Source organism: Thermobia domestica, chromosome 12 (assembly GCF_964235325.1).
Source record: "Thermobia domestica chromosome 12, izTheDome1.hap1.1, whole genome shotgun sequence".
Classification (NCBI taxonomy): Eukaryota; Metazoa; Arthropoda; class Insecta; order Zygentoma; family Lepismatidae; genus Thermobia; species Thermobia domestica.
The window spans coordinates 52,185,592-52,257,680 of NC_137465.1; positions in this window are offsets into that span (position 1 = coordinate 52,185,592).

Here is a 72,089-nt window from a genome sequence, read left to right on the forward strand (position 1 = left end):
AACACGTTTTGAATATTAGTGTCTAAATACTTTCTGAATGCTCCTCGTTCAATTTACATATAAATTCTAGTAGCGCATAATATGGAGTTAATATTGCTGCGCAAACGAATTTAAATCTGAAAAGCGACAGAAAACGTTATTGAAAGAAATCTATCACCTGAGCTGGTCAGGAAATTCCTTTTGTAATAAAACTCAACTTTGCCTTACTTCTACATTATCAATAGTTAATTTTCAATTGGAAAGTTTTATTTTATGCATGTCTTTTACTGAATTCTATTTCAAATGTTCAGATAATTTTCTTTAATGTTACAGAAAATCAGAATAAAGTAGTGCAATAGATCTATAAACAGGTAGATTTTGGAGGGACAGTGGCCTCCACGGCCATCCCACTGGATCCGCCACTAACAAACACAAACTAATTCTCGTTGCTCAGCTGACGTTTAAAACGAGGTTGTAGGTATTCTCTCTACTGTTGTTGCAGCCTCAGGCGCAGAGAACTCTTTGATATTTTTTTTTTGCTACCAACCCTAATTTGCCTCTGAGTAAGAAAAAGTGATTCTCTAAACTCGGCATAAACATAGTATTTGGTTAAGGATAAAGGATGATTCGAGATAGGGAAATTGAAAAGGGGAGGATTAAATAGGAAAATTACGGTGTAACCGTACCCTTACTCTACCTTCTCTATTGTTCGCTGGTAAAGCATATCATCCGCCAACATAAAGTCTCCACTTTAACCTGAATCAAGGATACGCCATTAGTCAAAAGTGCTGATATTTAGTCTTGTAAACAAAACTTGAAGTTTCAAAAAAATAGACATTTTTAGTTGCAAAATTGCTGCAGAATCCAGCTTCCTCAAGGACATTAGTAATTCATTTATCAATTATTATCATTTGTAATATTTAGCGGAAATAATGCAAAACTCTCTTTCGAAATATATTTACATATAGTACATATATACATATTTATATAGGAACGAACCTCCGTACACACAATCCAGATATTTACAATATATAGAAATCAGTTATTTACATATGTACAAAACAGTTATTTACACATATACAATGCAGCTATTTACAATATGTACAAGTTCTATACATTACAAAATTTTAAACACTTAAAATTATTATGTACAATTCAATTATTATATGGAATTATTTACATATATATATGTATAATTATTAGATATTTTCAATTATTTACAAAGAACGGGCTATTTATATGATTGCTTATAGTTAATTACCAAGCCTATTTACATACAATGGAACTGTTTTATATTTTGTTTTAGTTTTTTACTTTTTATTTTATGGATTTTTATGTTTTTAATCTTTTTTGGTTTTTAAAATTTTAAACTTTTTTTGTATTTTAAATTTTCTGATTATTTGATACGTATATACACATTCACATAATTACACATTTATATTATACTATACGTTCCTACACATTTACTATAATATACACACACTAGTACACTCAATCCTAAACTTCTTCAGAAACAACCACAAGATGATGAGGTGACTGAATAAACTTAACACCGGCAGACGAATCTTCTACAAAACTTGAAATCTTCTGCAGCCAATTTTCATTTCCAAATCGTGACAACGTTACTTTTCGAATTCGATTAATTTCACAGCGAAATCATTTATTTCATTAATATTTATTTTGATCATGTTTATCTTCTCTCTGTCTTGCAATTCCTTCAAGTGGAGAACCGGTGGGAGCTGAGTGATCACTGCTGAAATTCTTTTTTCGAAAGCCAGGAGTCTACTTGAAGATTAAACGTCTTGAATTCTGCTACCAACTGTTCAATTTCTTCACCCGGTGCGTGGAGACATCTCAGTTTTCCCACAACCTTATTCAGTTCCTTCTCAAAACAATACCTGATTTTCTCTTCCTGTTCGATGACTATACTCTTGAAGACATCAGGAAAATGATCATCACAGTTTCTGTCATTTTCTAGGTTCTTGGGTTTCACCTTCAGTTACGCCATTGTTCTCAGCTGTATGTGTTTTTGACAATATGGCGCCGCCTCTACTATCAGCTGGAACTATAACCTGCCACAATGCTAAGCAGTTAGTCTTGAATACATGTTGTTGGTATGAATGCGCTGTTGTAGGCTCGATGACTATACTTGGAATAACCAGATGCTTTGTCAATCGCTCTTGCTACACGGTGAAGTTATTCCCCAAGTCAGGATACATTTCCACATATGACGCTGTAAGCTTAACGATTCGCAACAGATGACAGTAGCTGCATTGCACTGATGTCCCTGCTATGTCATGAATCTGGACTAATGTTGCAAATGCGGTGTTTAAAATGCGTTGTAGTCCACTCCAAATATTCTCATACTTCGCACATGCTAGCTGGCAATTGCACCGTGATATTTTTCTGCCTGCTTGGATCCTTCTCTTAGGCGGAGCACAAAATACTCTGAACCATTGACTATTCGCTAGGTTTTCTTGTAGCTCTTTTCTTTTAGCCTCACTTAAGGGGCATTCATCAATCCTCTGCAATGTTCACACATTTCCCATCTGAAGGCGGAAACGGCTAGCCATGTCTGCAGATGTAAGTGAACCTGACAACGTTGAAGGCATTATGCTGCTCGTATCAAAGAGGTTAGAAAAATGCGATTATAAAATTATACTTATTGATATATGAAGACTTTTAACACAGCCAGCTAGCAGCGTTCTTCTAAAGAGCATGAATTTGATTTACTAATGTCGCTCGAGTAGTTGAAGAAACTCCAGCCGTCCAGCTCAACACAGATTGCTCTGACTTTGCAGAGTACGTCTCAAGGTTGGTCATGGTTTCTATTTGACCACATTTTATGCTTCTCTGCAACGAAACAACAGGATTTGATCCACTTCTGGATGAATCATAATGGCTTTGGAAAGAGATCCCATGCTCCAATTTTATTTATCGTTGTTTCGAATTCACATAGTCTTCACGAAGTATGTGGTTAACTGTGAAGACTGAGGTAACAGGTCTCATAGTTAAAAAGCTAGAACACTTCTTTAGTTGGTCATCTGGAATAACTGCGGGAGTACAATAGGCTGGCCCAAGCAAAAATGTATAGGAAGATAATGTTTCGTCACCATGTGAAGGCTCAACAGCTATTCGTGAGGCATTACTCAGGGAAATGGAGATAAAATCACTTCTGCCCGGGGGTTACAGTACTTCGCAGTTACAGAATGTCGTGTTGAATCGATTGTCATGTTCCTTTCTTCCCGACAACGGCATTTTTCATCTGTTCCTTTCTTCATCTGCTGGGAAACACCGAGCGTCAGTTTGGTCGCGTGAACATGAAGTAGGATCTCCAACTCCTGTCTCATATAGCATAATTTCAGCTATTCTTTCTGGAGCCTCACCGCCTGATTTACTTTGCCGTGAAGCATGACTTGTCAGCTCTTTTGACATTGTTTCTCAGGCTTGGGTTCGTAATCTGTGCGACGACGCCACCTACCGCACTTCCTCGTTCAGATTCTCCTATATCTTCTGAAATAAGCGTTAATCATCTTCCACCTAATCGTCGTGTACAAAATTATATTTACAATTTACACAAACATAAGATGAAAGAATTACAATAGGATTCATAGAAACATATTCATTGTTGCCCAAACACATTTTTGAAATCATTTAATTTTGAGTTGAATGTAAAGTATATTTGAAATCATATTATTTAGCGTGTGAGAGAATAAATAAAGACAGATCATACATGTTGAATCAGTTTATACACATCGGGATATGAACCATAGATGATTAAATATATTTTGACTAGGGACGGCCAATTCCGGAATTTTTACTTTCCGGAATCCGGAAAGTAAATTCAGAAAAATTCCGGATTTTGGAAAATTTTCGATGTTGGAAAAATTCCGATGTCGGAAAAATTCTGGAATTTTTCCGCATTGAGGAATTTTCTAAATTAAGGATTTTACCAAATTCCGGAATTTTCTAAATTGAGGATTTTACTGAATTCCGGAATTTTTCCGAAATCCGGAGTTTCTCTGAATTCTGGATTTTTCAAATTCTGGCATTATTTTCGAAATTCGGAAAGTGAAATTTCCGATTCCGGAAAATTTTGGCCATTCCTAATTTTGACCATGAATGATTGGAATTCAATATTTTCAATAATTGAATTTATATAGATAAACAGCATTTAAGTATTTACGTTATAGAGGGTGGATCATTTATCTTGATACACTGAAATTTCGTACCGTAGAAACATCAACAGGGAAACATTGTTTTAGCATACCCTGCAATACAACCAGAGTTAACAGTATTGCCAATCCAACATATGGTTTTATTTTTCAAATGACAACGTCAGGTTATTACACATTTTAAAGATACATGTAAAATCAAGACCTAAAATACCATACTTATTATGCAGTGTCGCAATATAAGGACGTTATAATATCACAAACATCGAAAAACAACCTAATTTTGGTGGTCTTAAAACAGTAGTACGGCAATTCAGATGGACTGGATTATGCACATTCGAAGTATCTTAGTGTAGAATACTATGGTAATTACTTGACGTATTTAGAACAAGTAGAAACAAAGTTGCAAGGAATTAAAAATTTGACTTCTTTCAAAGTACTTCATCTCGACAAAGTGTTCGAATAAATATCATATGCAATTCTGTAAATCGTTTTCAATAGACGTAAAAATCACAAAGTCGTTTACAGCAATTTCATATCTCAAACCATTCCGGCCATATTTAAAAAACAATGATGTATTGTCTCAAATAGAGTATTTGTGGGAACTTCTTAAGAGTCTTCATCCCGGCGAAATTAAAATACCGCTAATTTTACAGTAATTATGTGATATCTTCAAATAGATAAAAGTTAATTGAAATATTTAACAAGAGCGCCCTAGACAATATTATTTTGCGTGAGGTACCGTTATCACAAGTCACATAGTGGCTTTATATTTTCAGCTGTTTAGAAACGCGAAAATAAATGCCGATTTTTAAAATGGCTCGAAATCGAAAGCAGATAAGTGAGTCGTGATAACGGTTTCTCATTTAAAATGATATTGTCTAGGGCGCTGTTGCTCCACATTTCGATTATATTTTATCTATTTGAAGATATCACATAATTAATGTAAAATTAGCGGTATTTTAATTTCACCGGGATGAAGACTCTTAAAACACATTTTATGTCTACTTTACTTCTATAGCACTTTTTGATGAGTGCAATTATATACAACAACTTCTCGAAATTCCATAAATTTAAGCACTGTTGTAAACTTTACTCGCATTTACCATAACTCCAGAATGGTATGAGATGTCAAATAGATTTGAAAACCAGTTTTATGATCTTCACTTATATTGATAATCAAAACAGTTTTATTTGGAATTAAAGGCTTTAGAATAAAGTCAAATCTTCAATCCCTCGTATCTTTGTATATATTCGTTCGAAATCTGTCATTTCATTATCATAGTACTAGTCACTATAGTACTTAGGTTAGGTTAGGTTAGCTTAGGACATGCATTATCCCTTCCGTCTTACTTGCGTTATTTTACCGCTATAGAGACCACAAAAATTCGGATGTTCCTTATCTTTAGTTCGCAACACTGAATAATAAATGTGACATTGCAAGTGATATCAACATGTAGATTTTAAATATGTAATAACTTGAAGTAGTGCTATTTGAAAAAATAAAATTCTATACTGAATGGGAACACGGTTGATCTTGTGGTATAAAAGAGTATTAAACGATATACCCCTGTGGAGTTTTGCGTGGTACAAACTTGTTAGTGTTTTTTTTCTTTCTTGGGTTTATTTGTTTAAAAGTTACAAGGCCGTGTCAACATAAATGGTTCACCCTGTGTCTAGATCTATCTATTTACCTTTCTCTCTCCCTCTCTTTAAATATGTTTTCTATTTTAATATTGTTATTATTATTTTAGTCATATCTAAAATATCTTTTATGTTTCCACTTGTCTATTTCTTACTTCGTGTCTTTTCGTACTAGGTTCCTGTTTCTTCCCTCGATAATAAAACTTCACATCTCCACAGATCTGGACTGTGTTATCTATCAAACGTTACTGCTAAGCATTAGCTTCGACTGGCGACCAGCGGCTCTTGCATTGCCTCGTGTTTTTTATTTTAATTTATATTATTTTTTTACTAGGCTAATCAACAACAATCATCACTGCATGCTGGGGGAGATGCATTATCTTGACGAAAGATCATAGCAACGGATCGCGAGCGTTGTCGTCAACATTGGAACAGAGATGTCAAATAATCTGGAAACTTTAGATGTCTGATTCCTATGTGACCACACCTGATACCTGAAAGGAAATGTGTACCAAAGCCAGCTGGTGAATAGACGATCGGTTACAAACTTATTAAAAGCATTAACTTATCACTTGATTATTATTATTTAACATTCTCATTTTTCTTTTGCTTATTAAGTTTTCGTTCAATTTGTGATCCTAGGATCGTTGCAACGCCTAAATATAGCGATTTTGTTTTCGTTCCCCGCCAAATTCGATTTCGATTCGGTTTAAAGCTAGCGTGTATAAAGTACCACGTACACACACACACACTCGTACACTTGGGCTGAAAATATAAACTTCCGTCTGCTTTCCAGGTTGTCCAATTGATTTCTATGTTGGCCAACATGATAAAGACGAAAGTGCCAATGTCTATGTGGGCTAACGTGATAAAAACGAAAGTACTAATTTCTATGTGGGCCAACGTGATAAATAGGAAAGTGCCTATTTCTATTTCTATGTGGGCCAACACGATAAAGACGAAAGTGCCTATTCCTATGTAAGTCAACACTATAAAGACAAAAGTGCCTGTTTCTGTGGGCCAAAATGACATATGCATATTTAAGTAGGTGAATATGATAAAGACGAAAGTTAATATTTGTATTTGTAGATAGGTTAACTCTGTAGGTAATTCTGGTGGAAAAAAATTGCCAGTCCGTCCTTGATTACGGTCTTTGTCATAAATAATAAATTGCAAAGCCCTTTCGTGTTTAGTATCATCGCTATTAATTCTGAAAGAAAATGAAACAAGAATTACACTTAAAGTAGCAATTATATCGTTACAGTATATTACTGCAGACCAGGCCCGTGCTGGCCCACCGGGACACCGGGACATGTCCCGGTGCGCCCTCCGAGTTATTATTGATAAAGAACCTGGGCGCCCTTTACGTATGTGTTATTATTGATCATGATAAGTATAGTGCGATCTTTACATAAGACGCCTTTGCGAAAACATCAAAGATAAACGGTTTCATTTATTCTTCTGTATGGCACAGCTCTGTACCATGAATACATATTGTTACTTTTGGTAAAGAACTCATGAAGGGTACAGTGCACCCTTTGCAAAGTTGCCCTTGCGAAACCACATCAATGATAAACGGTTTCATTTTTCTGTGTGGCATAGTTCTGTACAATGAGTGCATATTGTTGGTAAAGAACCCGTGAAGGGTTCAGTGCGCCCTTTACGTAAGGTGCCCTTGTTATGTAATTATTCCTGTGTGTTTTAGAGCAGTATTGGAATAATCAATGCCTATTGTATTTCTAAATTATAGTTATATTGATTTATTAGTATGTATATTTAGCTTCATTTTGTTTGACAAAAAAAAATCTTACAAAAACTGAAAAACGTTTCTCTAGTAAAGAAGTTTTCACAGTTTAGCTATTTATGTTATTAAATAAACTTTGCGTTTTAATACATAAAATGGAGCCCGTATATATACAGGGTGTAACTGAATTAACATAAACTTCAGGAGTTGACTCCTGACACGAATATAAAACGAAAAGTATACACCAACTTGGTGTAAAAATGCCTCCTTTTGGCGGTTTGATCACATGAAAATTTGTCGGAAAAATGTAAGAACAGCCATAACTCAACAATAAAACATCGTATCGAAGTCGGGTAAAAGAGAATGTCCATTACTTTTAGTCGTAAATCCCATTAGTGTACATTCGGATATAATGCAGTGGCGACGCAAGGGTGCCTCCCGAAGAAACTACAGTATTCTTTCGACTATTTTATCAAACGTTGAATAAGGGCAATGAACAACAATCAAGTACAAGATTTCAGCATCGTTCAAATAAAGACACTTAGAATTCGAAAGAAAGAGAGATACACATGTGTGATTAACCTATTTCGTCTCAGCACAGAATAAACTCTCGGGAGAATAATATAAACGAAAAAGAAGTCTTTAACGTATCACAGTTATATCTTCTAGGCTATTGATAACAGATGATAAATGAACGGCTTTCTGTCCAAGTTACGAGTGTGTAAAAATGGAAAAAATAACTTTGACACAGATTAGGTTTAAAATTACTGTGCATAGGACAGTCAGGCGGCATATAAAGAAACATAACATGCATAGATCATATGTAATCAACGAGTGTACAAGGGATTCTCCAGATACATATTGGGAGAAAGTAAGCTGCATTAAAGGATTGATTGCCTGCTCGTAATATGTAATTCCGTGGAATATGATACTTCTGTGCACAGAAGCAACAAAAATGAACGAAACATGAGATGTACACGTTGCATAATGATACAAAGAAATGCGCTGGAACAGTATACTTAATTTATCCGTTAGGTAAGTCTTCTTCCAGGGATACTTTCGAGGGGCTTTTCCCCTATCCTGCAGTTGGGAAAACGCCCCTTAATCCTGTGCTACGAAAAACTACATTCCTATTGTGAATATACCAAAATAGTGTCCTAGTGTAGCCCACTTACATTTTGATTTTGTCACTGGCGGAACTTTTTTTTTTTAGAAGAAAAGTGTTTCTAAACACATGCAACAAATGGTGGAAAATATTTTTTCGACGTAATCTATGTACTTTGGAGGTGGATGAAATGCCTACACGGAGGAAAGAGAATGTGGCACTTTTGCTTAGTCATAGCAGCACTTACAGAATTATCGTCCCTGCTGTGCTGCTTGCGAGTGTTTCGCGGAAGGCTGTATTGCAGTTTTGATGTGGAATGGCATAAATTACCGTGGCTGTGTTATAATAGGCATCTGACGCAACTTGTGAGTGATATACAGAGTCCGATGCTCTGATGTTACGTATGGAATTGGTGTGCAACAGAATAGGAAGTGTTGTGTACAACGGTAGAGTGTTGTGTTCAGGTATTCACGGTCGTGTAAAACTGTAGACGTTGGTGTTTAAGTAAAATTAATTTTGTTAATCTATATTTGCCTGCAAATGGCAGATTACCCTATCCACGAGCTGGCAGATATGTACCTTATTTATGGAAAGGCAAGGGGAAATATTTCAGCGGCAAGGCGTTTCTATCGTGACCGTCTCTCTCATAGGAGAGTAACTTTCCCTATATTTTTTCCACGCCTCCATATTCGCCTTGCCGCCATTAGGGTCTCTTCAATTTCCAATGCGTGAAGTCGGAGAAAATCGCTCCATGTGAACAGTTGAATTTGAAGACGGCCTACTGAAAATGATCAGACCATCCTGAAACTAGCAGTAGCCATGTGTAGGGCGTAAAAATCCACACACAACTTTAGTGAACTATCAACAGAGAGATTTAGTGTGAGCGCGCGGTGCAGTATGATGGATAATTTTGTGGTAGGGTCTTATTTATTACCGGCCTGCCTGTGTGGGAGTACGTATAATTTATTTTTACGTAATATTCTCCCAAAATTGTTAGAACATGTGCCCTTGAACATAAGACAGCATATGTTATTCCAGCATGACAGTGCACCTGCATATTTTGACAGGTATATGCAGACCTACTTAAATGAAACATTCTCAGATAGTTGGATTGGGAGAGGTTGACCTGTGTTATGACCACGTCTTTCACCCTATCTCACGCCCCTTGATTTCTTATTTGGGGCGTTATGAAACGCCTTTTTTTATGCAACACTAGCCACGACAGCTGAAGAATTTGCTGCTCGAGTTAACATAGCTGCGGCAATCACCTTCGAAATTTCAGGTGTGTTTGACCGCACACGGAAAAATTTGCTTCGCCAATGTCATCTTTGCAATGCGATCAACGGTTGACAACATCAGGCTGTGAACTGTTATTCTTCACAGCTATTTCGTGCACACATACTGCATTGCCCAAATACTGTATAAGGTACTTCTGAGTGTTTCACAATTATCCTCCTTTGTACGAAACAGAATAAATCGGAATTTCTGTATTTCTTTGTATAATTGTGCAACACGCGCAATAGGTTGTGTTTCGTCCAGTTTTATTGCTTCTATGCTCGAAATTATAATCTTCCACGGAATTACGTATTACCAGGAGGAAACCTTTTAGTGCAGCTTACTTTTGTCCAAACTGTATTCACGTAATTTGTGATAATCACTGTTATCATGTCAGGGATCACTTGATCTCTCGTTCATCATGATCTTTGCTTCCTGATTGTCGTTATAAACCTAATCTGGTTCAAAGTTATTTTTTCCATTTTCACACACTCGTAACTTGGACAGAAAGTCGTTCATTTATCATCCGTTACCATTAGTCCATAAGATGTAATTCTTCTTTTCATTTAAATTCTTTTTCCGATAGTTTATTCTGTGCTGAGACAAAAGAGTTCAATCACGCATGTGTATCTCTCTTTCTTTCGAATTCTGTGTTCTAATTTGAACGATGTACCATTACTTTTGATTGTTGAAATCTTGTAGGTATACTTGATTGTTGTTCATTGCCCTCATTCAACGTTTGATAAAATAGTCGAAGGAATACTCCAGTTTCTTTGAGAGTCACTCTTGCACCGCCACTGCATTACATCCGATTGTACACTAATAGAATCTACGACTAAAAATAATGGACTTTCCCTTTTGCACGATTTCGTTCCGACATTTTGTTCTCGAGTATGGCTGCTGTTGCATTTTCACGAAAATTTTCGGGTAGTCATAGCTCAGAGGCATTTCTACACCCAGGTTGGTCTATACTTTCCATACTTTTCGATTTATCTCCGGTGTCAGGAATCACCTCCCGATGTTTAGTATATTAATTAAGTTACGATATATATATATATATATATACAGTAAACCCTCGTTAACACGAATTCCAAGGGACTGAAAAATCAGGAGTTCGTGTTAAAAGAATTCGTGTTAACCGGGGACACAAATTTTATTATTCGAATACATTTTCTCGATACATACGCACTACAGTATACAAACTATACATACCACTACAGTATAGTGGTCATAGAAAACACTAGAGATGGTATCGAGACGAGACTGAGTAGTCTCGGTCTCGTCTCGGTTCCAAATTCGAGACGAGACCAAGACTATTCTCTGTCTTGATACCATCCACATAATTGTATCGAGACGAGACAGCGTTTCTGTCTCGTCTCGATTTCGAAAAGCACTTCTCGGTCTCAAATTCGGGTTAAGATCGAGATCGAGACTAGTTTCGGTCTCGGTACCATCCTCTGAAAAAAGAAAACACTACAATCAGTTTATTATCCTATCTTCGAAGATTAAAAAAAAAAAGTTTCCACGTAGAAAATCCAGGTCCAGTTATAAAATTGATATCTCCGCTAGCAGGGTGAGTACCGCTAGTAACGGAAAGGTATTTATGATTGCTGTCACCAGTTTGGAGTTACAGGGGAGAGAAGATGTTTTGTCTCGAACTGTCGCCAGCTCGTCTGCCAAGCACCTGCATGTTGAGCGCTTGACGGAGGACAGAAACAACACTTCATAAGAGAGGAAAGATACCTGTTTTTGGTTTTTCTCTTATTTACAAGGCAATTTTCGTCTGTATAAATACTGTATGACAAAAACTGATCTGGAGTGAAATCTGAAATAAGAAAAATGATCTAAAAAAAAAAAAACAAAGGATTGAAAGTTCGTGTTAAATCAAAACCTTTACTGACTCAAGGGACTAAAAATTAGTTCGTCATTCGTGCTAACCGAAATTCGTGTTAACCGATAAAACTTCCTATAAGATAACGCACAGCGATGCCGGGACCAAAATTTTGTTCGTCCTAACCGAGTGTTCGGCTTAAGCGAGTTCGTGTTAACGAGGTTATACTGTATATATATATATATATATATATATATATATATATATATATATATATATATATATATATATATATATATATTCACGTTTGTATGGGCGCCCTTTTGGTAGACACTTGTCCACCGCCCTCGCTAGTGACCCAGCACGGGCCTGCTGCAGACATACATAGATACTAATGCTTCAATCTGAATATGGTCACGACTCTTGGTTTGGAATAATTACATTGAAACAATGTAATTTTCAAGTTTCAATTAGATCGTCAAAATACTTTTAAGTCTGAAAAATTGCCTGCAGGTTAGTGACACCTATAAGCGTGACTATTAACTACAACAATTTAGTGTTTCAGATTAAGACGTTTGCCATTCATAAATATAATTTAAGTATAGCATTATTAGTTGCATACTGTGATCGTAATGAATTAAAAGACAGTAGATGACAGCACTAAAGTAAAAACTAGACTCAAAAATATTGGTATTAAATTTTAAAGGGTTAATGCTTAGTAATCTATTTTCAAATCTTACTCATTTAACTGTATGCTACAAAACCAACTATTCCTTGTGAAACACAAATGACAATACAAGAAATCATTCTCAATTTCAACATACATATTATAACGGCATACAAATGGGTTATAAATTCAGTAACTAAGCAATAGCATAAGGACTTCGCTGGTTTCCAGCTTTCCCATTGGAGGCATTGTTTTTTCAGTGTCAAGTCCAGGCTGTGATTATCACGTATTTGTGGACGCAAGTACGGCAAGTCTCAGCAACGGGCGAGAGAGTGGGAGAGATCAAGGGTTTCACTCGAGTGGAGAATGCGTTACCGTACACATTAGTGTACATATTTTTGGAAGCTTAGCTTCATCATTCATTCATTCATTTCATCTTTTTCCTTTCGTCATACTGTTTCACTCATTATATTCACCGTGACTTATGGCGTCCCAACCTATCATTGGCCAACATTCTGGCTTGCCGCCTATAGCACCGGAACCTTCTTGCTCCTCCGGGAAACCGATTAGACGGAGATGCCGTTCTTTGGAACGCATTTCTACCAGCCAGGGCTCTACTTCTTGTCAACGTTCCCCTGTCGCATCCACCAAGCTGCCGCCTGCTAAACGCCAACATAAGTTAAGCGATGCAAGCTCTGAAGCATCAATGATTATCGACCTACAGGATGATCGCCAGTTTCCGAACCTGCCTCCTCCGAATAGACCACCAATTTATTCTTTCTTGCTGCAGAATTTTGATCCTAAATTTTCCAATCCTAAGCTTTGGTACAGATTACGAAGTATATGCCTCGGGCTAATATTACTCAGATTGTCAGAACACGGAACGGCATGATTATTAAGACGCCGGATCCGGAATTTCTCTGTACGACCAGGAACAAATTCAGTTTTGAGATCTTTGGATCTAAATCAACTATGACCAAGCTCAGTGATCAACGCACAAAAGAGCCGCCGCCACCGAGAAAAACACCCACACTGTCTGTTGTGATACGAGGGGTAGATCCGAGTTACACTGACGAGGAAGTTTTTGAAGAACTAAAGCTAGAAGGTCATAATGTCATTAAATGCCTCAGGATCAAAAACGATCATGGTCTGACCTACATGGTGCGGGTACTAACTAACTCTCAACAGACTATCGATGAGTTACTAACTCGTGGCGCATACATATACAAACAACGTCATCGCGTTGAACCATCACGCACCTCTGCTCCTTTACCTCTTCGCTGCGAGCGGTGTCAGGTTTATGGCCAGCACTCTACCTCCCAGTGCAAAAATCCGTTTAAATGCGGTTACTGTTCTGGACCACATCCTACACGCAGCTGTACCAATCTCAAACTACCTCCGAAATGCTCCACATGTCAAGATCACTCTCATCCAACATACAGTTATAAATGTCGCTCCAAGCTAGCTCCAGAGCCATCGAAACCGGAGACAGTGGCACCATTACGTATACCAGAACAAATATAACCCCCGACGAATCCTGCTTTACAACAACCTCTCACTGTTCATCAGTTACTGACGTTTCTAACTCTCTCGCTACAAAACATCCACCCCTTTCTACGAGATCACATCGCTCAACAAATTCAATCCGCGGCCAAGGCAATTTTCCATGCCAACATCTGTCCAACATATTCAGGCAATAGTGTATATTATCATTCAAATGTCCTAGAAACCGAAGTCTAAACGCTATCCAGTCACAATCCGTATTATTCAGCATTACATTATGACGCTCTCTTTCTTGTTTCTAAACATCCGCTCTTTATCACAGCATAAGCCGACTTTTGAAGCGCTTTTACTAGAAGAACACATAAATGCCTTCATTCTTAATGAGACTCATCTCACCCATAGACTGCCCTGCCGCATATCTCGCTTCCAACTGTTACGCCAAGATAGCACGATGCCAGCTAGACGAGCCAATGGGGGAGTAGCGATTGGATTTTCACCCTCTATTCCGTTTCGAAGCCATTCTCCAGTTCTCCGAAATCTTCCTGAATACCTTATTACATCACTATATTATCAAGCACTGTACGTGACTGTGGCAAATATTTACGTTCGTCCGGGTCACGATATTCCATTCAGCTTCTTTCAATATATCTCCAACAACTTCCGTACTTACATAATCATGGCAGATGTAAATTTACATAGCCGGACAGTTACGCAGCGGGATTCTTTCCTCAATTACATTATCAGTCATACCACCGGAGTGATTTTGCCACTACCCAAACCGACTCGTCCCAAGTGTCAGACTACTCCCGATATAGTCATTGTTTCGAGCAACATATCACAACGTAGTTCTATTAATGTTCTTGATCTCATTGGTAGTGATCATGCTCCAATCAAATTAGTTATTCAGACTCATAGCAATACCACTTCTCAAACGCCGCCGCCCCGTATTACCTACCGCTATGATAAAGCAGATTGGAATGCCTACCGATCATACCTTGAGAATCATCTTAATCATCTTCCTTCACCGACCACTTAATCCGACCTATCTCATGCTCTGGATTCTATCGTCACTGTTATGCAAAACGCCACAGAAAAATACATCCCCAAATCAACAGTTTCAAATTTTCGACCCTCTTTACCTCCTCACTACTTACCGCTGATAAAACGATCTCGACAATTTTATAGAGATTATACTGCAACTGGCAACCTTGACTCTCTTCAGCATCACCGACAATTGCAACGAACAGTTCACAACTATCTTAAAGCTTACAAGTTGCGATGCTGGGTCAAAACATGCAATCATCTCGGCTCTCTTTCACATCCTACTCAGTATTGGAAACGTTTCCGGCAACTTACTGGTCTAAATACTCACACAACCTATCCTCTCATTGACAACAATACTCCGCTACATACTGATACAGATAAAGCCAATGCTTTTGCCAGGTATCTCCAGGATATCTTTACACCTCTAGCACCTGAATATCCCCATCGATCTCATCCGGTCGACAAACTCAATCTGGATTCACCTCATCTGCAGGCTAATGTTAATCACACTTTACCCGAAAACAATCCTCTTACTGCACCGATCTCGATTTCTGACATAACCTCAGTGGTAGCTCATAGACGTAACACAGCCCCTGGCATGGACTCTATTACATATCGACACATTAAAGAAAGTCAGTACGTAGTCTTATATCTCCTTTGTCTCATCTATACCTTTATTCTTAGAACTGGCTTTATCCCTGCTGATTGGAAAACTTCAAAAACCCTAATGTTCCTGAAACCACATAAACCTGTTGCCTCTGTTAACTCGTACCGCCCTATTCAACTAACGTCAACCTTTAGTAAAATACTGGAACGCATCATTGTTAAACGTCTTCATCCGTACCTGGCACTACACAACGTCATTCCACTTGAACAAGCTGGTTTCAGACCTTCCTTCAGCATAAATGATCAGTTGCTTCGCCTTTCCAATTCCATCTATAATCACTTTAACACAGGCAATCCATCATGCTTGGTCCTGTTTGACCTCGAAAAGGCATTTGACAAGGTCTGGCATCCCGCTCTCATTTATAAACTCAAACAGCTCCGGTTGCCTATTGCCTACATCAGATTCATTTTCAATTTTCTCTCTTGTCGACTAGCATACGTCTGTATCAACTCCAGTTTTTCATTTCCCATTTTTCTCCATTCCGGAGTTCCCCAAGGATCGGCTTTGTCGCCGTTATTATATATTCTCTTTGTTTCCGACTTTCCACCTGTTCCCGCTACAGTTAAACTCTTCCAGTATGCCGATGACACTGCTTTCTTTGCGACAGGGAAAACCATTCACCAACTCAACTTCGCTCTACAGGATTTTATCAATGCCTTTGTTGACTGGTGCTCTCACTGGAGACTAAAAATAAATGCTGCCAAAACTCAAGCAATTCTCTTTCTTGCTCCAAAGCATCGTTCCCGTGTCCACCGAAATCCAAGACTTCTGCACCTCACAGTGCAAGATGTATTGCTCAACCCTACTCGCAGTGTCAAATATCTTGGAGTCACTTTCGATCAGCACCTAACCTGGACAGCACATCTAAAAGATATCTCCAAGAAGGCTTACTCTCGCCTCAATCTCCTGAAACGTCTTGCTGGAACTACCTGGGGACTCAATGCTCATACAATTCTCAACACATACAAGGTCTTTCTCCGTCCTATTCTCACGTACGGATTTACAGCTTGGATATCTGCTCCGATCCTCTACTATGAGAAATTACGCATCCTGGAACGTCATGCTTTGCGAATCGCTTTCCGTATCAAATTACCAAGTCCTACTCAAGATCTTTATGACAGACTTACGTTTCCACACATCTTGTATCATTTAGAAACACTCCGAACCAAATACATCACCCAGCGCCTGCACAACAATCATCCACTTCTCCAGAAAACTTTTGAAGACCACGCCCGAAGCATCTCCCCTTCTGCTGCTCTTTTCTCTCCGCTCTCATTACTCTTTACTCTATACCGTTACACTCTACCTCCAGACCACCCAGACACCGCCTATTATGAACCATACTCTACAGACGCTCATCTACCTCACGTATGGCCATCATATGCACAGTAACACCTTCTGTACTAACAGGGCTCCTCTGTCTTCATTGATGCCTAGCGCCGCCCCTAGGCGAGAAGATAACCTGCATTTGTTCAACTAACAGAACCTATGTGTTGTAGTGAGTTTCGCACTTCATTCCATCTTCTCATCTGATATCATTTTACAGTTATGCTTTTCCTTCACTGAAGCTTGTGTATGTCCTTTACCTCATGATTATGGTTAAAGACCATAATGACCATCACAATTTGAATAATAAAGTTTATTGAGTTGATTTTAGTTTAGCGTCCATTTCAGCAGCGAGGCTATATGAGATGTGGACCTACTGATTAACGTGGAATCCGAACCACATAATAAAGTTTATGTATCAACCCATATCCCAACCACTGCTTCCTGAACAGCATAATGTATTAAACATCTCTTCCCCTACAGAGGGCGTAACCCTCTTCGGGTAGTAGCTAGCGTCGGCTAGCTGGCAAAAAAAATAGCATAACGTTATGACCATTGGATTAATAGTTTTTAAAATAAGTTTTAGAGTACTTCCAATTTGATTAAATATTTTTGCTTTTATCCCTCAATGAATTAGAAAACTCACCACTGTTAGAGTAAATAGAGCTTGGAATAGTGTCTCAACGGTGATGCACCGTCTTTGTTAATTTCACTTATTGATTTATTTGAAGATTTTTTTATTTGGACCCTACTGGAATTTCTCAGTTGCTTCATTTTAATCATTTCTTATTGGAAACTAAATTTTTGTTGCTTTCTAAAAGTCATCATCATCATCATCATTACTCTGCCATTATTGGTAGGTTACTTGCTGCAACTCATAAGCTTCCATGCTCCACGATCTTCAGTTAATCCCTTCGTCTTCACGTAAGATTTTTCTGTTTTGATATCGTCCATCAATTGTAGTCTCCTTCAGCCCCTACCTTTCTTTCCTGTCAAAATATGTTCTAGCACTCCGATCATGATAAAGTTCCTTCTTAAAAATGTCCCAGCCAGTTTCTCTTCCTCTTCTCAGTAATATCAAAAACTGTTCTTTTCTCACCTAACATTTCTAACACCCTCTCATTCGTCGCTCGACACAGCAAATTCTCTCCGTTCTTCTTCACACACACATTTCAAAAGCTTCCAGTCGTTTTAATCACTTTTGTTTAAAATCCATGTGTCGGCCCCATACAGTAAATACTCCACACAAAGAAATTTATGAGTTTTATTTTCAATTCTTTATTCAAGATCCTACAAAATAGACTTCCTTTCCTCCTAAAGGCTTCTTTCGCCATTCCTATCCTTGCTTGTATTTCTCGTTCACACTTTATATCATTACTAATAATACTGCTCAGATATCGAAAACTAGCTACCTATATTTTCTCCCCTCCTGCTTCTATATTTGACACCAATCCCTTTGTTCCAATCATCATGTTTTTGTCTTTCTAACATTTATTTTCATCGCACATTTTTCACAGCCGTTCCTCATATTTTCTAACGTCTTATTGATTCCATTTTCTGATTCCGCAGCAAACGCAATATCATCTGCAAACCGTATACCCTTAATCATTCTACTTCCTACTGAAATATAGTTTCCATTGTGTAGGCTCTTTTCCACTTTCACTTCTATATAGTTACTTATTATTCTTCGACCTTTCCAATTTAACCTAATCTTCTTTCCAACGTTTTCCAAGCTATTCCGATTCCTGTCTTGAACCACAACATAGTCTATTTGATATCTTCGACCATCTATTGAGGATTTACATATGTATCTTCCTCTCTTGTACTGAATCAAGTATTTCCAATTACTAGTGAATTCTGTCTAAAGACATTTTCCAGTATCTCTCCCCTTTCACTTCTTTCGCCTAAACCATATCTACCTACTACATTATCTTGCTGTTTTTTCTCACAACTGCATTGAAATCGCCCATTACAATTACGAATACCCTTATATTCTCTGCCAATAATTTATTTTATTGCATGGTAATCTTCCTCTACTTTTTCGGTTGTATGTGAAGTATCACAACCTGATCCTCTATATATCTATATCACCACTAGATGCTCCCTTTCCTTTAAGTCTTAAAATCATAACTTTATAATAAAAAAAATCTACTTTCACTACCTTTTCTTTTAAGCACTTACCAAGAATTATTCCCCCACCATTGTGACTACCCTTTTTATTACCTGAGTAAACACTTCATATCCTTCGCTGTCTAACTTTTCATTACCTTCCCATCTAACTTCACAAACTCCTACACAGTCCAGATTGTTTTGTTTCGTTTCTTCTTTAAAATTTTCTAACTTCTTCATACATACGTTCCAGGACCCTATCCTAAACCATTTGCTCTTGTTTGTGTTCCTTTCTCTATCTATTTTCCCACGTGATCATTCTATAGTTCAATAGTCCTTCCTAAGACAATATCCTCCTAGAGGTTCGAATGGGGGGTTGTTTTACCTCCGGAACTATATTTTGATCTGCGAAAGAGCATTGTACACTCATATCCAAAATATTACCGCATGTCTATAGATATCTTGTTGTATGAATATAATTTAATAAGGAATTCGGGCGGTATTTCTTATAATGTTAGTATATGTATAATCGGGAACGATATGTATGTGGTAAATTTCATGTCAAAAGAGCAGTAAATAAGAACAATAAAACGAAAATAAAACTTTCTTGTCCATATAGCAACATTTGGTTTTACTCATTCTAATTTTCGTATTTATAATTCTTTTCCTATGAAATTTACCACAAACATACATTTCCCGATTATGCACATAGTATCAATATTAAAAGTATCCTGTAAAATCATTATCAAATTATATTCTTCCAAGAAGACAGTTATGCGACAATCATTTTGGACATGAGTGTACATATGTTCTCTTTCTGCTGTCAGTAAACTAGAAAAAAATAGAATGCCATTGCCTTACACCCCACAGTATTCCAGCCGTTAAAGTCTCTGACCACTGGGAATAATGTCCAAGTTGTCGTACCAAACACTATGATTTCCTCCAACTTGGCTACTGGAGAACTGCTGCCTTCTACCGGAGCACTCTTCATCTGGCTACTCCATTTAGATCAATTCAGTGGAGGGTGAGCCTTCTGGTAGTGAACTACCGCCGACACACTGTAGCTCTAAATTTCATTGTAGCATGCAACATTCCCCATCAAACACATAAATGTCTTTGTAAATGTTGTGTTTAACGGGGTGGTTCCTCAAAATAGATATTCATAATACAACCACTTAATAAAACTTCAATTTGATCATTAAATGATTAATTACATATCACAATACTTAATGTTCTCAAAGTAAGGAAGTTGAAAGAGATTTGATGAAGATATATGTAAAATTAAGAAATTTAAATTCCTGTTCACTTCAAAAAAAAAAAAAAAAAAAAAAAGAGAAAGAAAGAAAGAAAAAAAGAAAAAGAAAGAAAAATTAATTTCCCATTTAAATCAATGGTCTAATACAGTGATTCCAAAGGGGGGTCGTGGCTGTTTCGTCCCGCAAGTATAATTCGTCTGCCCGCGATAAAAATGAATGATGTGTTTCCCTTGCTTAACTGTAGGCGTAAACACAAACTCCACACGGCGCGAGCTGGGTTCGAACCAGGGACCACAAGCACCTGAGGCGAACGCTCTACCACTGAGCCACCTCGCCTGCTCCCCAGTAGACGGTTGAGGTTGGTCTCGCGATGAGTAAGTTAGGCAAATCTGAAGGGTGGTGATTGGCTATCCTCTTACCACATCCTCAGTAAGGAGCAGGTCTTAGCGCGGGAAGCCAACGACCTTATACCTTCTGGACTATAACTGTGAAAATATTTTCTTAATTAGTTACAAGACCATTCTGCAAGATATGGCCGATTTTTTTTCATGAAAAAGCAAGTTTCATATCGTTACTTTCATCTGGTTCTACCTTAGACATGTGAAACAAGAAGCAGGATACAGAGAATACAACAAAAATTTACTAAACATATAACTGACGTGCATTCAGCAAAGCCCGGCATCAGCAACGGGAGAGATGGTAGACGGTACAAATAGTAGTGGTAGCTCGGATTCGATTAGGTTAGGTAGGTTCTGTTGTCTGGCTCCCATCATCTAGACATAACCCCACCATTTTCCTTTCAAAACATTAAATAGGTTGAGAAGAGCTTGAGCATAATGATAATGATACCTGTAAACTTCCTGGATCATTCTAGAAGGTTCTAGAGCATCCTGAAAATTGTAGAACATTCTCGAATCTTTGGGAAACTTCTATAAGAGTCTGTAACATTTTCCAAGATTGTTGATAATTCTAGAACATTCTGGAATATTCGATCAATAATGATTTGTGTAGAAAGAAAAGCAACACTGAAATTGAAAATAAAGAAATGCACACATTGTTTTTAAAATTTAACCCATTTTTTTTAGCACAGTAACACCGTTTGTAGGGCGTTTTCTCCCTCTAGGACACCTGCTGGTCCAAACCGAAACCTTCTTCATGGATGGGAGATACAGGGCTACAATACCATATAACTCCTATGGGTCTTCGGGTCTTGGTTTCGGAGCCTTTGTGGCACGCACGGACAAACCACACTTACTTTTATTATATATATTGATTAATAAACAATTAATAAAAAATAAGAATTTCTCATACTCAAAGGGCAATTGCTCCTCTCTGCCCTTCCCTAACACGAACCTTCCCGCCTGCGCAAAATTATCCACTGTTTCGTCATTGGAGTTCCTAGTAATTTTTCATTTTAAGCGTCTTTAAATTCTAATGTCAGGCACTAATAATACAGGGGAAAATAACAACGAACTTCCCATTACATAATTATATATCCAGTATAAGTGTTATGATATTATTCAACTTAATTTTAAATATTTCACTAAGAACAAAGAATTCAAGTTTTTCAAAAAAAAAAAAAAAAAATGGAAAACAATTGATATTACCAACACTATCAACCTATAGTATTTCTTCAGTTTGAGTTTCCGAATCGATTCAGCAAAATATCATTAACATATATACTCATTAGTGTTGTAATTTGAAACGGACATGAGCCAATAATGGTGAAAACTGAAATAGTCTAATTTTTCGTATGTTCATAACGTTGTAAAATAAGACACACATCATTCTTTTGTTTTTTTATGAAGAATTCAAAATCAAATATACATTTGATTTTGGCAATTTCCAACTGAAGTGAGAAATTCATTTCACCATTTGCTTTAAGCAGTAAAGCGTGGACATACTGTTTAACATATAATTTGCCTGTCGTCCTCCGCTACACTTGCAGAAATGTAAGCATATTTGGGATCACGCATGCTTCTGTCGGGAACCCTGGTGTCCCTGCTGAAGACAAATTTGCTAACCATATATCTACGAGGAAGGTCCCAAATATGTATACATTTGTGCAAGTGTAGTGGAGGACGAATTTAATGAACCAACAGCATGTGTCTTAAAACGACTGTACATAACTTGACAATTGACTGTTCTGTACTTATTGGTCGTTCAAAAATATTCATTCGTTTCTTAAATGCTTGAAAAAAGAAAGTAAAAATACGTAAGGAGTTATTAAATTCCGGAATTGCAAAGTACATTAAGAAAGTATTTTGTTTTTTTGACTTCATAATACTTTGTATATGAACGTTGAAAACCAAATACAGTGCTTCGAAGATCTGCAGCAGAGTCAACCTGACTTTGAACAGTCTTTCTTATCGAGAAGCAGACCAAATCCCTCCCATATTGCTTGTGTGAGGGGCGCGTTACCACAGAGTTTACAGGGTCAACCCTATTTCCTCCCGTCCAACCACGCAATACAGCAGAGAACGGAAGATTTCTTAACGGATGGTGAGAGTAGTCCTATAATTACATTGTGCGTAAGGGTAGTCATTTAAAAGACTTTCTGTGAGGTATATAAACGCTTGAATGAACCAATTGGGAAGTAACATCAAGAATCGTGACATACGCTATAATTATATATATATATATATATATATATATATATATATATATATATATATATATATATATATATATATATATATATATATATATATATATATATATATATCTTATAGACATCAATCAGGTTTGCAGACTTCATATTAAAATAACTAAATTTAGTACTCGGTGTCCATATTGTTTTTGTTAATTATTTCCTTAATTTTAAAAATAAAGGCACATAACTTATTGACTCCATTGACTTCCGGCACTAATGCATAGTTAATTTTAAACCACCATTTTAGTTATCGTCTGCAGCGTGCGAAGTGGAGTAAGTAGCTAGGGCCATTATATTGATATTTTATGATACGAACACCAAACACAAAACAAATTTTTACATTCGCATATACCGAGAAAAGAAATACGGAGATCTTAAACAGCAAATAAATGAGGATGGCAAAATGGTGTAAGTCAGTTTGGAGACTGAGATGCTAAGCATTTTTATTAGAATCGATATAGAAAAAGCGTACAAAATCGGTTCTTTGTTGGTGGCATTGTTTGGCCTATGGCCCGGTCTTTTAACTCTGAGATACGCAACTTTACAATCCAACAGGTTATGGTTTCAAGTTCACGAAAATCTCATGTTTTGTTTTAAATGACTTACACCACTTTGCCATCCAATGTCCCAAATAGCGATAATCATATAGTGAAAGAACAAAGAAAATGCATATTACATTGACAAATACCGTCTGTTCTGACAGCAAACGTTAGCACTTCTCTAATACACATGTAATTCCCAATCCCAAACATCTAATGTATACACGACTCCAAAAGTGCATTACCACCTGCAATTCTCCTTTTCCTGCAATAGCAGGCAACCCAAAAAGCTAGGCGCTTCGGTTGGTTGCGAATTCGAAAGGCGTTGGACCAAACCTCAATTTTGTAACAAATATATCAGTGTGGCAAACTGCAAATAAGAGAATAAAACAAATTGTTAAGAATGACAATTTTGTTATCGTGACGGAGTTGGATGACATCAAAAGTTACAAAATGTTCTTACTTAAGCAGTTCAAAAAAGATGAATGGCAAGAAACAGATATCAGAGGAAACCATTTCTCTCATTCGCTTCCAAAAAAGAATCTCAAAAAAAATATATAATGCAAAGGTTTAATATAAAAGCCCAAATCAAAATTTAAAAAGTTGACACCCGAAAGGCAAGAACAACTGAAACGAAATGAGTGCAATTGTGCACAGATATTGCAGACGTAAAATGAAGGAATACGGGTTTCGTATTTTATTAAAAAAAAACGGTTGGGTGGGGCATGGGCCCCTCCAAATATTTGATCACGAAACATCAAAAGTGTTGGTAACAGTATGACAGATGCGTGTAAAGCACATGAAGACTTGCAACGAAACATTGTGTATGGACAATACGCAAAAATAAACATATACTGTGTTTTATTTTCCGAAAAAAGACGGGTATTGGGGGCAAAAGCCCCTACCCAAAATTTTGAGTGTTGACGCCCGAAAGGCAGGAAGAAATGAACCAAAGTGAAGAAGATGTGCTCAGATATTGTAGACATTAAATTACGGAATACGGGTTTAGTATATTCCTGAAAAAAAAGGGTTGTTTGGTGCACCGACCCCTCCAAACCTTTGATCACGAAATATCGAAAGTACTAGTAATAGCATGTCAGATGTGTGTGTAAAGGACATGAAGAATTGCAGCATAACTTTGTGTATGGACAAAACGCTAAATATAAACGCATAGTTATTTTATTTTCTGCGAAGAAACGGTTTTTAGATTGCAAAAAAACTCACCAGAAAATTTTGCAAGTTGATGCTGAATGCTAAGAGGAATTGAACTAAAGTGAATGTAATTTTGCACAGACATTGTAGACGTGAAATGATTATATGGGTTTCGTATTTTCCTTCAGAAAACTGTTGGTTGGGGCACCGAACCATCCAAACCTTTGATCACGAAAAATCAAAAGTGTCATTAACAGTATTTCGGATGTGTGTTAAGGACATGAAGAATTTCAACATAACTTTGTGTATGGACAATACGCAAAAAATAAACATATACTGTTTATTATTTTCTGCGGAAAATCGGTTTTAGGGGGCAAAGTCCCCAACCAAAAGTGTTGAAAGTTGACACCCGAAAGGCAAAAGGAATTAACCAAAGTGAATGAAGTTGTGCACAGATATTGTAGACATAAAATGAGGGAATACGGGTTGAGTATATTCCTGTAAAAAAGGGTTATTTGGGGAACCGAACCTTTGATCACGAAATATCGAATGTGCTAGTAACAGTATGTCAGATGTGTGTGTAGGACATGAAGAATTGCAACATAATTTTGTGTATGGACAATACGCTAAAAATAAACGAATACTGTTGTTTTTATATTCTGCGGAAAAACGGTTTTAGGGGGCTAAAGAGCCAAACCCAAAATTTTTAAATTTGACTCCCGAAAGGTAAGAAGAAGTGAACCAAAGTGAATGAAATTTTGCAGATATTGCAGATATAAACTGAGGGAATACGAGTTTCCTATCTTCCTGTAAAAAACGGTTAGGTGGGGCACGGACCCCTCCAAACCTTTGATCACGAAATATCAAAAGTGCTAGTAACAGTATATCAGATGTTTGTAAAGGACATGAAAAATTTGAACGAAATTTTTGTATGAACAATAGGCAAAAAATAAACGAATAAGCGTTTTTTATTTTCTGTGGATAAATGGTTTTAGGGGGCAAAAGCTCCCACTTAAAAATTTGAAAGTTGACGCAAGAAAGACAAAAAGAAATGGACCGAAATGAATGAACGATATGTGCACAAGTATTGCAGAGGTAAGATGAGGGAATATATGTTTCGTATTCTTCCTGAAACAAAAAAACTGTTGAGTGGACCGAGGCTTTGAGGGGCGAAAGGGGTGGACCAAAGCGAATGAAATTGTATGTAGATATTGAGTGTGTGAACTATGGCCCTTCGTATTTCACATGTGTCGTGTCTCCATCCGATTTCTTTAAATTTTTCAGATCAACTACAAGCACAAACAGTATAGCGTTTTTTATAGTATTTCAGGAGGCACTTTTAACCCTTAAAATGTTTTTGCGAATAAACAAATATACGTGTCGATTTATTTGCAGTTTGCTCTTGATCTGCCATTTTTGAAGCAATGGATAGGGAAACTTGAGAAACACGAAAGGGCTTATTTCACATAGGGTGTATATAAAATCTACACACAATTTCATTTGCTTCGGTCCACTCCTTCCTGCGCTATTAAGGAAATATTTTCTTTTTTTTCGGATGGGGCCTAGGTCCCAACCGCGTTTTCCCGCAAAATTAAAACACGGTTCATTTATTGTTTTGGAATATACGAAGTTTCGTTGTAATTTGAAATATTCTTTAGGAACGTCCGACATATGCTTATTTGCAATTTTGATATTTAGTAATCAACGGTTTGTAAGGTCCGTGCCTCACTCAACCGCTTTTTTCCAGGATAATACGAAACCCAATTATCTCATGTTACGTCTACAATATCTGTGCACAATGTAATTCAATTCGGTGCAGTTCTTCTTGCCTCTTAGGCCTCAAATTTAAAAATTTTGGGTGTGGATTTTGCCCCCTGAAAACCATTTTTCCGCAGAATAAGAAACCGCATTCTTTTTTTTTTGCGTATTGTCCCTACTCAATATGTTGTTCCAATTCCTCATGTCCTTCAAGCACTTGTGACATACTGTTATTAGCACTTTTGATATTTTACGATCAAAGGTTTGGAGGGGTCTGTGTATCATCTAAACTGGTTTCTTTTTTTTTCAGGACAATAAGAAACATGCATTTCCTAATTTTATGTCTACAGTATCTATGCACAATTTCATTTACTTCAGTTCACATCCTCTGGCCATTCGGCCTCAATTTTTAAAATTTTGGGTGGGATCTTTTGCCCCTAAAGCCTTTCTTCCGCAGAAAATAGAAAATCCGTATTCGTATACTTTTTCCATACTGTCCCTACACAATGTGTTGTTCCAATTTTTCATGTCCTTCAAGCACTTCTGACACTGTTATTAGCACTTTTGATATTTCACGATCAAAGTGTGGATTTTGGGTGGGGCTGTGTCCCACCTAAACGCTTTTCTTTTTTTCAAGAAAATAAAGAACCCGTATTCCCTCATTTTATATCTACAATATCTGTGCACAATTTCATTGACTTCGGTTAACTTCTTCTGGCCTTTCGGGCCTCAATTAAAAAAATTGGTGGGGCTTTTGCCCCCTAAAACCGTTTTTCCGCAGAATACAAAAAAACGTATTCCTTTATTTTTTGCGTATTGTTCTTACACAAAGTTTCGTTGCAATTCTTCATGTCCTTTACACACATCTGACACACTGTTACTAGCACTTTCAATATTTCGTGATGAAAGTTTTGGAGGGTTCCGTGCCCCACCTAACCGTTTTTTTCTTTTTTTGAGAAAATACGAAGCACGTATTCCCTAATTTTGTCTGCAATATGTGTGTAAAATTTCGTTTACTTCTGTTCAATTTCTTTGCCATGCGGGCCGTCAAATTTCAAAATTTTGCGTCGAGGCTTTTGCCCCCTAAAACTTCTTTTCCGCAGAAAATAGGGGACTCGTATTCGTTTATTTCATGTGTAATATCTACCTGCCAAATTTTATCAAAATCGAAGTGTTACTCATCGGAAGTGTTACTTGTTAGTAACTAATATTTCTTTAAAATTTTGGAGGCACGGTGGCTCAGTGGTAGAGCGTTCACCTCCGGTGCTTGGGGTTCCATGTTCGATCCCAGCTCGCGCTTTGTGGACTTTGTGGTGGACAAATACCGTGCTCGTGTGTTTTCTCGGTGTTCTCCCATTTCCTCCCACATTTTTCATTCCACCATTTCACTCATCTCTCATCATCACCGTCTCCTTTTTACCGCCATAAACGTGGGATGTAAAACAAAGATTTCATTTGATTTTTTTTTAATTTTATGAACAAATAGTGGGAATTAAAGATTATATAAGCGAAAAATTGAGATCTATTGCAAGTTTCAGCTCCGTTCAACATTGAAGGAAATGACGGCACATGTATTTAGATTCAAGGTAGACATGAAATTTGAAACTGAGATTTCACTCGATAATTATTACGTAGTAAGATTTCAATAGATTCAGTGCTTGATCGTGCCGTGTGTGAACTTATGAAATAATTATCGCCCTTCCCTTGACGCTCTGGTATACACTGGATAAAATGGGTTTCAATCCTACTTTATTTACACTGGATAAAGTTGACAACTATGCTTTAGTTCCTACCTTGATCATATCCTGGTTCGGCGGCTAGGTTTCCGAGACGAGATGAGACGTCTCTTGAAATGCCTCGTCTCGTCTCATGTCTCAAAAATGTAAACTCAGTTTTTGAAAGTGTTTAAAAATTTATTAACTCGGAATAAATTATTACCTTCGAAAGTATACCAGCGTTTATTATTTCAAATGAGGACTGTCCTAAAAACAAGGAATACCTAAAGTTTTTTTTAATGATTCTTACAAACAGCTTTCATTTCCATTTTCCAATCGATTCAAGTTTAAATATTTTGTGATAGTGTTCCAGATTCAAGTAAAATGTTAAACCATGCATCGAGATCAGTGTTCCAGAAGATTTCATTCCGAGGGCTGGTGGTTAAATGTATGTATAAAAATCCTTTATGAAAATACAAGTTCTCTTAATGCCAGTTTCATCAGTGACTAACCATTGTTTCATGAGTTTTCTCGTTCCGAACAAAGACACAAACGTGTCAGCCTTTTTCTGTCTGAGTTTGAAAGGATGCTGGTTTGACAATAAAATTTAATTTCTTTTTATTGTTTTATGATGTTATTCGAACCAAAGCCATTTTTGGAATCGGAAAGCCACATAGGTTGCATTTCTTAATAATTTATTTCATACACACTACAGATAGAACTACTAATAGCATTTTAATTACACAGCACATAGTTCTTTGACATAGAGGGAAATCTTTGGTTATAGCAACACCCAGTATTACCAATGGGAATTTCCCTCATCCCCATTTTAATTCCCACACCGTCAACAGATATAGTACATTGTTGAACATTTCTCGAACCACTTCATCACACTCCTGGCCTTGTGATATGGTGCATTTTCTTGTTGAAAAATGCACTTCCGTTGGGAAACATGGTTGTCATGAAGGGATGTACGTAGTCTGCAAGCAGTGTGCGATACTCCTCGGCCGTCATTGTGCTTTGCTCGAGCTCCACTAAACACATGGATGCTCACATGAATGTTCCCCAGAGCATTATTATTATTATTATTATTATTATTATTATTATTATTATTATTATTATTATTATTATTATTATTATTATTATTATTATTATTATTATTAAAATCAAATATCACGACATTAATTATTAGTTTTAATTAACTGAATTGAGCTGAAAATTAAATCTTGATTTCGAAAGATTAATTATTAAGTTTATCGGTTCTGTTGCTTTCTAAAGTAATAAATACTGGAATTGATTTTAAGGCTGTTTCTGAGTGAATACTTTCTTCAAAATAATATTAAAAATTATAGAAAGATTTTCGAAACATTCGAGTCGAGTCGAGACTCGAAAATTAGAGTCGAGAAATACGTTTGTCTCGACACGTCTCGAATTTTACAAAGTGTGTCTCGACTCGAATTCCAGTCGAGTTTCGAGACATGTCGATTCGTGCGCATCCCTAAATATTCATATTTTAAATGTGCAATACTACCTCGCGAAAAATGACACCGAAGTTAATTTACCAAAGTCTACTTTCTTCTTGTTAGATTAGTGATTGTTGTTTAGGATAGATTATGCAAAGTCAGATATGGTTATGTATGTTTACACTTTTGTTTCTTTCTTTCAAAATGTATTCCTATCTATTCCCATTTATTATTAATAATTTATTTCTTGCATTTATTAATAACTATCTGAAAAACCCATTATTCGCATGGTGGTTGTATTTGGAAGTCAACACCTGTAGTACTATCACCGTTGATTTAAGCGAGTGCGAAAACTATGAATTCGACACTAATATCGGTCATTTTCTACTACTTTTACATGTCCCTGTAAATGTCTCCTGAAACCCCCTGGTTCGATTTTTTTTTAAAAAAAAAGAACGCTTCATCTTGATCTGGGGCCTGGACCAAGGTACCCAAGATCAAAATTTGGTAACTTTCGGTCCTCTCGTCTGGTCTCCAGGCAGCACACAGGTACATAAAGGGATGCGCACGAGACGAGTGGAGACAGGATTTTCCTGACCAAATTTGAGTCGAGACACGGCTCTTCCAATAGTGAAATATACATTTTTCGAGTCGAGACATCACTTTTACAGCACACTTGGGAGACCAGACAGCCACAAATCTTGTCTCGTGCGCATGCCTAGATACATACAAACAGACAGACAGACACATAAACAAACTTTTTATTTTATTTATATTAGATTAGGTATATTTCAAACAGTGTTTCTTCCAGAAGTGTTTTTAGGGGGCACTGCTCGCCCGGAGCTGTGAGAGTACCCCCGGAAGAGACCAAAATAATACGTGTATAATATAATAATAAATAGAATAATATCAACAATGTCCCCCGGAATACGAGTAGTGGTGGTGGTGTTTGAGTTTAACGTTCCGTTCAGCAGCGAGGCTATATGAGACGTGGACCTACTGATTAACGTGGAATCCGAAACATGAGCTCCCGCCGGGAATCGAACCCGGGTCTCCCACGTCAAAGGCGCGAACGCTAATCGCTTAGCCACAGAGGAGCTCCCCCGGAATACGAAATGTGCCCCCAGGGAACATAGTTTCTGAAAGAAACACTGATTTCAAACACAACAGATAGAACCAACGGCGCCGACTTTCCAAAATGTATGTGGGTGCATATCAATGGCGAGGCGTGTTATATGTTTTCAGGGGAGTCTCAATATTTTTTTTGATTGATTGATTTCTTTCCAGTTAAAATCTTTTATGAACGCTGTCATAAAGGGCTGTGCTGTGATAAAGTAAAATATACCGGTAATGTAAGGATAAGTTGGGGCTGTCCTAGCTCAGTCGGTAACACGGCTGACTTAAACGTAAAGAAACAGGTTTAAACCCGTGATCAAGTTTAATTACTGTAATGCATATTCCTAACATATACAATCGTGATATTTAGTGTATATTTTCAACAACTTACATGATGCACAATGAGTGCAAGAAGCAGTGACATTATCAATACATTACTAAAAGAAAATACTACATTCATACAAATCAAAATGAAAAAAATCATCATAAAAGAAAATACTTCTAATGTTATTGCAGAAAGAAATTGCAAGGATTTTGTTGTGGACATAAAGTATAAAGTGACTAACTTAGTGTGTTCCTTGTTTGCCTTTGCACAAACAAACTTGAAACAAACCATTATACTTTAGAGGTTAGAAATTTTAACTTCCATCTCGATGTTTTAATTGTTTATTTTTTGATAGTGGCAAGTGAGAAATATTTATTTTATTATGTTTCTATGAACCTAAAAACCTTGCTTGCAGCGCCCAGACAAGATTATTTGTTTGAGTGCTAGAGCCAGGGAGCACCCACGTAGTCGGCTCGCATGGACAGAACAACCCCTAGCATTTCTTACACAGCACATGGTTGGCATAGAACGTTGCTACTATACTAGCGAGTTCCAACTAGTTAAGCCTTTTATTAACAGCCGGAGGCAGCATTCTGTTATATCGTTGTAGTGAGTCGCGTGTTAAAATACTCCTAGTATCAGCGTTTTCATTCTTCTATTGACCTTGAAGGACAAAACAAATGCCTTTCGAGGAATACAAGTTCCCTTTAATTCATGAAGTTGATATAGAAATGACCTTCCAACCTATGCTGTGTATAAATGCTGGAAGTCTTTCTAAAACGAGCGGAACGAGCGAGCCATTTATCAAACGGCTCGACTCGAAACTTGACGTCAAGAACTGACTCGTCTCGGAACTCGATTCGAGAAAATTGCCTTTGATTCGACTCGAAACTGAACTGAAGTTTCCCCACCGGAGATCCTCGCTTTTCCCCCAAAAACCATGCTTAGTATAACGCCAAATTTCACTGATTTTTGTCATTTCTTGTAAGTTTAATCTGCTAGCCGTATATCAAAATTAGCGATGTAAACTGTTCGGTATTGGTCATTCTAATTTCCCCACTATTTTCACCGTTGCTTAGCTTAACTATAATATTATGACTACAGTTGTTAGTTGCAACGGTATCCTCATACCCTTCAGTTCGTCGTCGTTCGTGAATATTGAATGTACTAATTGCGCATAACAAAGTAGGATATGGATTTATAAATGCTCTTAGTGGTTGACCAAGAAGTAAACAAATAGCTTCCTCCATCATACTCGGGCATGTCATATCCATCCTCTACATTTGTGTCAATTACCATCTTGTTTTAGTTTTTGTTATATTTCATTTTAGTTTGCAAGTTTGCATAATATTTGTAATATCCAATAAATAGAACAAGTGGATTTAATAGAACATAAGTGGACTATTATTGATTTAGCATCACTGCCTTTTACAGTTTACGGAAATGAATTTTTGACACTGTACTAAAAATCTGAGTTCAGCCTATATATTCTCTCGTGGCTATATGTTAGTGTATATACTTACGATGCGTCCGTAGTGAGCAGACACTTTAGTGAGAGTGAGTAAGAGCATATGATTTGTTTTAGCATTTGCTAATACGACTGATTCTCCGTGTCATTCATTGTCTGTCTGTGTCTGTATAAGCACTTCAACTGGAGCGGGCCGTTTCAAGTTAACCCTTCACTTCCTATCTTTTTTTTTCGCTATACAGTTTGCTGTCCACGCCAATAATCTTGTCTGGAAAACTTCAATGTAATATTTATACTTCATTTGATAGCTTAGAATATAGTGAATCAACTCAGCTGTATCCTAACAGTAAAGTAATTATAAGTGATGATTTCCTGAGCTCCATCATAGACTTGACTTAGGGATGCGCACGAGACAAGATTTGAGGCTGTCTCGTCTCGAAAATGTGCTGTAAAAGGAATATATCGACTCGAAAAATTTATATTTCTCTATTGAAAAAGCTGTGTCTCGACTCGAATTTTGTCAGGAAAATTCTGTCTCGACTCGTCTCGTGCGCATCTCTAACTTGACTTGATTTTGAGTTCAATTACAATTGTAATCATATTTTTCTTTTAACACAAGCAAAGCACGAAGTTTCGAAGACGGGTCATCTGGGTGGTAGTTCTGTACGGATCCAATGAACTACGGAATAACGTAGTAGAAACTTCCTACTCTGTAAATATATATTGCTAATATTCGTAAGTTTCAAGCTTGTAAAAGAACGTAGCTGTTTTCTCTTTCTATTAAGGTTTAAGATATTTCTGTCGTATCTTGTCTGAGTTGCAAAACGAAAGATAATACATTTATCGATTTATGGTTAGGGATTGGTCCTTTAAAACATTTAATTATTTCGAGAGGTGATAGAAAGATACTATCCCTCGAAAAACATGCATTTTCTTTTGTGACAGATGAGAATACTACTTCAAGTTTGACTATTGAATTCATATAGTTTGGAAATATTCGTTTCACACTGTGAAACGATACTCACTTCTTTTAGTTTGATATTGGTACTGATAACTCGTCTAATATATGCAACAAGTTGACACTCTTAGTCATAGATTAGAAACTTGTAGCAATACACGTTGAAACCGTACTTGGCTAACTTCAGCTAATTCTGGTTTGAATAGAAATTGGTGGAAAATATTCTTGTGATGCTGAATTCTTGGAGAAACACTTTCCTACGACCCTGAATTGATTGTAAAAAAGCCGTAACCTGGTATCTCCTATTGTTTTGATCTATGGAAAAAAAGAATTGAAATAAGAAGTAATAGTCAATTTGAACCACTTCCTGTTCCGGTAGGGTGTTGACAATAATTATGGTATATTGCCTTGAGACACTAATTTGTTTGGACAAAGATGTTCTCGCTATCTGTTACTGTTTTCGTTCTATGGCGAGGAACGTTCAAACAGAATATGACTAATTTTAACAAATTCTGCTTTGATCAAAGCTGCCATGCAGAAGGAGGAAGCTATTCTTGAGACGATGAATCGATTGCAAAGAGCTACTTTGTAATATCTTTTAACATTTTTGCTCTACGGAAATCAGTATTGGGACCGAAAGTATTAGTAAATTTGAACAATTGCCAGCTTTGGTAGAGTTATATGGATAGTAACGATATGTTTGGTGAGAGGCTGAATTGTTTGCTTCAAACTGCTTCTCGCTATCTGCTGCCGTTTTCGTTCTATAGCGATAAACGTTGAAACCGTTATTGAAACCAGAGTTATAGTAAATTCTAACTACAGCCGAATTTATTGAAGTATTGTGGATAGTCATAATATGTCGTCTTTAGACTCTAAATCATTTGCAGAAACCACTTCTCAATATCCGTTATCATTTTCTTTATATATCGACAAACGTTCAAACCGGAAATGGCTAATTTGAACCAATTCCGGTTTGAGTAGAAGGTTAACGAAGGAAATAAAATCTATTTTTTGGACACTGAATTAATTGCAAAAGACCACATCTTGAAGCATTTACTATTTCTATTAGGCGGAAATTAGAAATTGAAACCGGAAGTAATAGTAAATTTCAACCATTTGTGGTTTCGGTAGAATATATTGGATACTATTGATATTGGCTCTAGATGGTAACTCGTTTTCAAAAATCAGTTCTCGCTATGTTACCGTTTCATGCTATGACGATAAAAGTTGAAACTGTTGTTGAAACCGGAAGTAATAATAAATTTAAACCCTTTTCAATTTTAGTAAAGTATTGTGGATGACCATGATATGTTGCCTATACACGCGCAATCGTTTACAAAAAAGTCTTCTCCCTGTGCGTTGCCGTTAAATGTTAGAACCGCAAATTGCTAATTTGAACCACTTCTGGCTTGATTATAGAGTTAACGGATAAGATGGAACCTATTCTTTGGATGCAGAATCAAAACAGAAAACCATTTCTCTATATCACTGTCTTTGCTCAGGTATCTGTCGACAGCAGAGCCCTGCACGGGCCGGGAGCGCCCGATTCGGCCCGGAATATGCCCGCCCCGGCCCTGCCCTGCCCTTTTCAAATAATATCAAACTGGACCGGATCCTAACCGGGCCGAACCGAGCCAGGCATATTCCGGGCCGAACCGGGTCGGGCACATTCCGGGCCGAGCACAAATGCTGTAGGGCCGAACCGGACCCGGCCACTCTGAAAGACGGATCGGAAACTAATCCTGTCAGCCTTTTTTTAAATGTCCCCCACTACCCCTGCCTTTGCCGTGATCGTACGGTCTTACTGTCAGCCTATGCTAATTGTAATGTGTTTGGGAAGCTGACTCTTTATTCAAGACTGCAAAGTACTTTAATACTACCACTATTACTACTTCTACTACTACTACTTCTACTATTACTACTAGGACCACCGCTAATACAACTACAACTGCTACGACTTCGCGTCAGAGTTGACATGTCTGGTGGTACCAAATTCACCTTCTAAATAGAGAAAAAAACGGAGTAATGCTAGTTATTATGGCTGGTCGGCATAAAATGTGAACCGATGCTTGATCTACGAGGGACAACGCTGGCTCAGTAGGAAAAACACTCACATCAGGTGCTAGAGGTAGTCGGACCAATCACTTCTTGTGCTATGTGAGCTTTGTGTTGGACAAACACCGTGTGCTTGGGAGTTTCCGGGGTGGTCCTGCTTCCTCCCACTGTTTTCATTCCACCAATTCATCCCATCATCATCCATACGGCCTGAACCGTAGTTACCTAAAGAACGTATGATAAAGTCAAGTACTTGACCTACTAAGTAGAATTTGGTACGCTACCATAAGACCACGGAGGCCAAAACCGTAAACTGGCGTGCTCATAAGATCAGTACAATTTGTAGTAATGTTCAATTAGCAAGGCAAATACCAAATAGTGTTACATCTTTCTGTATTGTTTATAGTATGATACTACAAATATAACAAAATATAATGATCAAATAAATCACCAAGATGCCAGGATCGATTAGGTGTTCCTGGAATGGTGGCTCAGTGGTTGAACATTCATCTCTAGTGGATGGGGACGCTGGTCCGATGCCAGCTCTCGCCAAGTGAACTTTGTGGTGGACAAACACCATGTGTGGGGGTTTCTCGGCGTTCTCCCGTTTCCTCCCACTTTATTCATTCCACCATTTCATTTATTTCTCATCATCACCGCCTCCTTTAGCCTAGCCGGCATAATGTGGGACGTAAAACTAAAAAAGATTTCATTTTCATTGTTTTGTTTTCGTATTACTAGTAATAGCAGTAGTGGTATTTGCTGTCGCATTAGTATAGTAACGAGTAGTAGCAGTAGTGATAGTAGTAATAGTAGTAGCAGTGGCAGCAATAGTGGAATTAACACTAGCATTCGTAATCGTAATAGTAATAGTAGTATCAGCTGTAGTAGTTGTAGTATTAGTATCACATACGGTGAAACAGTTTTACATATCTTCTCTCTTACTCGTAATGCACTAATGAGCGTAGTTTAAGACTTTTACGTCTATGAGCTGTATTATTGTATAATAAACATGGCTGGACAGAGCAAGCACAGATAACAAATAGACAGACAGAATAGGGACATAGAAAGAAAACCTTGGGTAAACTTTCACACGATTTTCCTATTCGAGAAGGACAAATAGACATTGTACTATTATGACGACACATTTCTCATTTCCCATTGCATATTGAAGGATTGACTTGACTTATCAACTTGGTTGTTCCCAGGCCGGTTACGCCCGGTCCGTTTAGAACCCGGCTCGTTCGAACCCGGCCAGTTTAGTGTCAGGGCCGTTTGTGCCCGGCTCGAGATTCTGGCCGGGCCGGATCGGGTCGAGCCGGGCACTGAATACAGATCCATCCAGGCCGGGCCGAGCCGGTCTTTGGGCCTGGGTTTGCAGGGGTCTGGAACTTTTCCTGCTTTTAATCACAGCATAGTTTGGAAGTAGGGATGGCCAGAATTTTCGGGAATCTGGGTTCCGGAAATTTTGTTTCCGGAATATGAAAATTTACTTTCCGGAATTCGAAAAAAATCCGGATTTCGGAAAAAATTCCGGAATTCGGAAAATTTCCGGAATTCAGAAAAATTTCGAATTCGGAAAAATTCCGGAATTCGTAAAAATTCCGGAATTCGGAAAAATTCCGTAATTCAGAAAAATTCCTGATTTCGGAAAAAAATCCGGATTTTAGAAAAATTCCGGAATTCAGAAAAAATCCGGAATTCAGAAAAAATCCGACATTCAGAAAAATCCGGAATTTAGAAAAAAATCGGATTTTTTCCGAAATCCGGAATTTTTCCGATTTTACTTTCCGGATTCCGGAAAGTAAAAATTCTGGAATTGGCCATCCCTAGCTAGTAGCTGTTAAAAGAAAAACACAATAGTGAATATATATACTGTATTAGTTTCTTGTAGTTGGATATGTCTTTATCACTTACGTAGACAATTGCTACTGCAGTTATTTACTGCTTTATGAGGAAGGTCTTATTTTCACACACAAAAAAGTCGCCGGTATGTCTCAAACATTATCGCGTTCCCACCTGCAGCTGCTTCAAAGCACTGCAAACTACTTTGTAAGCAGACGAAAGGCAGTGAAGGAAAAGAAATCTCAACAATTCATCTAATAACATTCGCTTATTGTCAACATACCTATGTACAGTAAATACAAATTTATGATTTTTGACTTTACGAAGTATACAATGTAATTGTTCAATAATTAACATAAGGAGGCATTTATTAATTTATATTAATATAATAATAATTAAGACTAATAAGCGGGTGATTAATGACTCAGTGGTAGAGTTTTCATCTATGGTATTCTAACCCAGGACATGTGGGTTTTTGATGGCTAATTTTGTGTTCGAAAATTTTCCCGGTGATACTCTTGGTTCCCTTTCTTATATTTGTTCCATCATCACTCATTAACGAATTTAAATTATCAAAACTCTATAGCCATATATTCATTCTGTCCGTCAGTGAAACAAACAGTCTCAAGAACTATCTGATGGATAACCATCAATTTTGGCCATGATGTACAGAGTCAATAGTTAAGAATCGAGTTCCCTGATGAATGTAATATTCAAACCGGAAGCGGTACAAATCAACCATTTCCGGTTTTAACATTAATCATTATATAGTAAATATGGTAATAGATAGCGAGAAGCGGTTTTCAGTAATCGACATATATAACATTCATGTAGATAGAATGTTACCCAATTTGTGTATCTGCTGAAAATAATGAGCTTAGGTATTTAGGGAGCATTTTCCGCTTTAGAAAATGTGTGCTTGGTAAAGAATGTAGAGAATTAGCTGAGTCAGGCACGTAGCTAGAATATGGTAATAGGAAAGAGGGGTCTGTCACGAAATACTGTGGTTACTTACCAGGGGCTCAATCATTCTAAACTATTTTATTGGCAACATATGTTGGTTCGTTTAGCCAAGATTTCTAATGAGGGGGATGATATGAAATACTGTGGTTACACACCAGGGGCTCGATCAATCTAAATATTTTACTGACAACATACCCATATTGATTGGTTAGGACAATAAAATGAGGATATGTTAATAAGTATTTTAATAAGAAGCTATGAAGAATTCTCGAGTAAAAGAATATAAAAAAGTATTGAAAAAGATATAGTCTTCCGAGGTCATTCGAACGGTGTCGAGAATTTTGCGCCTGGGAAATTTGCGCCCTACCTCAAGAACAGGGAAAATTGCGCCTGCGGTGTACCTCCACCGGAAAGTTTGAGCCCTGCGAAATAAAAGAACCTATTCGAGCTTACGCATTTGCTCGGAGGGGCTTACATTACAGCATAAACAATCCTCCCCCCACAATCATGTCATTTGTGATTTATTTTCATTGTGGCTATATAAGGGGAGAATAAACTTCAATATAAGCCAAAATAACACAACGCATCAACGCAATCACTGCTTCTTTCAGAGATGATTTTGGGGGAACACTGGCCTCCCCAGAGCTCTCAGAGTGACCCCTGGGAGGAGACCAAAATAATACGTCTATAATATAATAATAAATAGAATAGTACCAGCAGTGACCTCCCCCTCCGGAATACTAAGTGTGCCCCCCGGAACATTTTTTCTGAAAGAATGAACGCAATTGTGTGTTTGAAGTGTAATTCCAGCAAGTAAACACACTGTACATAGTTTTCTTGATAATATTACTGACCTGATTTTACACTCACTTTACATTTTCTTTTCTATATTTTGTGTCCTGAAAAGCCAAACAACTCACAAGGATTGTGAACAGAGATATCTGGGTAGAGCCAAACAGCCTTTTGTAGATTAAATTATACTCTTTGATTATATTAATAAATAATTATATATCAGTCATTTATGTTTTATTGTAAATTTTGTAGTATAATGAAAAAATGTATTTGTATGCATTGCCCTTTAGTGAACTAAAATTGTATTTTTTTCATTTGTTCGGAATATTATAACGGATGGAGTAACTCACTGAGACGATGAGAGGCAAGCCTAGTTCAAGTGTGAGTGGAAGTTACTTTACACAATACTAAAATAAGTTGAATTGTAGGGCGCTAACATCCCAGTGCAAATATATAGCCGGCGCATTTTCCCCTCTTTTTCGGGTAGGGCGCAAACATCCCAGTGCAAATATATTGCGAGTGCATTTTTCCCTATTTTTGTGGTAGGGCGCAAATTTCCCGGGCGCAAAATTCTCTCATTCAAGGAAAATATAATGTCCGTGAAGTTGACAAGCCACTTATGTCAGACCCCAATTTCGACTTTAAACGTCGCTAGTGCACCGTTAGTGTTCGATAGTGACGCAAATCGTTAGTACTCCACAGATAACGTGTGCTTTTTAAATAATGGATATAAGTCTTCTAACTGCATGCCAACACGCCCACTTCTAAGAATCATCTCAAAAATGAGGTTAACCGTTAGAGCAAGTAAGTGCTCATTAGTGCCATTAGCATTAACGTTAATGCCTCCTCGTATGGCCCTTTGAGTAATAATAACACCACGCTCTTTGCTAGAGTCTCAATGCGTCCCTATATTCTCGCGAACATAATGCGCAATGTGGATGTCCTCTGACGTGCACAAGTTAGTTACTTTTTTTGCAACTATTGTTTATGTTATTGTTTATTGTTTATTGCTAGTCTGCAGAGAAGTCCTTACATTAATATGCCATTGTCCTTGATAATCATTGGGTATTTACAAGCAATTTGTTATTACTGTTAGAAGATATCAAAAAACAACAGACAAAACCTACTACTTAACGGTTCATATTTTTCTTTTACAGTACATAAACGATTAATAATAATAATAATAATAATAATAATAATAATAATAATAATAATAATAATAATAATAATAATAATAATAATAATAAGACTATTCCAGCATAAAAGTTATCAATTGCATCACGCTGGCAACAAGCGACGCATATTTTAACTTAATAAAAATTCGTTTCTCACGATTTTCTGGAAAACTACGTATGATAACATCTTCATTATGTCAAGTTGTTTATCTCAGTGTGATATATGTCTTACCTGTGGACAATATCACAGTAAAACAAAAATTAAATATTAGGAGTACATCGTACTTTTGAACTACATCTCATTAACCATGGGAAGATTGAGTAGTGTATACTTTAGGATGTAAGTTTCAGCTTAACTTGCACCATACATTCTTAGGATTACAAAAAAAATGTTCGTTTGCATTTGAACAAAATTCTTAGGATTACAAAAAGAAAAAATATTTTTCCGAATTCCGGAATTTTTCTAAATTCCGGATTTCCGAAATCCGGATTTTTTCTGAATTCCGGAATTTTTCCAAAATTCGGAATTTTTCCGAATTCCGGATTTTTCCGAATTCCGGATTTTTTCCGAAATCCGGAATTTTTCTGATTTCCGGATTTTTCCAAAATCCGGAATTTTTTTCGAATTCCGGAATTTTCCGATTTTACTTTCCGGATTCCGGAAAGTAAAAATTCCGGAATTGGCTATCCCTATTTGGAAGTTTAAAACCTGTCCTTGGTCCCATAAATATTATTAACACTAATATATCAATGATACTCTTGTGTATAATTCAAAAAGTTAGCCATGAAATTTAATCCAGATTGGAAGTAGTTGTGGAAAGGCCTCTTGCTATAACAGATTTGTGGGTGTTTAGATAAAACCAACATAATCTATTTCACAACGGGTGAGTAAATCATAGGTCATTTCTACTGTATATCAACTTCACGGACCAAAGCGACTTGTGACTTCATGAAAAACCATTTGTTGGTTCTTCAAGGTCAATAACAACAAAATAACTAATACTAAGAGTACACGCGACCCATTACTTCGATAGAAGAGGCAAATTCAACAGACGTGTTTACGTATAAAAGACTGATGCCCTCCGGCACTTAGTAGAAGGCTTAACTGGGTGGAAGCAACAAAACTACGTTCTATGCAAAAGAACGCTGTTTGTTCTATCTGTTGTGTGTATGAAGCACGAGTTTGCTTGTGTGTCTGTCTGTGTGCGTCCTGGGGATCAGACGAGTTGACATAAAATTACTAAATTTTGATCACGGATACTTTTATCCAGGCCCCAGACTAGGACGAAGCGTTTTTTTTTCAAAATTCGAACCAGGATTCTCAGGGGAGGGGTGCAATTACCAGGACATGTAATGATATTAGAAAATGACCGATATTTGTGTCAAATCCATAGTTTTAACGGTCGCTGAAATCAATGGTGATACTTCCATTAGCAATGACTCAAAATCGGCTACCATTGTATGCGGGCCGGGGTCACCAGGGGGTGGGGGTACCGAAACACGTAAAAATAATCCAAAATGACCTATATTTGTGTCAAATCCCTAGTTTTCACGGTCGCTGAAATGAATGGTGATTCTTTCAAAGGCGTTAGCCTCTAAATACAGCTGGAGCCGCGGTGGCTCAGTGGTAGAGCGTTCACCTCTGGTGCTTGGGGTCCCGGGTTCGATCCCAGCCTCCTCGAAATGAACTTTGTGGTGGACAAACAGCCTGTGTCATAGCTCACCGACTTACTGACAATGACTGATTTAACACGTTTGTTAACAGCGCGTGTAATAGTTGATTTATATACGCAGTTGATACAGCGTGTATACCTATAGATAAGTGGGTAGCGTGTGTAACAGTTGTTCTAAAAATTCTGTGTTCGAGTCGCACCCTAGACTGAATTACATTTTCTTTCAAGGAATTAAACACTATAAATGATGTTCGCGTTCGATGCTGAAAAAGATTTATTCTATGAAGGAAGAAAAACTAAGACAGGTACAGGGGGCAGGGGGAAAGACGCAGACTGCATGTTAAAATTTAATTTATTCCTATGTCTTTTGCTCTTTCCTTTCTCTCTTTCCTTTTTTTCCATTTTGTTTAGCTTTCTATAAATTTTCAGTCTCTGCATGATGCGTATTATTATTTTCGCTTTCTTTGCATTAATTTCTCTCTCTTAGAACTTAACGTGAATGGAATTTCTGCAGATTTATCTCGTGGTTGTTTCTCTAAGTGATGCTTTCAGATAGCAATACTTCTCCCTCCAAATGGAGGAATATGCAAGGCTACTGTACCATACGCCCACAACCCCTATGGGACTATTGTAGTGAGTTGCGTACTTTGAGCAATACGCACGGATAAACCACGCTTACATTTATATTTATTAAAATCTCATATTAGAACTTACTCCGCAATACAAACTTTAACAAATGCGCCTTTTAAAATTCTGTACTTCTTCTTCTTCTTCTTCTTCTTCTTATTCTTATTCTTATTCTTATTATTATTATTATTATTATTATAGCAATTGCTATATGGAGCAATTATCTCGGCCAACTTGGTCGGGCCGCGGTGGCTCAGTGGTAGAGCGTTCACCTCTGGTGCTTGGGGTCCCGGGGGTCGATCCCAGCCCCCGCCAAGTGAACTTTGTGGTGGACAAGTACCGTGTGCGTGGGTTTTCTCGGGGTTCTCCCGTTTCCTCCCACTTTCTTCATTCTACCATTTCATTCATTACTCATCATCACCGTCTCCTTTAGCCTAACCGGCATAACCGCGGGACGTAAAACTCAAAGATTTCATTTCGGCCAACTTGGTTAATACACACCATTCATCAACGGATAGTTGTAGAAATGAGTCTTTTACAACGGGAGTTGTTAGCTCAATCGGTAGAGCGCTGACTCATGGATTCAAGGGTTGTGAGTTCGAAACTAGTACGAGTAAAAAGATTTTTTTCTGATTTAATCCTTCATATGGAAACCTTTCTCTATTCAGTTTTATCTCGTAATTCTGGATAGAGATGTTTGGATGTGAAAAAAGATACTAGAATATAAGAAAAGAAAGATAAAGTACGTGATATCTTTTGCAATTTTTAACTATTTTCACCTATCTAGGATGTTTCTGAAAGTTCAGACTTCTATATCTCCTTTTCGCTCTCTTACGTGTCCTTTAACTACGTAATTCCTACACTTATTTAATAAATCACATATACATATATTGCAGATGCATCTCTTTTTCTTCTCTCTACATCATGTCTGGAGATAAATGTTTTGACAACACGTTACAGACACGATTTACAAATAACAATACGATCTACGATATCAGTGATACATGTTGTGGTGTTTAACTTAACATATAAAACAATAAATAGAAAAGCTGAAAATACGAATCTTTACAGAGATGACAGTGCACTTATGCTTCAAATCTGTGTATTTACTCCCTATACCTATGTTAATTCTCTAGTCGAAATAAAAAACTCTTCAAAATTAATCATAAATTCTTATACAACTATCACTTCCTTGGGAGTACCGCGCGGTCACATACCCGTCACGGCGATGTAATGGTACTTTTGGTGACGAGGATAAAAATACGCATATGTCAGAAGTCCCTAAAAATATGGAAAATTGCAACGAAACGTCGTATTGGGACTATTTGCAAAACAATAAATGAATCGTGTTTTAATTTTTGCGGAAAAACAGTGTTGGGGCCTAGGCCCCATCTTAAAAAAAGAATTAATAATACCGTAATAGCGAAGGAAGGAGTGGACCAAAGGAAATGATTTTGTGTAGATATTATATAGACCCTATGTAAAATAAGCCCTTTCGTCTTTCTGAAGTAACTCTATCAGTTTTGCTTCAAATTTGGCAGACAAGAGCAAACTGGAAATAAATCAACACGTCTTTTTGTTTATGCGCATAAACATTCTAAGGGTTAAACGTGCGTCCTGAAATACTATAAAATACACTATAATATTTGTGCGTGTAGTTGATCTGCCAAATTTGAAGAAATCGGATGAAGACACGACACTTGTGAAACACGAAAGGCAATATTTTACATATCCAATATCTACATACAACTTAATTCGCTTCGGTTTACTCTTCGCCACTCAACGCCTCGGTCCACTCAAAAGTTTTTTTTCTTTGAGGAAAATACGAAACAAGTATTCCCTCATCTTACCTCTACAATATTTGTGCACATTTCATTCACTTCGGTCCACTTCTTTTTGCCTTTCGGGGTCAAATTCCAAAATTTTGGAGAGGTCTTTTGCCCTAAAAAGCGTTTTTCCCCGAAAATAAAAACGCGTATTCGTTTATTTTTTGCCTATTGTTCATACACAAAGTTATGTTGCAATTCTACATGTCCTTTACACACATTTCACATACTGTTACTAGCACTTTTGATTTTTCGTGATCAAAGGTTTGGATGGGTCGGTGCCTCACCCAACCGTTTTCTCCAGGAAAACATCAACCGGTATCCTCATTTTACGTCTGTAGTATCTGTGGACAAGTTCATCCCCTTGGGTTCATTTCTTCTTGCCTTTCGGGCGTCAAATTTTAAAATTTTGGGTGGGGCCTTTGAAACCTAAAACCGTTCTTATGCAGAACATAAAAAAACTGTATTCGTTTATTTCTTTTCGCATTGTCCATACGCAAAGTTATGTTGCAATTCTTCATGTCCTTTACACACATCTGACAACTGTTACTAGCACTTTTGATATTTCGTGTTCAAATGTTTGGAGAGATCTGTGCTCACTCAACCTTTTTTCGAGGAAAATACGAAACCCGTATTTCCCTCATTTGATGTTATACAATATCTGTGCAGAATTTCGTTCAATTCGGTTCACTTTAATTTGCCTTTCGAGCGTCAACTTTCAGAATTTTGGGTGGAAGCTTTTGACACCTAAACCGTTTTTCTGTAGAAAATAAAAAAACCGTATCCGATTCCTTTTTGCGTGCTGTCCATACACAAAGTTTCGTTGCAATTCTTCATGTCCTTCACACAAATCTGACGTTATGTTACTAGCACTTTAATATTTCGTGATCAAAGGCTTGGAGTGGTCCGTGCACCACCCAACCATTTTTCTCGGAAAATGCGAAATCCGTATCCACATTTTACGTCTGCAATATCTGCGGACAATTTCATCCACTCGATTCACTTCTTCCTTGCTTGTCGGACGTCAACGTTAACAAATTTGGGTGGAGATTTTTGCAACCTAAAACCCCTTTTACGCAGAACATAAAAAATCCGTATTCGTTTATTCTTTGTGTATTGTCCATACACAGTGTCGTTGCAATTCTTCATATCCTTTACACACATCTGGCACTGTTACTAGCACTTTAGATTTTTCGTGATCAAATGTTTGGAGGGGTCCGGTCCCCACCGAACCGTTTTTCCAGAAACATAGGAAACCCGTATCCTCCTTTTACGTCGTCAATATCTGTGCACACTTTCATTCATTCCGGTTCACTTCTTGCCTTTCGGACGTCAACATTCAAAATTTCGGGTGCGGGCCTTTTCCCCTTAAAACCGTTTCTCCGTAGAACAAAAATCCCGTATTCGTTTATTTTTTGGGTATTGTCCATACACAAAGTTATGTTGCAATTCTTCATGTGCTTTACACACATCTGACATAATGTTACTAGCACTTTTGATATACCTTGATCAAAGCGTTCGAGGGATCCGAGGCCCACGCAACCCTTTTTTCCAGGAAAATACGAAACCCGTATTCCCTCATTTTATCTGTACAACATCTGCCCTGAATTTTATTCACGTCGGTCCACTTCATTTTGCCTTTCCGGCGTCAATTTTCAAAATTTTGTGTAGGAGATTTTGCCCCTAAACCGTTTTTCCGCAGAAAATAAACAAGTATTAGTTATTTTTTTGCGTATTGTCCATACACAAAGCTATGTTGCAATTCTTAATGTCCTTTACACACAGGTGACATACTGTTACCAGCACTTTTGATTTTCCGTAATCAAAGGTTTTGAGGGGTAGGTGCACCACCTAACCGTTTTTTCATTAAAATACGAAACCCGCATTCCTTCATTTTATGTCTACAGTATCTGTGCACAATTTAATTCACTTCGGTTCATTTCTTTTTGCCTTTCGGTCACCAATTTTCAATATTTTGGGAGTGGGATTTTGCCCCCTAAAACAGATTTTCCGCAGAACATAAAAAAACAGTATTCGTTTATCTTTTGGCGTATTGTCCGTACACAAAGCTATGTTGCAACTCTTCATGTCCTGTACACACATGACATAATGTTACTAGCACTTTTGATATTCCTTGATCAAAGGTTTGGAGGGGTTCGTGCCCCACCCAACCCTTTTTTTTCAGGAAAATTCGAAACCCGTATCCTCATTTTATGTACAATATCTGTGCACAATTTCATTACTTCGGTTCACTTCTTGCCTTTCGATCGTCAACTTTCAAAACTTTGGGTTGGGGGTTTTGCTCCCTAAAACCGTGCTTCCGCAGAACATAAGAAACCCGTTTTCTTTTCTTTTTTGCGTTTTGTCCATACATAAAGTTTCGTTGCAATTCTTCATGTCCTTTACACAATCTGACATACTGTTACTAGCACGTTTGATATTTCGTGATCAAATGTTTGGAGGGGTCCGTGCCCCACCCAACCGTTTTCTCCGTTAAAATTCGAAACCCGAATTCCCTCATTTTACGTCTGCAATATCTCTGCACAGTTTCATTTACTTTGGTTCAGTTGTTCTTGCCTTTCGGGTGTCAGCTTTGAAAATTTTGGGATTGGCTTTTATATTAAAACTTTACATTATGTATTTTTTCTTTTTTATGAAATTCTTCTTCCGGGATGGAAGGAGAGAAATAGTTTCCTCTGATATCAGTTTCTTGCCATTCATCTTGTTTGAACTGCTTAAATAAGATCATTTTGTAACTCTTGATGTCATCCAACTCCGTCACGATAATAAAGTTGTCATTTTTAAGAATTTATTTTATTCTCTTATTTGCAGTTTGCCACACTGATATATTTGTTACATAATTGAGGTTTGGTCCAACGCCTTTCGAATTCGCAACCAACCGAAGCGCCGAGCTTTTTGGGTTGCCTGCTATTGCAGGAAAAGGAGAATTGCAGGTGGTAATGCACTTTTGGAGTCGTGTATACATTGCAATCCTAGGCGACAAAAGATGCACAGAAACGTGTGTTATCGAAATGTAGCATTCGAAATGCCCTGATAGTGAGAACAGAATTCACATCACCAGATTTCTCGTCAATTTAATGTAATCAATTTTCATTGCTAGAAACAATATGAAACAGAAAATTGTAGTAGATTACCATTGGTGCTGGTAGCGCTGCTAGCAATATACTTTTGAGTACTAAAAATACTCCAGACAATTTTAAGTTTATGAATACTCATATAGTTCTGTTTGTATCTTATAACAATCGTTTATTTTAAGAGTTTTATGGACCATAGTAGATAAGAACTTAAGGGGATTTCAAGAAACAAGAAACATTAAAAATGAATGATACAATCACAATTTACAAGTAATTAGTTTTCGAAGAAACAGACATATATATCCTGAATTTAAAAGAAATTAATCTTTAACAAAACAACTTAGCATTGTTTCCCTCGATAGCAGAAAGAAAGTTCGGTTACTCTGCCCGCTATACAAAATTTTAAACAAAATAATCCAATTGCCACAATTATTTGAACTTCGGAAGTGTGAATTTCCCAACATCAGAACGCATCCCAAAGCTGGCTTATTTCACTGTAGAACATTGGAAACCAATATAATGAAAATTTCTTCTATTTGGAGTGTGTCATCTCTCTCTCTTTCATATATATATATATATATCAGTTCGTTAGTGTGCCTCTGGTGTTTCTGGACCAAGTTTCAAAAGTCATCTCGAGTTTTCTCGTGGCTACATGGTTAGCGTATGCTTCTTCGTCCCAGAAGAGCCAGGTTCGATTATCGGCAGATGATCGTATAGTTTGGATTCTACGTTAAGCTGTAGATGTCCGTGCCATACAGCCTTGCTGCTGAAAGGAATGCTAAAACACTAATCCAACAACAACACCATCATTACCAAAAACCACCTCCTGATTTTGACTTAGCTATTGTACGTATTTTTGCTCCATTAAAATACAATTACAAACACAGACACATATACGCAAGTGATGATCCTTCATATTTATCTAAAGTTTTTCTGATGCGTTTGGACCTCGGAATGTCATCCCATGGGTATGTCAAGTTGCAGTGGTGGATCTAAGCCAGGGCTGGGTGGGAGCTAGGCCCCCAGTTTTTCAGTGACAAAATAATTTAAGTTCTTATTTATATATTTTTGAAAGTTTATGTATACTTATCATAGTTTGGGTACTTGATGCCCCCCCCCCCCAGTTTTTACCTTCTAGATCCGCCACTGGCAAGTGGATCAGTCACACTAGACCCCGTATGGAAAGGTACTGCGTCGTAGGAACAAAGAGATAGGCTCTTCATGAAAGTGAACTAAGTTTACTAAATCAAATTAATTCTTAAGGTTCAAAATGTTTTGATTGTATCCCATGACACAAGAATTTTCCTGACATTTTGTAAGGCATTTTTACGAGTGTATAAGCTTATTATTAATATCGATGAAGTGTATTCATAGCGAGATATTGCTATCAGTGATCTGATAGAGACAAACCCACACAGCACACGTCGTCCAGCGGACGTCCAAAAATATCCATACATGTCCAAAAATTGTCCATAGATGTCCATGGACTTATGTGGATCTTTATGGATCATCCATATTATGTCCACATACGTCCATAAACCTCTTATGGTCGTCGGCAATGTCCCACACTGACTCACTTACCCACTGGCTGTCCAACAAATGAACATGTAATGGAAGTTCCATGGACAACTATTAAGATCTATACAAACATCCAGTGGACATACGCTTAATGTCCCGTTAAGGTACACTTTACGTCCATGGTGGAACATCTATGGACGTTTACCGTACCATACTCGCGAGGTGACATTTGGACGTAGTAAGTTGGTTCATGTTACGTCCAGAGGACCTGAATCGGCTCAATTTCTGGACGTCCTTCGTCAATTTTTGGACCATATGTGGACATACTGCGGACGTGCCTGTGCTGTGTGGAAAGTTTGAGCAAAATAATTTATTCGCGCTGAATATGTAACTCTCACCTAGATCATTGACTCCACCATTTCCTTCACTTCAGATATTTCATTTGACGTGGCGGTCTAAGTTGCCCCCCAAAAAATAGCCACTGCTTGTGAACTCAGCCTTCAATTTACAAGCAAACATTCGATGGAGGCAGAAAATAACTTATTTTCTGTCCTTTCATTGTATTCAGCATGTGAAATAAGTGCTCATTTAAATATCCGCTACCACAGGACCACCGTGCCTCTTAGTGAAAACAATGATGTAATAGAGAATTTTATGAGGACCAACAATGTGCGGTCTCTCAACTCCGTTATTATTAATAAATTGAAGTAAGAAATTTTTATCGTAATGGAAAAATTTTGAACGTGACTTGTACATGCCATATTTTTATATCTGTAAGCGGGCCAACTACGAGATCCTCACGGTAATGTACATGTTATAATATATAAAAAAGAAACATATAGACCTACATATATATCCTTTTGACCCGACCGGATAGAGAAACAGGGATTTAACATCTGGAAAAAGTACTCCGGCAGCATACTCTTAGTGACTAGAGCTTGGTTTGTGTTTAAATATTTTCTTTTTCCATCTCTCCCTTCTACCATATTCTTTCACTCTTCTTTTGCCCCCTATTCAACATTTACTATTATGCAAAACACGTGCCTCATACTACACTTTTTTCAAGTTTTATTTCGCTAGTATCCTGGCATTATTATATCCGACATTCCCCTTCTACTACTGCTAAAGCTTTCTTGAAATATAGACTCTTAAAATGGTCTTGAGTTTTGAGTTTTCTCTCAGCGAAATCATATCGTGTTTTAATGTGGTTTTCTTATACGCTTCATAAAGGAAAATAACGATTGTTGGCGGGACAGCGAGTTAAAGAGAAAAGAATCAAACGGGGCAATGTTCTTTGGCAGTCAAAATGGAGATTTTCTTTTAGAGCAAGCAAGGAACATAGGAAGGAACCCTCTATTGAATATTTAATTTATGTCTTTTCACATTAACGTTGTGGTAAAAGTTTCCAAGCAAAATGAAAATGCAATGCGACATTATTATTAATAGATGCCATAATAGAGCAAAGAATGATTATTGTAGACTTTTCTTCGGTTTCTTTATTGCACAATTCTGGTTGGTTGAAATGTTTTTGAATGTTATTATTGTCTCTTAACACCTTTATGATTTACACTGCTTCAAATGGTTTGGACTGACGTACATAACACAATAATACAGTTTCTCTCAGAAATATTATGATTTAAACTAAAATATAATTTACTTTCTTGGATATTTTGTTAAACATTTTAAATGTTTGAACTAATATGCATTAGTTATAATTTGTATTCCTATTAAGTAGCTAAAGGCGCTGGTTTACTTTAGAGCTATCAAAATTATGAAACTTTACTCCATTTCTCAATTACTTGAAATTTGTCTTTATAAAGGTCCGGAAAGTAATGTCTACATTTTATAGTGAAGCAATCGTACCTTGCAGCGCGCTCTATCCACCGAGATCGATGGTGTAAGTCAACTACCGAACGAGTACTTGAAGAGTTGTCTCTGAGTTCTCGGAGATGAAGGATGAGCGATTTCGTGAAGCTCAATTTCATTTCTTCTATAGGCTCAAGTCGCGATACAGCGATCACTGGAACAAAGATTCACAATCAAGTTTTGTGTGAAACTCGGCGAGTCTGTAGTGGTAATATGTCAGCAGCGGTTCGGGAACGAGTGTTTATCACAAATGCAAGTTCACAGACGACACAAAGCTTTTTTTCGAAGGCCGTGAAGAGGTCGATGGCCAAGCCCGCACTAGATGCCTTCAACCTATTCAAACGACGAAAATTGCCAAATCTAATCAGGTAGAGAAATAAAATATTAGAACTGTTCAAAGGAATTTGTACTGTAAAATATACGTTGGCAATAGTCAGAAACATTTAAAACAAAATATCCAACAATTTAAAATCGCTTCAAAACAGAATACATATTAAAAAGAAGATATATACATATTGCGGAGTGAGACTCCGCGCGCGTGGCTTGATGTTACAATTAAGCACGCGTGCGTCATTTTCATCAGCCGATTGCTCACTTTCAGAATTGTGATCGCTTTCTTCGACTACGTATACATCACTATCATCGGAAGCTCCTATTTTATCTTCTAGTATACGCAGTGTCCGTTCTTGTTCTTTTTCGTCCATATTTGTGTACTCCGCACGCTGAGGCAAACTCCTCAACTTTGAAAACACTAAAGCACGCGCGCGAAGCGGCACTCCACACTCGAAACTGTTTGCTCATAGCAAACTACCAGTAAACTGCTGATCAAATTCAGTGTGCGCGTGATTGTGAAGGGGAAAGCTACACGGCAGGTTACACCTGGCGGTGGCCTATCAAATTAAGAAAAGTAAAATTTCTCCATCCGCGGAGTGCGACTCTGCGGCGCGTGCTACGGAGTGTTAAAATGCCTCCACTGATTGAGAATCCTGCCAACTATGAAATACACGCTGCGATTCGTTTTTCTTTTTTGTGCAATAGGATTGAAAGCAATTGAAATTCATTGCCAAAATAGAGAAGTATTAGTGGTGGGCTCAAAAACCGGTTTTTCGGTTTTGGGTTTCTAAAACGAAACCGGTTTTGAAAAATTTTTAAAAAACTGTTTTTCTTCAAAACTGTTCGGTTTTCACCGAAACCAGTTCTCAGTTTTCTCCAAAACCGATTCGTTTTTTCGCTGGCTCCGGTTTCGGTTTTCTTCAAAACCGGTTCCGACTTTTTTCCAAAATTGGTTCTATATCTGACCAGAGTAGTAATTCTTTGTTCTTCGGAGATTAATTCCGTTTCCACAGAAATAGTTGTATGCATTTTCCAAAAGTTCTCACCGAAATCTGTTTTGGTGAAAACCGAACCGGTTTTGAAGAAAACCTAAACCGGTTTCCTTGAAAAACCGAACCGATTTTGGAGAAAACCGAAACTGGTTTCGGAGAGAAACCAAACCACTTTTTGGAGAAAACCGAAATGTCGGTTTTTTTCTAGAAACTGACCGGTTTTGCACATCCCTAAGACGTATATGGGGGAAACATTAAGAGCGATGGAATAGTATGGAAGTGGGTTAGAGCTTTATAGATGGCCATGACTAGCAACGAAGTGCGTGACCTTCTGTCATCACTGAAGATCTGTTGCAGAAAGTTGACAAATCTTGAAAGAGAACAGATACTTTACAATATTACCGTTATTTGATCAGTTTTGTAAATTTTCAAGATATGTTCTCCATAAAATTGTGACTCGACATTTAAATTAGCCAGAAGATCGTCTAACAGGCCGAGATGCAGCGGTTGTCAAATCAGGAGACATATTTTTATGAGGATGGAATTCAAAAGCTTGTTGTATGGTACCATAAGTGCCTTAATATTAATAAAACTATGTAGAAAAGTATATTAAGCTACAGACTTTCATGTTAGAATAAAATTGTAACGGAAAGTATATTAAGTATATATATTTTTTAAAATAAAATTTAAAACGGTATTTACTTCAAAAGCACGCCTCGTAATTCAATATGCAGTTTCTCACCAGTTTCGTTCCTCTTTTATTCCAAATGATTTTTTTAACGATTCTTTGTTTGTTTCATATTCTTTGCAGTATTTGATAATAAATAAAGAAATCAAAATATGTCTATGAAAATAAGAAATTCAATTAAAAAAAAATCATTATTTATTTTTCCGATTCTAACCTTAATTACATTTATGTTTTTTAATTCCTTTTGCGACTCTCGTGTTACTTCTCTCGTGGCTCCCCAGGTTGAGAAACCCAGGGTTAATCTATTATAAACTTGATTAACTTGAAGATAATTTATGATTGACAAAGGTAACCGAAGCAAAACTTACGAATCTTATCAGATCGAAACTTACCTAGCTGAATATGTAATACTTGCAACGACCCATCTTTAGCAAGAACATTACATATATTAGTTATAATTACAAATATCAGTTTATTATTTGGCAATATTTATTATTATTATTATTATTATTATTATTATTATTATTATTACATCGTTTAAAATACACTTCAATGTTATTGCTTGTCGATATATTCTGTAGCTATACGCAAAGTACTATTTAATCTGATGGCAATAAGGACACAAATTTCTACTCTTGAAAATCAATACTACCAGAAGAAAAGTCAATGATTATTCTCTCGAAAATGAAATCTGAAATATAGAAAACAGAATTTAAAGTAAAACTTTTGAGGTAAAAAAAAAAGTATTCTAATAATTAACTAATTTGGAAAAATATTGATTCCAGAAATCCATTGAAGATTACTCTGTCATTAATCCAAAACTAAATGAATAACACTACAGCATAAGTAAGTTCTCAATGTAAGAAACTCATACTTATAAACTTATATAGTTTGTCACAATTTATAACATTCATACTTTCCCAGAGCTTCGCTCTGAAGCGCCACTGAGTGAACAGTGACGAGTTTTGAGAAATCCTTCCTCTTCCTACTCCTGAGCTTTTTCTCTGTCTCTTTTGCGCGAACCGTCTGTCACACTGATCAAGCCAAGGGCAGCCGGTTCTACAGATCGAGGCAGGGGACCTGCTCCCCCTGGACAACTATCCAAACGGACATAATGGACTACCTTCATTATCATCATCAACTTCCACTCCATCATTTATTCTTCATTGTTAAGCGTCACGGTTTCCCAGCACACATCGGTTTTTGGCGATGGGAGATTCAGATACTCATCCTGGGTCCTTAGTGGATGGACGCCACTCTGGCTTACCTCCTGTCTTTGTCACTCCGCCCATTTCGACCGCGAAGGTGGTCAAGCGGAAGGATAAGGGCAATAGGCAGAGAACCCAATCGGGAAGTTCCACAGCATCCAATGCCTCAAATGTCTCCACAAGATCCAGGTCTCCAAGACAGCAGCAACTTTATGCTGACATTATCAAACCGCCTCGCCATCAAGCCAAGAAACCGCACAAAGATAATGCTTCAGAAACTTCTGACATGGAAACCGGTGACATGAGCTCTTCTGGAAACCATCAAATACAACATTCGCTTAACAACCTTTCAGATAAACATGTACTTCATTCATTTCTACTGCAACACTATGACACTATGTATAGCAATGAGAAGTTCATAACTCTCCAACTACGGAAATATATTCCAAGTATACCGATTACAGAAGTCATCAAAACTCGAAATGGTTACATCTTCAAATCCATTGATCCGCAGTTTCTCACCACAGTTAGGAATAAAGCTTCCTTTGAAATATTTGGCAAGAATGCCACGATGTCATCTCTTTCTTCCGCAAGCCAGAAACAACCACCACCCCCTAAACGCCCGCCATTTCTGTCTGTCGCCATTCGTGGGGTTGATCCATTCTACTCTGATGACGAAATCCAGGAGGAACTTCAACTCGCTGGCCATACCATTCACAAAACAACATGTATACGTAACAATAATGGTGCCACATATATGGTTCGTGTGCTTACTTCTTCACAAAATACCATAGATTCCTTGCTTACTACTGGCGCCTACATATATCATCGTCGGCACAAAGTCGAGCCCTCACGCTCGCCTGCTCCACTTCCTGTGAGGTGCGAAAATTGCCAGACCTACAATGATCACAGTACTAGTCATTGCAAGAATCCACCAGTTTGTGGCTATTGCGCAGGATCTCACCAAACACGCACTTGTCAAAATCTCCAACGACCACCTCAATGTCCAACTTGTCATGACCAACATCCGGCATACAGCTATAAGTGCAAAAATAAACCGCAACCTGACCAAGAACACCCAGATTTGGTAGTTCCACTTCGTATCCCAGACCCTTCACCTCTTCCTGCCCAACAAACTTCCGACCCAGTTACCATACAACATCTCCTTCAATTTCTAACCCTCACTTTACAGAACATCCATTCTTTTCAGCGTACTCACATTCTTCAACAACTCACTAAGGCCGCAAAATCTGTTTTCAATGTCAACTTTTACGCCACATACACAAACAACTATGTCCATTTCCATACATCACCACAAGAAACAGCCGTTTAGATATGATTATCATGGATTTAGTCTTTCTTTTTCTTAATATTTGCTCTCTACCAACGAACAAATTTCTATTTGAGGCACTCCTGCTTGAGGAACACGTATCGGTATTCTTATTAAACGAAACGTTTCTAACGAAAATCATTCACTGTAACATACCTCGTTATACACTTCTACGACAGGACAACACAGTACCAGCATTACGGGCAAATGGCGGCGTAGCCATCGGCTTTCGCAATCATATACCTTATCGCCAACAAATTTGTCCCATTCTTCATCTCCCCGAACATTTCATCTCTACATTATACTTCAAGTCTATCATGATCACCTTTGCCACTATATACGTTCGACCAGGCCACCCTATTCCTCTTGCTTTTTTCAGTCACATATCTCATAGCTATAAACATTATATCATCCTCGCTGATATCAACTACCATAGTCGCACTCCTAGAGAACGCACACAATTTTCCGACCATATTACCACTCATACCACTGGCATTCTTCATATTCCTCCGGCTCTTACTAGACCAATAACAAATACCACCCCCGATGTAGCCATCACGTCCAACACGCTTGCTGCTAACATCACCCTTACAGTTCTGGACCTCCTTGGCAGTGATCATGCTCCACTCAAGCTTTCCTATCGTATGGGCACTGCTCGACCCCATGCAGTCCCTCCGCCGATTCAATCGCCATGTTTTGACAAAGCCGACTGGGATCATTATCGCACCTATCTTACAACTGCCATAGCACATCTGCATCCTCCCACTACATCAGAGGAGCTCTACGCCAATGTTGCAACTATCACTTCAGAAATTACTCATGCATCCGAGCTGTATATCCCTACTACTAGTTCAACACCATATAAGCCTAAATTACCTCCGAATTACCTTGCTCAAGTCAAACGCTCTCGACAAGCTTATCGAAATTACGTCAGAACACAACATCCTGAAGCTCTTCGTCTTCACCGTCAGCTGCAACGTTCAGTGAAAAATTACATCCAAGCATACAAACGCCGTCAATGGATCAAAACTTGCAATAACCTTGCTGAAAGTGCACATTCTTCACGTTATTGGAAACGTCTTAACGCACTCTGTGGCAAGTACAGCAAAACCTCATACCCTATCATCATCAACAACAGTCACGCACCTTCTGATCAAGATAAAGCCAACGCCTTTGCCGATTATCTGCAAGACATTTTCACACCATCCTCTCATACCCACATCTTTGGTCATCCAGTCGACAAAGTCAACCCTGCAAATCCTATCTTCCAACCAAATCATAATCATCTTTTGCCGCCACATGAACTCACATCTCCCATCTCCGTTACTGACATAACAACAGTTGTTCAACATAAACGTAACTCTGCTCCTGGCTTTGATTCCATCACATATCGCCATATTAAAGAAAGTCCTCTATCTCTACTTCTTCTCCTTGCCTCTATTTACACCTTTATTCTTAGAACTGGCTTCTTTCCTGCTGAATGGAAAATGTCCAAAATCCTCATGTTTCCGAAACCAAATAAACCTCCCAGCGACGTCTCTTCATATCGACCTATACAACTTACTTCCACTTTCAGCAAAATCCTTGAACGTATCCTTGTCAACAGACTTCACCCATATCTCCGTGCCCGCCATCTCATACCAACTTTTCAAGCTGGATTTCGCCTGTCATATTCCATTAACGATCAGCTTCAACGTCTAACCACCCTCATTACCAATCACTATAACTCAGTCCGCCCCTCCTGCCTTGTTCTATTCGACCTAGAAAAAGCATTTGATAAAGTCTGGCATCTTGCACTCATTTTCAAACTCATCAAATGTAGATTGCTTATGTCCTACATACGCTTTATTTTTCACTTTTTGGCCTGTCGTATCACATATGTTAATATCAACAATCATCTATCACATCCCGTCTTTCTGAACTCTGGCGTCCCTCAAGGCTCAACTCTGTCCCCCTTGCTGTATCTACTGTTTGTTTCCGACTTCCCTTCTCTCCCGGACGATGTGTATCCTTTTCAATATGCCGATGATACAGCCTTCCTTGCCCTTGGTCGCATCATCAGCCATATCAACATCATTTTACAGGACTCAATAAATCGTTTCTCGCACTGGTGTAGCAAATGGCTCCTCAATATCAATGCTTCCAAGACACAGGCCATAGTATTCCTACCACCACGCAAACGTTCCAAGACTCACCGGAATCCTTCGCTTCTTTCTCTGTCAGTTCAAGGTACACCGATCCGTCCATCTAAAACAGTCACTCACCTAGGTATTGTTTATGATCATCATCTCACCTGGCTTCCTCATCTCAACTACATTAAAACGAAAGTTTACAACCGTCTAAATCTTCTCAAACGTCTCACTGGCACTACATGGGGTCCCCGCTCCACAATTATCCTCAACACGTACAAAGCTTTTCTCCGCCCCGTCCTTGCATACGGTTTCACTGCTTGGATATCAGCTCCCGTCTCCTACTACTATAAACTTGCCACCTTTGAACGCCACGCCTTCCGCATTGCTCATCGCATTTCTCTTCCCAGCCCTACTCGACACTTATATTCACTCATTACTTTTCCTACACTCCTTTATCACCTTGAATCGCTTCGCCTCAAGTTCATCACTGTCCGCTATATGCAGCAACAACCAATCCTGTTAGCCACCATGCACTACCTTGCACTTTCATCGGCACGCCCTCGATATTACCATCTCCCTCTAAATTTATTGTTTACATTGTATTGCTATACCTTGCCGCCCAATCATCCCGACTTAGAACTCTTGCAGGACCATCGATTGCATGCTCATCTTCCGCATATATATCCATCGTATCAAGAACAGTGATAAACCTCCGTCTCTAACAGGGCTTCCCCCCGTCTACATTGGCCTAGCGTCGCCCCTAGGCAGAAGATAACCAGCATTTGTCCTTGATAACATCTCCTATGTGTTGTGACGTTATCTGCACTTCATTCCATCCTTCATCTTAATCCTTGCCCACATAAAATTTCTAATCAAGCTATCCTGCAATCTTTAATGTTATTATATATTTTTTGTATTTCTATGATATTTATAGTTATGATTAATAATATGTTCATATATGTGTTATATATTACCTTCCTCAATAATGATTATGGACGCAAAGCCCATAATGACCTTCCAACTACAAGTATTTATTAATAAAGGAACATCCCATAGACCAACGCCAGTCCTACCGCATCCATAAGTTTCCTTTGCACCACTTCCCTCCAAGAGGGTGTAGCCCTCTACAGGGTAGCTAGCCTGCGGGCTAGCAATATATATATATATATATATATATATATATATATATATATATATATATATATATATATATATATATAACATTCGAAAGGAAGAAGGAAGCTTCAGACAAATTACAGCGTCCTACAAAATGTTAGTTCTAACAACGAACCACAATATGCCACCAAAATCAGGAAGAAAACTGAGGCCATCAAAGCAGTTATTCACTACCTTAGAATTGATACAAATGTTAAAGATATCACAACATCACTCAAGGAGAAGGGTTACCTAATATTTTCCGTTTCACAAATGCGAACCCAGCATCGTGAAGGCAGGAAAGAGAAAGTCATCCCACTATTCTTAATTACAATGACGAAGACTCTAGAAGCTACAAGAATTTTCGAAAAAGACTTATTGCTATATATGAAGTTTGTATAGAACCACTACAAAAGAAACATTATTTACAATGCATCAGATGCCAAAGATTTGGGTACTCGCAAGCAACTTGTCAAGCTCTGCCTCGGTGTGTTAAGTGCGTCGGCTTTCATTGGACGTACCAATGCGAAAAGAAGATCACAGACACACCAGTGAAATTTGTTTCTGTGAATGCTCTAATCCTACTAATTATTTCAGATGTCCTCGAATACAACAAGTTCTACAAATAAAAAGAAAACAACACCAGCAAGCACAGTCTTACATTCTGCACCTCTTCAAGACACCACTACTACTTCCATTTTAAGAACTGAGCCTACAATATCACGCCTACAATATCACGCACATGGAAGACGTCCTCTGATGATAATTCATTCTCTGAAGACATCATCCCAACTATTAAACAATTTCTTGAACTTCTGAAGGATTTAAACCTGACCAACATAGTACAAAGGTTTAAGTGTACACCTACATGCCAAAGCTGAAAACCGCCCCAAATCTTTTCAGAAAATTCACCATTCCCACGAATTTCTTCTCTGAACTATTACCATGAAGCCAAGAAACTTCTTCAGCACTTTAGCACTTACTTGCTTGTTATGCATTTTCTTGTTTTATTTTGTATTGTTCTGTATTTTTTGTATTTTGTAATTTTATATTGTACCCAGCCAAACATAAACAAATAAATAAATCCTTTTACCCATCTCCATATGAACCTACAAATAAACTTATATTCATAGCCCAAGAGAAGACATTACCTTCTGTGGCCCGCTCATCTTCAGATGGGAATGAAATTGCACTTTAAAAACTGTATCATTATAGTAGAATGGAATGCTAATAAGCTAGACCCGAATTCTCAACCATTTGCGGTGTCAACATTAATCACTATATAATAACAAGTGAATTTCGTTTTACAGTGTACAACAACGGTAGACCTGTAAAACTATGTGAATTCAGAAATCAAACTTGAAGTAGCAACTGTAACTACTGATTGCAATAGAGTAATAAGATCAAAGATAAAACATTTTTCTCGGACGCTGAATTCATATCAAAACGTCATTATTCGCTACGTTTTACTATTTTTGTTCTATGGGGATCAGCATCAAAACCGAAGTGGTAATTGTTCTCCATTATTTCTGGTTGAAAAAAAAAGAAAGAGTTGAAACACATTCTTAACACTGGATCCATATGAAAGGGTATGGTTGTCGCTAAGTATTTCCGTTTTGTTAATTATATGATTAGTGTTCTAATCTAATATACGTACATTTTCATCACTTCCGGTTTCAACAGATAAATATAGCCCTAAGTCAAGGCAAAACTCATTTCTGAGACCCTAAATCTGTGTCCAAAACTGCTTTCTGATATCCCTTACCGTTTTTGCTTTTAACAGTGGGTATTAGTGAATTCTAATCATTTTTCGGTTTGAGACAAAGATGAGGACAGTGATGGTATGCTATCTTGAGACGTTAAATTGATTGCTGAAATCCTTTTGTAGCTGCTTATTAAAGTTTTAGTTCTATGACGATCAACATTAAAACCTGAAACGATTCACTTGTACCACTTCCGATTTGAACTGACAGTTATAAGATTATTTGTACATATTCTTGGGACGTTGAATCGATTAAAAATTCCTTCTCGATATTTCTTACCGGTTTTGCTCTATGAAAATCAATATTAAATCCGGAAGTATTACTAAATTTAAACCACTTCTGGCTTCGGTAAAGTGTTGTAGGTGATGATGCTCTCTTGAGATGCTGTACCGATTACGAGAGACAAAGAAAACTTGTGGTTGTCAAGTATCGTTTCTGCTCTATAGGTTAGGTTAGGTCAGACTAGAGATAAATGGGCATGCACAAAAAATGTTCCCTTCGTTGCTACCTTCCGCCAGCAGCACCTTTCATCATATGACTTACCGTTACATTGAAAAGTGTAACTTTCTCCATGCTTCGTTGCAGTTACTTGCTTACTACACTTCTTGCAATTTGTTGTTAGGTTTATTAATCCATGACTTTCACACACTTTCAAAAGATTTTCCTCATTATCTTCGAATTGTTTCACAAACTGTATTACTGTTGACTCATATTCAATGCAATGTCTCAGTACAGCTGCAACCATTTTCAGAAGGAAAATTCTCGTTACTTTCCCATAATTCAACCATGCGATAAACTTGCGCCAGTACTTCTCTCCGGTTGCCAAATAGTTCCAAGTTTATGAGCGCTCATAGCCTAACAATACACACAACTTTCGCTCTCCTTGTACATTATCAAGCACACAAACGAACAAATTATCTTTTTCTTCCCGGCAAATTTTCAACATTTTGCTAGAAACGAAAGACCAACTTTGGAATTTAACTCCGAAAGTGTACATCGTCTACTCACGTAATATTTTTATACTTTAGCATACACTCACTTTAAATTTGCGAAAGAACAAGCGTATAACTGCCAAAAATCTTACCAATACTTCACTTATGGTAATAGATAACGGTTTTCTGAAATCAGTTAAGAGTCCCAAGAATATATTGTATCTTCACTCTAATTTGTCTACTCTAGAAATCTATTATTACCCACGGTTCCAATATTAATTGAAAAAATATAAGACATTTGTATATTTTAAATGTAATAAAATTCGGTTGCTACGGCAACACGAAAGTTTCTGTTTGGAGAATGGAGGGGGAGACGAAATGCGTCGTCGAACCGTTAAAATACGTACTTAATCGTCAATTTTTACATTGTATTCACTGTGACACTGACGCTCGTTATTTTATGCATGAGTCACTTTAGCTTATGACAGCTTACATTTTACATTTTGTTTTCCAGAAGGATTTGTTCAAATCGGGAAGTGACAACAGCGATACATGGTAACAGAAGCACTTTCTGTGATTGCCGACACCTGCTGCTGCAAGCGATATAAGCAGTTGTGTTAATATCCAAGGGCTACGTATATTTTCTAGATCCATTCTGAGTAATGGCAAATTGGCTTTTCGTTTTTCTTTTGTGACTAACCACAGATATTTCTAAATGCCGACAGTTGCGTTAATAACATCATTTACTAGAGTGGAGCGGTCATTTATATGAGCAAATCCTACAGAAAACTGCAGTTTTAAGTAAAAATAATTTTTTTCTTAAATTTTGTATTTTTCCCTCTATGTTTACATTGATTTTGTCATTGTTGTTGTGATAAAGTTTCATGTATAGGGCTTATTTGTGAAGAAAAGTGTTTAATTATAACCTGTGTTTGAAATAAGTGAAAAAAGAGGCAAAAATAACAACTAATTAAAAAAAAAGACATTCAAAAGAAGTTTTACCAGTGTTTAACCTAATTAATGTTATATTAGGAATGTCTATCTATGTAAAATGTATGTAAGGATACACAATTTGGTGGGCAATTCATCCTCGACCGCTTCGCCGATATTAATGTGCATGAATAAACCATTGCCTAGGGTTGCAAACATTTGAAAATGAAAGTACTGGAGACCCTCCTGGATACTCTTAAGATTATGGTATCATCGCTCGTCAAAAATGTGAACAATTTGAAAGTGGTTACTTTGCATAAAATTGAAGGATTTGGAGTTCGAATTTAATAACTTTAATTACTCTTTAAGTATTCATTGAAGTTACTTATTCCAGTTTTTGTTGAGTCAGCACGTGTAACTTTTACAGTGTACAATGTACTGTACATTAAATTTAAAACCGAGAAGCAAATATGATTATGGTATGCACAAAATATACTTGTAAAATAAGTTTACCCAGCTTTGCTGGGGCTGGTAATGTCTTATACAGTAATGCCTACATATGTTTACTGGATCTGGATGTAGGGGCCGCGGTGGCCCAGTGGTAGAGCGTTCACCTCTGGTGCTTGGGGTCTCGGGTTCGATCCCAGCCCCCGCCAAGTGAACTTTGTGGTGGACAAACACCGTGTGCGTGGGTTTTTCTCGGGGTTCTCCCGTTTCCTCCCACTTTCTTCATTCCACCATTTCATTCATTTCTCATAATCACCGTCTCCTTTAGCCTAACCGGCATAAACGTGGGACGTCAAGTTCAAAGATTTCATTTCATTTTAGGATCTGGATGCATTATTTAATTGGAAGATACAGCTAAGGATGAAGCAGTGCTAGCTGAGCTCTTCAAAAATGCACTTTGTTGACCTTTAGCAGTTTCAGTTTGATAAGTTCAACAAATTTTCCTGCCTTCAATTCTTCAGGAAATTCCGTGCACGACAGGTCGATATCAAAGCGAATTATAAGCTTTGCTTTAACCATATTCATCTACAAACGATTATTTTCCTCACTCCAAAATAATTGTGAATAGAACAGAGAATAGAAGTAGCAAGAGTAAAAAATTACCGAACATTTAACGTTCGGTTTTGAGTTCGTACCGGTCACTGGACAAGGAGGTTAAAAACCGAACTGTCCGGTAAAATACCAGACAATTGGAAATCCTACCATGGCCTCACTTGGAGTTTTCTTACATTAACCTTCCCCATTGCTAACATTTAGGTGGAAAATTTTATCAGCAATTGGTTCATTTTGTTTGTTTGATTTGAATTGCAACTAGACTTCTTTTACCATTCTAGAAACCTATTTAACCTATATTTCTTGATTTTAACGCCATTGATTATATTGTAAGTGACTGCAATTAACGATTCTCTGAAGTGGTGATCGTAAAGAAAGACAAATCGGTAATAATTACAGTGTTATCGCTACAAACCAAAAGAAGAGGCTTTGCATTATACGTCCTTAGGGTAAGTGGCAAGTTTTTACTTTCTACTGATGTGACCTTCCTCACGAGCCGACAGTTGACATCTTGATTTGTCTTACAAGCTTAGAGTGCATATTACATGTTATGATGGATGCCTTTGATTCCCGACGTTACGGACACCAAAGCTGAGATTTGGACTTGGTAGAATTTTCCCAGCAACTTTGTACACCCCAAGTATATAACGTTTTAATCACAAACAAATCTTACATTTGAAGTTAACTAGGTCAAGCAAAAAAATTCCATATATATGACGTGCAGGTATACATGTTCATACTGTAGGTCTGTGACCTTTTAATCTAACCAATATTTTTTTTAAAATTTATTCAAAGAAATCGATTAGCCCCTTTAAAAATATTTTAGCTTGAAAACCTCAAATATTTTTAAAGGTTAAAAATTAACTGACCTAAAAAAAAAGCCTCTAGCCTTAGGACATGCGTTATTTCTTTTCATGAGATATGATTAATCAGTGTTTAATTCATTGTTACCCTGAAGATGTTAACAGATTAAGTCTAATAACGAATTCTCCAGAGAAAATCACTGTAGCTCACTATTCCAAAGAACAGAATTCAGAAAATTTACTTTCGTTCAGGGGCAGTTCCAGGGGGATTGCCCCCTCCCCAAGAAGAGGAAACTTTCAAATTTTATATATAAATAAAACCCATTCCAGAGTCTGGAGCTCTCAAAAGTAGTTCTAACATAAGTAGCAGTACTACAACACACCGTCCCCCCAGAAGTCTGTCCTGGATCCGCCCCTGATTTCGTTCCAGAGTTACTGTGTGGAGTAACGGATGGACGGACGTACCACAAGGGGGGTCCTCTGAGGCCAACACCTATTGCTTTTTAGTATAACCCAAAATACCTTACCCAGACAACACGTACGTGTACGACACATGTGCACTTTAAATGCATAAGCCGTACATTTGCACATGTGCATTTGTGTGGATGATAAACACATACATAGCCCGTGCTTAAGCCGTACACGTGAATTTGCGTGGATGAAGCACACATACATAACCCGTGTATGTGCACATGTGCATTTACGTGGGTTATGCACACGTACATAACCAGTGATTAAGTCGTGCATGTGCACATGTGCATATGCATGGATAAAGTACACATTTACATAACCCGTGCCTAAGCCGTTATATACACATGTGCATTTGTGTGGATGCAGCGCACGCACGTAACCCGTGCCTAAGCCGTTATATACACATGTGCATTTGTGTGGATGCAGCGCACGTATGGAACCCGTACTTAAGCCGTTATGTGCACATGTGCATTTGCATGGATGAAGCAAACATTTATATAACCCGTGCTGTAGCCGTTATGTACACATGTGCATTTGCGTGGATGCAGCGCACGTATGGAACCCGCACTTAAGCCGTTATGTGCACATGTGCATTTGTATGGATGAAGCACATATTTATATAACCCGTGCTTAAGCCGTTATGTACGCATGTGCATTTGCATGGATACAGCGCACGTACGTAACCCGTGCTTAAGCCGTTATGTGCACATGTGCATTTGCATGGATGAAGCACACATTTATATAACCCGTGCTGTAGCCGTTATGTACACATGTGCTTTTGCGTGGATGCAGCGCATGTGCATAACCCATGCTTGAGCAGTGGATGTGCACATGTGCATTTGAGTGGATGAAGCACATTTAAATTGCCGGTGCTTAAGCCGTTGTGTGCACATGGGTATTTGCACGGCTACTGCACGTGTGTATGAGACGTCCATAATACCGTGCAAGTGTATACTTTTACTTTCATTCTTTTACTCTCATTTTCATCAACAGAAAGTAACCTCCATTTTTGGTAGGTGTCGCGTTTCCTCCAGGCGGTGTTATAGAGACTTTTCGACGAATAACAGCTGAATGATTGTAAAAACTCCATAACCTCCACTGAGCTAGGATACAATATCAACAGGTGGCAGCATTGTACTGATGTAACTACTGTCAGACAGTTCGTAGGTTTACAAAATTATTTTCGTGACCGATTACAGTAGAATATGTTGCGTTATTTGTTACTTGGCAAACATGTCAAAGATACTGCCTAAAGCGTTGCTCGTTGCAAATAATAAACTCCAAAACTAAAATTCTCACTGACAATTATTAGTTACTTGTTATACAGTTTGAAGGTGATGTCTTTGCAATTATTTGCTCTTCAAAACATACATCCGTTCGATAGGCCACATGTTCTTCAACAAATCCAATATGCTGCCCGAAATGTTTTTCATATTAACCTAAATGCTACATATTCAGGACAATCTGTCTATTTCCATGCTGCACCACTCGAAACAGCAGTCTAAGCATAACGTGATTATGGAACTTGTACTTATATTTCTAAATATCCGATCGCTACTAACGCACAAACTTTTGTTTGAGCATCTTCTTCTTGAAGAAAAAGCTAATGCATTTCAATTGAATGAAACATATCTTACATCCAAGCAAAGCTGTAAAATCCCACATTATCAACTTATACGTCACGATAACACTGTTCCAGCACAACGTGCGAATGGCGGCGTCGCTATTGGCTATCCTGTTTCTCTTGCCATCCGACAACATTTCGTTTCATTTCATCTTCCGGAATATCTTATAGCTACGACCTATTTTCGCCAACTGTATGTCACTCTTGCAACCATCTATATACGCCCAGGTCACCATATTCCCTTTACCTTCTTCCAACACATCTCCAATAGCTTTCGTAATTATATCATTATGGCAGATATTAACATTCACAGTAGAACTGCGAGAGAGAAACAACGGTTCATTAATTTCATTGAAACAAACACGACAGGCATCATACAACAACTCCGCATACACGACCCATCTCTCAAACTACCCCAGATATAGTGATTACCTCTGCCTCCCTTTATACTCGCTGTAATGTTACAGTTCTGGGGAATCTGGGAAGTGATCATTTACCAATTAAGTTAACAATCACGTGCCCGCAATCTGCTCAAATCCGATCCGATTCTACTGCTCGACGCATTTTTCGTTTCGATAAAGCGAACTGGGTCGCCTATAGAAATGACATAACTACTGCGTTGGCAGAAACTCCTAGTCCTGAAACCGAAGAGGCACTGTATGATACACTAAATGCTATCAGCACGGCAATAAAAAACGCAGGGGAGAAACACATCCCTACTACCAGGGCTAACTTTCCATGCCGTCCTCCGTTACCTCCGCAATACTTACCTCTCATACGACGTTCGAGAGATCTTTATAAAGAATATATACATACCAGAAACGAAGAAGCTCTTCGGCATCATCGGCAGATGCAACGCACAGTCTCTAATTACCTTAAAGCATATAAACTCCGAAACTGGGTAAAAGCCTGTAACTCACTTGCTGAAACAGCTCACCCTACACAATACTGGAAGCGGTTCCATCAGCTTACAGGGGAAACCACCCGTACTTCATACCCGTTGATAGATAACGACACTCCACTACAAAATGACAAGGATAAAGCCGATGCATTTGCAGCGTATCTCCAGGGAATCTTCACTCCGCTTCCTCCTGCCTTTTCTAAGCGTCATCATCCGGTTGAGAGACTTCATTTCGACACCTTCCGTCTCCAACCTGACATCCATCATACTATCTCTCACAATACTGAACTTACTAAACCAATTACCGTAACTGATATCACTCGCACTGTCCAGAACAAGAAAAATACAGCACCTGGTTTTGATGAGATTACTTATCGTCATATTAAAGAAGCGCCCTATCAATTGTTATACCTTCTAGCTATCCTTTATACGTTCATCCTTCGTACAGGCTTTATTCCTTGTGAGTGGAAGACCTCAAAAACTCTCATGTTCCTCAAACCGCACAAACCACCAAATACTGTTTCCTCTTATAGACCTATTCAGCTTACTTCCGTGTATTGCAAAATTCTTGAACGAATTATTGTCCGACGCCTCCATTCTTATCTATCAGAACGTAACATCATCCCTTTACATCAGGCTGGCTTCCGCCCCAGTTTTAGTATCAATGATCAGTTACTTCGTCTGTCTAATATTATTACCAACCAGTTTAATACACAGTTTCCATCTTGTCTAGTGCTCTTCGACCTGGAAAAGGCATTCGATAAGGTATGGCATGCAGCTCTCATATATAAACTTATCCGTCTGACACTTCCCATATCATACATCAGATTTATCTATAATTTTCTTCACAACCGTATTGCATATGTCGCTCTTAATGACACTCTCTCACACCCCATATTTATTTTCTCTGGAGTACCACAAGGGTCTGCCTTATCACCTTTGCTTTATCTTCTATATGTAGCCGATATGCCGCCGTTGCCACCTAACACACACATTTTTCAATATGCAGATGATACTGCATTTCTTACATTGGGCCGAACAATCCATCGCATCAGTACTGAAATTAATGCAGCAATTCAAAGCTTTCTCACCTGGTGTACGAAATGGCGTTTGAAACTCAACCCAGATAAAACCCAAGCTATAGTCTTTCTCCCGCCAAAACGCCGATCTCGTGTACATCGAAATCCTTCGCTACTTAACATCCAAGTACATAACACGCGGGTTCATCCAACTAAACATGTCACATATCTGGGAATTATTTTTGATCAACACCTCACTTGGCGCCCTCACCTTCAGAATGTAATACAGAAAGCATATAATAGGCTTAATCTTCTCAAACGTCTCACAGGTACTACATGGGGACTACGAGCTAATACTGTTCTTAATACCTACAAAGTATTTCTACGACCAGTCCTGACATATGGCTTCACAGCATGGATATCCGCCCTCCAACCCCATTATGAAAAACTGAAGATACTTCGCAACCATGCAAGCAGACATTCCATACAATCCACCTCGCAAGCTATTGGAAACGCCTTTATCCCTTCTGTTTGCACTTTACCGATATACACTCCCTCCTGATCATCCGGATTTGGACGCAGTTGCAGCATTTTCAACATTCATAGTTCCTCCATACATAGCACCATCATTTACTGCACAGTAAGAACCTCATGTCTTAACAGGAAATCCATTTTGTTTTCATTACGTCCAGAGTCGCCTCTGGACAGAAGATAGATCTCACTTGTCACACTAATCATTACCTATGTGTTATGTCGTTACACTGCACTTCCATTTTCATTCTTCATTCTCTTCTCTCCAGTTACAGATAAAGGATACAAATGCAACAGTAAACCAATACTATACAGCCGAAATCCCTATTAATGCAATCAAACTAGACACTTCTACTCCAGCTCTCCGAACATCCCTTAGCCCATCGAAAATATAGACCTCCAATAATACGTTTAAATCTAGTACCGCACAGAAGGCGCAACCTTCTCACGGTTGCTGATAATCGCCAGCATTGGGACAAAAAAAAATTGCAATTATAGATTGTGTTACTGTGTAAAACACCAAATATATAAACTTCTTTTTTCCGTTGCATCTCGAATTTGCTTTTACATCACCTCTGTACTACGAGGAAATCACCTGTGCACTACATGCAACTCATCTGGGTACTGTTTCAAATCACCTCTATCGTACATGTAAATCATCTGGGTACTGCGTGTAAATCACCTGTGTGTTACGTGTAAATCATCTCTGTCCTACATGTAAATAATCTGGGTACTGCGTGTAAATCACCTGTGTGCTACGTGTAAATCACCTCTGTCCTACCTGTAAATCACCTGTGTGCTACATGTAAATCATCTATGTGCTACGTGTAAATTACCGCTGTCCTACATGTAAATCACCTGTGAACTACATGTAAATCGAATACGTGCTACTTGTAAATCACCTGCGCGGTAGATGTAAATCACTTGTGCAGGACGTGTACGTTGCACATGTTCTGTGCACATGAAGATGTTGAATAGGACCTGGCATGTATATGTACATCACATGTACAGGCGTGCATTTATACAGATGATGCGCTTGTTGCATCCGTGCAATTGTACATGTACTATACGGATACTGAACGTGCATTGTGCTGTCTGGGTAGTGTTCCTTTAACATTAAAATCTGATAAGACCTACTATATTTGGTTATATGGACGTTTCAATATAATAATTTTCAACCCTATTCCGCCCTTAGTTATAGAATTTCCAGAAATCTTTCCTTAGTGGTAAGAATGGTCTGTTGTGGACCTTGAACAAAGAGTTGAGGACAAAACTTACTCAATGCTTCGTGTAGAGTGTTGTACTATATGGAGCGGAAACATGGACATTACGCGAAAGTGATTAAAAACGACTGGAAATGTTGGTGTGGAGAAGAATGGAAAAAAATTAGTTGGGTCAAGCAGAGAACGAATGAAAGGGTGTTAGAAATTGTGGGGGAGAAAAGAACACTTTTTAGATATTATTATTAAGAAGAAGAAAAACTGGTTGGGACATTGCCTAAGAAGATATTGTATCATGAGTGACGTGCTAGAAGGTATGGTTGCAGGAAAGAGAGGGAGAGGGAGAAGAAGGCTACAATTAATGGACGATATAAAAGCAGAAAGATCTTACGTGAAGACGGAGAGATTAGAGGAAGACCGTGAAGAATGGAAGCTTCTCAGGTGTGGCAATGATCGGCCAATAAGGGCAGAATATCTATGATGTTTCCTTAGTGATCACTCACGTTAGAAATCCTAGGTCCTGTCCATGATTGATTTCTCTATTTTAAGTGACTTGGCGTGGGCGTTAATCAGTCAATCAATCACTCACTCATTACTCACTGAGAATGTCTTATCTATCTATCTATATTATGTATATATATGTGTGTGGGTGGGTCTAACGGGGCTATAAGGGCTATAACGCTGTAATATGCCATTACAGTCTAATGTGATGATGTTTTTAATAGGAGGGTGCCCGAAATTTTTTGCACCGACTGTACTTGACATTTAACAAAAAATTTCTGGCTGTTCATATAATTCGTAATTTTGTTTGTTATTCTATTTCAAATTAACATGGAATGCTGTAAAATATTCATTAGGAATCATAGTTTTGGGAATCAATATCTTTATTTATATATTAAATTAGTTATAAGTCTTGTATATGGATATGTAAATGGATTATTACAATTCTTACGGTGTCAGTGCGATCTGAAAATATAGGTCCACCATTGGAAGGAACTTTTCGAATAAATAACCAATCTAAAATTCGACAGAATTTTCAGGACCACCCTTCACCTCTCTTTTAGATACCTAGGTCCTTCTGAAATCTAGTTTAATCCAGATTTTACCAAATTTTATTCGTTTCAAAGCCCCACCGCCAAAAATGCTTTGTTTTGATTGGAGGATTCACCCACGCGATCATGTTAGAGCGCGATTACTATGACTCATACCTAGATGTTTGCCGAAGACGGAGGACCCAGATTTTCCCAGTTCTGGAACGTAGAAATTAGCAGGAAAAGCTGTACTATCAAGGTAAATGTAGTTTGATAATGGGATAAAGACCATCTAGGAAGCTACAGAGCAATAACTTACTAGATTTCATAGTAAAAAACCGGACTGAAGAACTAAAATAGGAAGTGTAATTCAGTGACGTCATGTTTTGCCGATATCATTAGTGATGGACAGGTTCTACGAAGTGCATCAGTTCGTTAGTTGTTCATAAATATCCACACACAGTTTCGGAAGAGTAGTGTTTTTTTCCCTTTAAATACTTTTATCCGTAAAATTATTCCTGTAAGAGTTACGTAAGGCCTGCCCCACTGCCGTTTGTGTTCGTCTATTAAGTAAATGTGATTTCTTTTTGTACTTATCTAATAATTAACATGGCGGTATTTAATTTCTTTGTAGTTAGGATAGTGATAATAATGCACGTGTAAAGTTTCAAGAGGGCTCCTGTCTACTCCCAACTTGGGGGTACGGCTTCCAGCAGGGATGGGTTAAAGTATAGTTGTCATAAGGTTCTTTTCCCTTCAGGAACGGGGCCTATATTTTTTCCAATAAATAGTTTGGGTATTAACTAAACAGTTTAAGAATGTGATTTAGTGAATACAAGGGCCAATTGGCCCTGTTCCTCTCTTTCCCTTTCCTTTCGAGCCGATTTAAAATGGTAAAATCAGAATGTTGTTTGTGTATATTTATTAGTATAACATGTATTAATGTAGTGTGTAGTATGGATGTGGCATGTATGTGTTCGTAATGTATTATCAGTAATAGTGATTGTAGTTCAGTGATGAAAGAGTGTGTGAGATAATTAAATATGGACAGTGTATCATT